This window comes from Carcharhinus amblyrhynchos, chromosome 8 (assembly GCF_965287045.1).
Source record: "Carcharhinus amblyrhynchos chromosome 8, sCarAmb.v2.hapA, whole genome shotgun sequence".
NCBI classification, from domain to species: Eukaryota; Metazoa; Chordata; class Chondrichthyes; order Carcharhiniformes; family Carcharhinidae; genus Carcharhinus; species Carcharhinus amblyrhynchos.
The window spans coordinates 87,391,191-87,462,813 of NC_137331.1; the positions used below are offsets into that span (position 1 = coordinate 87,391,191).

Genomic DNA, 71,623 nt, shown 5'->3' on the forward strand with positions numbered 1-71,623 from the left:
GAGGGCAGTCATAAAAGTATATGGAATCCTTGGTCTTAGTACTAGAGGTATAGAGAAAAAAAAGAAATAAGTTACGCTAACCGTTCTGAAACATTGGCTGTCATATAACGCTTTATTCCAGGTGCTGCGCTTCCGGGAGGATGTCAATTATATTCTCCCTAAAGAGGTTACACGAGCAATTTACTAGAATAGTATCAGGGATTAAAGATTCAGAGACTGGAGAAGAGTTGAATGACCCCCTCTGTGCTGTAACTATACTCTATGATTCATTGATAATTGGACAGCTTTAACGAAGAGCTGGCATTGTAATGATGAACAAGATGATCTTCTTCCATACTGTATTACATTGCTGCCTCACAACACCAAGGACCCGGGTTCTATTCCGGCCTCGGGTCACTGACTGTGTGGAGTTTGCACATACCCCCGTGTCTGCATTCATTTCTGGGTGATCCGGTTTCCTCCTACAGTCCTCCCATAATGTGGGTAGGTTAATTGGCCATGCTAAATTAACCTAGTGTCAGGGGGTTAACAGGGTAAATGTGTGGGGTTATGAAAATAGGGCTTGGGTGGGAGTGTGGTCGGTGCAGACTCGATGGGCTGAATGGCCTCCATCTGCGCTGTAGGGTTCTATCATTATTTTATTATTCTAACCCCTACAATGACTTCTCTTCATAGCCTGCACTGTTGCTCTGGAGATTCCAAGGATCCACCTGTTGCTAATGCACCTACTGGCCCTGGGTGCCAATGTCCAAAGACGTGTGAGTTCCATATATATGTTGGCAGCAGCAAGCTCTCTCTCAGCTTTACCACTCTCAACCTTTGCTTCTGCGTGAACAGCCTGGTCTTCCAGTTACAGGTAGCCTTTCATGGTCTCTAAAGGCTTAAAAATTGTTTTAAAATACCTTCATTTCTCGACTAGTAGACAGAAACATGGCTATTTTTAAGTATTGGTGATCCAACATTTGAATCTGATACAGCAGCACTTTATTCAGGGGCAGGTGTTGATTCACAGCTAACCAGTCTAAACACAACAACAAACTTGAGTTTACGTCGTACCTTTAATAGAGGAAAACAAACAAACCATAATCCTTCATAGAAATGTAATTAGACAAAGATTCACATCAAGAAGGAAATATTCAGAGGGGTGGCTAAAAATTACTTAAAGAAATATTAATGGCCTTAAAGAGGGCCGGAGGGTGATAGGTTTAGAGAGGGAATTCTAAAACTTATGGCCAAGACTTTTGAAGACACAGCTGCCAGTGTGGTCAACATCTGGTCCGCCAATCAAATTTTAAGAAGGCTGAAGCCATTGCATTTGACTTCACCTAAAAGCTCTAGCTATCGATCCCATCCCTCTTGCCATCATTGTCCCAGACTGAACCAGACTGTACAGCTTCCTGGTGTTCTATCTGACCTTGGCCTGAGTTACCAACCATATATTCTCCATCACAAAGACCACTTACCTCCACCATTGCAACAGCCTGCTCCTGCTGCTGCCTAATTCCATCTGTCCCTGAAACCCCTATCTGTGCATTTGCGTGCCTCAAAATGTGACTATTCCAATGCTGTTCTGGAAAGCCTCCCACCTTCCAGAATACCGCGCTCATTCAAAACTATGTTGCCTATATTCCGATCAGTATCAGTTCCGTTTATTATCATCGTGGTGCTCACTCACTTACATTGGGTCAGTCTGTCAATACTTCGAAAAATTTCCATTGGCAAGCCCATCCATGGCTTCTATCATTCCTGTTTCCTCTGTAAACTCTCCAGCCATGCAACCTTCCAAAAACACTATACCCCTCCAACTCTGGTCTTTTACACAGGCCTATCCCTGCACTCCATCACTGTCTTCAAAAGTCTAGGCCATAAGTTTTAGAATTCCCTCTCTAAACCTATTACCCCTCCAGCCCTCTTTAAGGCCATTAATACTTATTTAAGTAATTTTTAGCCACCCCTCTGAACATTTCCTTCTTGATGTGAATCTTTGTCTAATTACATTTCTATGAAGGATTATGGTTTGTTTGTTTTCCATCATGAAAGGTACTACATAACCTCAAGTTTATGTTGTTGTGTTAGACTGGTTAACTCCTGCTGTATCAGATTCAATTGTTGGATCACCAATACTTAAAAATAGCCATGTTTCCATCTACTAGTCTAGTAATGAGGATTTTTTTAAACAATTTTAAGCGTTTAGAGACCATGACAAGCTACTGGTAGGTTTTTTCCTCCTTAACTAATTAATTACCAGATAAAACAGACCATTTCAGCCAACCCTCTGTAATAGCAACCTTTGAAAGCATCAACTCTTAACTAATTTATAGCTGCATAGCTTCTGCAATTGCAATTATGGATATCAGTGAAGAAAAAGAACTAAAACACCCCTAGTTACATAATTATGAGCCAGCGAGTAAGTATAAACTCAATCAAGCTCATACAAAGTCAAAGCAGTGATAACTTGTACTTAAATAGTGCCCCTAACGTGATAAAATGTCCCAAGTTGGGGAGCACTACAAAGCAAAACTTGGACCTGGCCACATAAGGAGATACTAGGGCTGAAAGAAATAGGTTTTAAAGGATTGACTTAAAGCAGAATGAAGAGAGATAAACGAAGTGAGAGAGATTTAGGAAAGGAATTCCACAGCATGGTAGCTATGGCACGGCCGCCAATGTAAGAGCAATTAATATGGGGATGCTCAGGAGATCAGAATGAAATGAGTTCAGGTATCTGAGAGGATGTTTTTTAAACACTGTGCCTATCTGCTTCACACTGTACAAAGACAAATAAATAAAATAATTGTGGGACTGGAGGAGACTACAGAGATACAGAGGGGCCAAGTCATTAAGGAATTTGAGAACTAGGAAGAGAATTTTAAAATCGAGGTGTTACTGAATGGGGAGCAAGCACAAGGGTGATGGCTGTATGGGGCTTGATGTGCGTTTGGACAGGGCATTGAGTTTTAGATGATCTCAAGTTTACCAATGGTAAAATGTGAGAGGAAGCAATAACTGTGTTGGAATACTCAAAATTAGAACTGATTAAAATGTAAGAAAAATGAAAAGGATATGGGGACGGGCTCCTGTGAAGAAGTATTAAAAAATAAGGTGTATTCCCAGGTTTCCTTGCTCCCAGCAGGAATGTTGTGTTGAACAGGAGTATGGGTTGAAGTTATCGCCATAATATTTTAGCCCTAATTCCCTCACTCAGATTTTTACATGTGTGATGTTCCTCACTGAGACTCCAGAATTGTGGATTGAGTCTTTTATAAAAATGGAACAAAATAGATGACCGATTCATCTTGAGATACCTTCAAAAAAAAAGAGATGATCTATTCTATATGATAAACTACATACAGCGTGGACCAAAATAATTGCCTTATACATTAGTAAAGCCTTATATTATACACGGTTTCAATTATCAGAGAATGCAAACAAAATCTGCCTGTTAGTAAGTCCAATAGTGCCATCTTTTGGCCATAGTGTTTTTTTGCAGCTATTTCTCTTTAAGAAGGCACAGTAAGCAGTCTCACAACACCAAGTTAAAGTCCAACAGGTTTATTTGGTATCACTAGCTTTTGGAGCATTGCTCCTTTATCAGGTGAGTGATGTCATTGTGGGATGTGAACCTGGGTCCCCAGAATACTAGCTGAATTGCTGGAATAATAGTCTAGCGATAATACCACTAGGGCTTTGCCTCCCCTCTGGTTGAGGATGAAATGTTAGCTTGGACACTGAAGATGGAGGGAAGGTATTTTAACTCAGTGTTACATGGCTGATATTAAATTCGTCTGTTGGCTCATTACTACTCATTTTACCCCATCAGAGAAAGTCTAAATTACTTCCTTGTAATTTTCCCTGAATCTTTAACAACTATTTGAATCACTGGCACAGATTGGAACGTTTGACAATGTGCCAACTACCACTTCTAAAAGCATGAGGACTGGAGTTTCATGGAGGAAATGAGAAGGTTGAGTGGGGAAACTTCCTGATTTGGCAGAACAGTCTCCTTTAAAATTACTCCAGGCCACCATTTCTCTATTCCAGACAGGTGGGGAAGAGATAGATTCGAGCTCGCCACCTCCCGAGTCAGGCCCGATGTGGCAACAGAAGCGGGCAGATGAGTAGGTGAGCAGCCTAAGAAGGCCCAGCTCTGTTTTCTGAGTCATAGCCCAGTTTTAACGATGAATGTCAGGCTCTCAAACCCTCATCTTCACTCCACATGTCCCATCTATGTCCCCACATATCTCTCATGTCTTCTCTATGCTCAATCTTAATGTCTTGCTGCTTACAGCTGCTTTCCCTCTGCCAGCTCCTGACAGGCTGTGTCTGTAAGCTTTCAGGGACACCTTAGAGTCCTAGAAGTTTATAGCGTGGAAACAGGCCCTTCGGCCAGCTTGTCCAGGCTGCCCAGTTTTTAACCACTAAGCTAGTCTTAATTGCCTGCATTTGGCCTACATCCCTCCACAACTCTTCCTCTCTCGCAGCCCATCACCATGACAACAAGAATCGTATGGGCCTGGTATCCAGATGGAAATGCAGATTAGTTATCCTAGAGACTGCAATTCTCATTATTATCTTGAAAGTAAGTCAATAGCCTATAGCATAACAGTTTATAACCTTGCCTTTTCAACACTTGTCTGGGGACTTCAGAGATTCATAGTCTATCCACAGTTAGGAGATAGGCTGTTGCCATTGCTTCCATGTGTAACCGTGGTGTACCCCCTTCTTTTTACCTTAAGTTAAAGACACAGTCCCAAAATATAACGGTCTTATAAATCTCACGAATGTAACAGGAGAAAGAACTACATTTGTGGACTAAGAAAGTAAAGTAACAAAACTGCTGCAGCACTACAGTGCAAAATGTCTGAGTGGAGTAGCTCAGTTTTATATAGAATAACATAAACATCTTCTGCATCCCCTCTCATGTTACAATTGGCACAGCTCTCTTTCCAATGCAAAATAATTTAGGAGAAATAGTAGATTTGGCAAATTGTATCACAAACAAAGGGAAAACATCTCTGTAAAATAAGTAGACAACACTCATGATTGTTTGAATAAATAAGCAACAACGTGCTCAGACATTTTAATAAAATTATCTAATATTTCTAATCTGAAAACAGGCATTGTTACATCTTGGGCCAGTTTACATACATGCTAACCTACCAAACTCAGAAAAGTTGGCAGACAGGATTAAAGAAATTGGCACAGCCCCTGGAAAACAGATAGCTCAACAACAATATAAAACCGAAAGACACTCCTGGAAAAATTCCCCTGACCTCAGTTGCTGACTCAAAGTAATTAAATAAGTCAAATTCCATTTTTGTTCCATTGGTTTTCAAAGCTTTTATTCATGTTTCATGATCACATTCCATATTTCAATCTGTCTTGTTGCAGGAGTTGAAACCCAAAGGCCTGAGATATGAAATGTGAAAAAAGTATTTTGACAAGATTATAGCAGGATTTGAATTTGTTGTGGATTACACTTCAGTTATATCCAATATTCCAGCATTGGGCACGATTTTCCGGGCCTGCTGCACTGTCCAGGTAGCGCAGCAAGTTGGGAAATATCAGCAGGAGGCCAAAAATGAGAATCGCAACCAGTGCCTGACCAGTGATGATTTTCCCAGGCCATTTTTTTCCATGTAATCATTTGATTTGATTTATTATTGTCACGTAGAACATAGAACATGGAACAATACAGCACAGAACAGGCCCTTCAGCCCTCGATGTTGTGCTGAGTTATGTCTGAACCCAAGATTAAGCTATCCCACTCCCTATCATTCTGGCGTGCTCCATGTACCTATCCAATACAGTGAAAAGTATTGTTTCTTGCACACTATACAGACAAAGCATACCGTTCATAGGAAGGGAAAGGTGAGAGTGCAGAATGTAGTGTTGCAATCAAAGCTAGGGTGTAGAGAAAGAAAAACTTAATACAAGGTAGGTCAGTTCAAGCGTCTGATAGCAGCAGTGAAGAAACTGTTCCTGAGTCGGCTGGTATGTGACCTCCGACTTTTGTATCTTTTTCCTGATGGTAAAAGGTGAAAGAGAGCACGTCAGGATGTGTGCGGTTCTTGCTAATGCTGGCTGCTTTTCTGAGTAGCAGGATGTGTAGACAGAGTCAAATGATGGGAGGCCATTTCCACTTTGTCCCCATTGATGTAGACAGGGTCATGTCCTCCGCTACGCTTCCTGAAATCAACGGCTATCTCTTTTGTTTTGCTGCCATGGAGGGAGAGATTATTATCGTTGCATCAATTCACCAGATTCTCTATCTCTTTCCTGTACTCCATGTCATCGTTGTTTGGGATCCAACCCACTATGCTGATGTTATCAGCAAACGTGAAAATTGAGTTTGATGGGAATTTGGCCGCACAGTCACAGGTGTGTGAGGAGTATAATAGGGGGCAGTAGTTATGAGGCACCAGTGTTGAGGATGATCAAGGAGGAGGTGTTGTTGCCTATCCTTACTGATTGCAGCCTCTGGGTTAGGAAATCTAGGATCTAGTCAGAGGGAGGAGCCAAGCCCCAGGCCACAGGAGATGGGTTTTGTAGAAATAATGATGTTAAAGGCTGAGGTGTAGTCTATGAATAGGAGTCTGACATTAGTGTCTTTGTTATCGAGGTGTTCCGGGGTCAAGTGTGGGGCCAGGGAGATGACGCCTGCTCTGGACATGTTGAAGTAAAAAGGCGTACTGTAGAGGATCCAGGCAATCTAGGAGGCTGGAATTGATTCATGCCATGACAAATCTTTCAAAGCATTTCATAATGATGGATGTCAGAGCCACCAGACAATAGTCATTAAGACACACTGCCTGGCTTTTCTTTGGTACGGGGAATGATGATTGTCTTCTTGAAACAGATAGACGTTAGATTGGTATAAAGACATGTTAAAGATGTCTGCGAATACCCCTGCCGGCTGGTCCGTGCAAGGTCTGTGTCTGAGTGCTTAACTGGGTACCCCATCTGGGCCAGTCGCTTTCCCTTGGTTGACTTTTGAGAAGGCTGCTCTGACATCTGCAATGATGACCTCAGATATGGGTTTGGCCAAGGCTTCCAGGATGGAAGGCCTGCTCTTGCTGATTTCTTGCTCAGAACAAGCATCAAATATGTTGAGCATTGGTGCCAATACTTCAACATGGCTTCATCTTGTAGCCTGTTATGTCTTGCAGACCCTGTCATTGTCAACGGGGGTCTTTGTGGATAGCCTGGGACCCTAGTTTGGCCCGGTATTGTCTTTCGGCATCTTTGATGGAACTCCTTAAGTCATATCTGGATTTCTTATATAGGTCAGTGTCCCCTAACTTCAATGCTTCAGATCTGGACTTCAGTGAGCAGTGGATAACCTGGTTCATCCATGGTTTCTAGTTGGGAAACACACGGATTTGCTTCTTTGGCACATAGCTATCAGCCTCACACCAGGGAACAGCACAAGGCTGATTACAATATGGAAATCAGGATGAAAATAAACTTAGCGAGCTCACTACCTACTCTCCAGCCTTAACCCACCATGGAGGTCCCAGAGTGACACCTGGTGCGGGACAGCGAAAATCAGAAGTCATGATCTCACCCAGCAAAATCTGCGAATTCTAAGGTTTTGTTGAATCTTGAGCCCCCGTTGCCATTCCCGTAGACTGCGAGCGTGTGCGTAAGATCCCTCCCATCAATGGCAATATATGCTGGACAGCCAACAGTACTCATGTCCCACAAATGAATAAAAAAAACTTGATGTGCCATGTATCACAAGTGAGAAGGAGCAAACTCTAAAAGCAGAGATTTTAACCCTCATTACAGGGGACTAATTGGAGCAGAATAGAAAATGTGTGATGTTCTGTCAGTATTTTCAGAGGCTGTGTGTACCTTTGGAGAGATATTAGAGGAGTCAGTCTCTTGTCGGAATTCTATCACCCTGCCCACCACAGAATCAGACTGGGCAAGGGATGGACAATGGAAATGTCTGTTGATATCAGGGGGGATTCTCCGGTCGTGGGTTGAGCAAGGCCATAAAATCCCTCCCTCTAACACAAATGTCATGAATTCTAGAACATAAGAACATAAGAACATAAGAAATAGGAGCAGGAGTAGGCCATCTAGCCCTTCGAGCCTGCCCCGCCATTCAATAAGATCATGGCTGATCTGTTGTGGCTCAGTTCCACTTTCCCGCCCTCTCCCCATAACCCTTAATCCCCTCTCTTATCAAGAACCCATCAACCCGCTTCTTAAAAATATTTAGCGAGGCAGCCTCCACCACTTCAACGGGCAGAGAATTCCAGAGATTCACCACCCTTTGAGTGAAGAAGTTCCTCCTCAACTCCGTTCTAAACTGCCTCCCCTTTATCTTGAGGCTGTGCCCCCTAGTCCTACTGTCTTTTTTGAGCGGGAAGAGTCTCTCCACCTCTATCCTATCCATCCCATTCATCATCTTATACGTCTCAATGAGATCTCCCCTCATTCTTCTAAACTCTAACGAGTACAAGCCTAGTTTATTCAGTCTCTCCTCATAGCTCAATCCCCTCAACTCCGGTATCAGCCTAGTAAACCTCCTCTGCACTCCCTCCAGGGCCAAAATATCCTTGCGCAGGTGCGGCGCCCAAAACTGCACACAGTACTCATTTGTGCTAATGTCCAGCTCCTTGGATCAGCAGATGTGCAGGCAACTTTAAGAACATAAGAACATAAGAAATAGGAGCAGGAGTAGGCCATCTAGCCCTTCGAGCCTGCCCCGCCATTCAATAAGATCATGGCTGATCTGAAGTGGATCAGTTCCACTTTCCCGCTTTCTCCCCATAACCCATAATTCCCTTGTCTATCAAAAACCTACCTACCCGTGACTTAAATATATTTAGCGAGGTAGCCTCCACCACTTCAATGGGCAGAGAATTCCAGAGATTCACCACCCTTTGAGTGAAGAAGTTCCTCCTCAACTCCGTTCTAAACCGCCCCCCTTTTATCTTGAGGCTGTGCCCCCTAGTCCTACTGTCCTTTCTGAGCGGGAAGAGTCTCTCCACCTCTATCCTATCCATCCCATTCATCATCTTATACGTCTCAATGAGATCTCCCCTCATTCTTCTAAACTCTAACGAGTACAAGCCCAGTTTATTCAGCCTCTCCTCATAGCTCAACCCCCTCAACTCCGGTATCAGCCTAGTAAACCTCCTCTGCACTCCCTCCAAGGCCAAAATATCTTTGCGCAGGTGCGGCGCCCAAAACTGCACACAGTACTCCAGCTGCGGCCTTTGTGCAAGATGGCCCTATCATTCAGTCTGCTAGTTTAAGTAGGATGGAGAAAAGCCTTGCCTGACCATTCAGCACTTCACCAAAGTGCAGTAAAGTACTCATCAACTCTAGGCTAGCAAGGAAGTGTGGAGGGCCATGAGAGGGAAGTTGGAGAAAAGGCTCATGGAGATGGGCACTCCTTTCAAGCCAGTCCCACTCCTTCCCACTTACTCCACCCAAATGCACCCCTGCTAACACCCTCCTCCCCCCAGTCAGAGCGCTGACTCCTGTTCTGACAGCACAGTCTGCAATTGTTCAGATACAGGTGAGGCAGTCTTCAGCAACCTGTTCATGGGCTGCAAAACTCAGAGGACATCAGTCATTATTATGTGTTAGCAGAGACCAACAACATTCATAGAATTCATAGAACCCTACAATGCACAAAGAGGCCCTTTGGCCCATTGAGTCTGCACCAACCACAATCCCACCCAGGCCCTACCCCCATATCCCTACACATTATACCCACTAATCCCTCTATCCTACGAATCCCGAGACACTAAGGGGCAGCTTACCATGGCTAATCAACATAACCCGCACATCTTTGGACCATGGGAGGAAACTGGAGCACCCGGAGGAAACCCATGCAGACACGAGGAGAATGTGCAAACTCCACACAGACAGTGACCCGAGCCGGGAATCAAGCCCAGGACCCTGGAGCTGTGAAGCAGCAGTGCTAACCACTGTGCTACTGTACCACCCCAATTTTAGCTGTTAGCAGGATCTTCCAACCTCATCGAAGTCTTCAGCATTTTGTACGGCTTGCTTGTCCCACTGCTGGGGTTGGGTTTGGAGGAGGGCAAGTGGCGGGGGCTTGGGGGGTCGGGGGGGAGGTCGGGTCACCTTCAGTGGGATCAGAAGATCCTGCTGGCAGGAAGGGCTGGAAAATCCCACCCTATGTATTTGCTTATTCTCAGCTTCTGGATATATCCACAGTCTTCTTCAGCTTGCTCGTGCTGCACCAATGGACTGACCAACTGCTACTGCTCAGATTGGACTGATTTGTATCCTTTTATATCTTTTAACCATGCTCAGCTGACCAGAAGTTTTGGTTTGCAGAGGTCACTTTGTTTTTCTTTCCTTAGAACTAAGAAAACCACCTTCTTTTCTATACTTACCTGTCCTGTTTCCCTTTCTGTACCCTTTTCAGTTCAGTCCTAACTGACTCAATCTCTCTCAGGTGTCAGTCCTACTATTCCAGGAATCAGTCTGATAAAGCTCTTCTTCACTCCCCCTAAAGGGCGAAAAGCTGCAGCATGCTGCAGTGCAGAGACACCTGGGGGTTCTTGTGCACGAATCGCAAAAACCCAGTCTGCAGGTGCAGCAGGTGATGAAGAAGGTGAATGGAATGTTGGCCTTTATAGCGAGGGGGATAGAATATAAAAACAAGGAGGTCTTGCTGCAACTGTACAAGGCACTGGTGAGGCCGCAGCTGGAGTACTGTGTGCAGTTTTGGTCGTCGCATTTGAGAAAGGATATATTGGCCTTGGAGGCAATGCAGAGAAGGTTCACAAGGCTGATACCGGAGATGAGGGGGTTAGCCTATGAGGAGAGATTGAATAGACTGGGTCTGTACTCGTCGGAGTTCAGAAGGCTGAGAGGAGATCTTATAGAGACGTACAAGATAAAGAAGGGGATGGATAAGGTAGAGGTAGAGAGATGCTTCCTGCTTAGAAAGGATAGCAGGACTCGAGGACACAGCCTCAAGATAAGGGGTGGGACAGTTTAGATCAGAGTTGAGGAGGAACTTCTTCACTCAAAGGGTGGTGAATCTCTGGAATTCTCTGCCCGTTGAAGTGGTGGAGGCTACCTCGCTGAATATATTTAAGTCACGGGTAGGTAGGTTTTTGATAGACAAGGGAATTATGGGTTATGGGGAGAAAGCGGGAAAGTGGAACTGATCCACTTCAGATCAGCCATGATCTTGTTGAATGGCAGGGCAAGCTCGAAGGGCTAGATGGCCTACTCCTGCTCCTATTTCTTATGTTCTTATGTAAAGCAAGAACGTCATTCCCCAGATAGGAAGACCAAAACTGCACACAATATTCCAGGTGTGACCTCACCAGGGCCTTGTATAATTGGAACAAGCCATCCCTCCTTCTGTACTCAAAATCTTTTGCGATAAAGGACAACATAACATTGCCTTCTTTACCACCTACTGCAACTGGATGCTTGCCTTCAGCAACTGATGTTCAAGGACACCCAGGTATCTTTACACATTTCCCTTTCTCAATTTATAGTCAGATAATTATCTGCCTTCCTATTTTTGCTACCATAGTGAATAATCTCATATTTACCCACACAGTACTGCATCTGCCATGCATTTGCACACTCACTCAATTTGTCCACACCAAACTGAAGTATCTCTGCATCCTCCTCACAGCTTATCCTCTCACCCATCTTTGTGTCATCAGCAAATTTGGAGATATTATATTTAGTTCCCTCATCTAAATCATTAATATATATTGTGAATAGTTGGAGTCCTCGTACCACTCCCTGTGGTACCCCACTATTCACTGCCTGCCATTTGGTAAAAGATCCATTTATTCCACTCTTTGTTTCCTATCTGCCAACTAGTTTTCTATCCATCTCAATAAATCGCTCCCTAATCTCATGTGGTTTAATTTTACACACTAATCTCTTATGTGGGACTTTGTCAAAAGCCTTCTGAAAATCTAAACAAACCAGGTCCACTGGCTCCTCCTCATCAACTCTACCAGTTACATAGAACCATAGAAAATTTACAGCACTAGAGCAGGCCATTCAACCTATCTTGTCCATGTCAGCCCAAGGACACCCAAGTACACTTTCTAATCCCTTCTCCCGGCCCATAGCCGATGGGCTTACACCATTAAAGTTGCAGATCCAGGTTCTTTGTGAAAGAGTTTAGGGTCTCTGCCTCCACCACCAACTCAGGTAATGAATTCCAGACACCCAGCACTCTTTGCATTAAAAGATTCTTCCTCATGTTCCCTCTACACCTACTGCCACTTTTCTTGAATCTATGTCCCCTTGTTCTACAATTCTACCCCAGGGGAAACCATTTTATTCTCTCAACTCTATCTCTTCCCCTAACAATTTTATACACCTCTAAAGTCATCCCTTAGCCTTCTTTGTTCCAAGGAAAATAACCCCAACCTATCCAATCTATCCTTATAGCCATATCTTTCTAGCCCTGGCAACATTCTTGTAAATCTCCTTTGCACTCTTTCCAAAGCAATTACATCCTTCCTGTAATATGGCAACCAGAGCTGCGCACTACACCCCAGTTGTGGTCTCATGAGTGTTTTATACAATTCCAACTTGATATCCTTACTTTTATATTCTGTATTCCTGCCAATGAAGGAAAACATTCCATCTGCCTTCTTTACAATCTTGTCTACTTGAACTGCTGCCTTGAGGGACCTGTGTACATGTACGCCAAGATCTATCATTTCATTTACCCTTCTTAGTATATTCTCATTTATTGTGTATCCCCTTAACTGTTTGACCTCCCTAAATGCATTACCACATCTTTAAAGAATTGCAATAGATTTGTCAAGCTTTCCCTTTCATAAATCCATGCTGACTCCATCCAATTCTACCACTGTTACCAAGTGCTTTGCTATGAACTCTGGAATTTTCCCTACTACTGACATCAGGCTGAATAGTTTATATTTTCTTTCTACCTCCCTTTTTAAATAGTGGGGTTACATTAGCTAGCCTCCAATCTGTAGAAACTGTTCCAGCGTCTTTAGAATCTTGAATATTGGATGCATCCAATATTTCTGGAGCCACTTCCTCAAGTATTCTGGGATGTAGATTATCAGGCCCTGGGGATTTATTGGCATCAATTCCAATAATTTCTCCAGTACCATTTTCCTTCTAATACTGATTTCCTTCAGTTCCTCCCTCTCATTAAACGCTGTGTTCCCCAACATTTCTGATATGTATGTATGTCCTCCTTTGTGGAGATAAAACCAAAACATGTATTTAATTGATCAGCCATTTCTTTGTCCCCATTATAAATTCCCCAGTTTCTGACTGTAAGGGACCTACATTTGTCTGGATCTTCTTCAGATGGCAGACTGCAAATGTTGTTAGCCAGCCAGAACTGCACATTCCTGAGTACTCAAATACTGATGAGTATTCAGACATGGATGCCACCTTTGATCTCTCTTCTATCTTTGTGGACTAGGTTTGTCCCTTATCATTCCAGTTCCTAATGGTCAGCCCAACCTACCACTCACAAGGTTACCATGATGCCTCCATTGGAAATAGTACCAGGGATTGATCAGCAGACTGAGAGGCCTCTAGCTCCAACTATAGCAAAGGTACAGCTGGCTAACACAGCAACCACTGTGCACACACTGCAATTTTCAGCCAACATGCCACAATTTGTTAGCAGTGTGTCACCATCGACAACGAAAAGCAGAGGTGAATGTACCACTAAACCACAGGTACACTCTTCCTCAGCCTCTGAGGGCTTCAAGATGGCCCTCATGAAGAAAAAGCAGCACCAAAGAAACAAGTACCTTGCTTCTCCACCCCACAAGAAACAATCAAGAATAACTATAGACTAATGCAACAGACTGCCTAGAAATGGTGCAACATAAAGTGATGAAATAAAGACTGAAAACCTTCTCAAATGCCAGGCCAAACTTCAAGCCAACAGCAAGACCAGATTCAACAGAGCCTATCATTTTCCTGAGAAGTGGAAGGGTTATAAGGTCTCCAGCTCTCTTGATTCTTCTAATTTAAGGACTTGAAGGTTGGGAGATGGGCTGGTGAAAATGTTGTACCAATGCTAATACAGTAATAGCAATGATGTTGCCTTAGCATTAAGACAGTAACAAGGTAAATTCATAAGACTAATAACAATGTAAGATATGAAGTAGTTTGACACCATATCCAAGGAATATTGACTTTGTGCAATTTGTAGTATAAGGGTTAATGTGGTACTGAGTATAGAACTGCCCACATAATGATTTAAGAAGGCACATTAACCCAACCTAAAAACAATATGGTGTTGAACAGGACATGTTAAGCCTTAGACATGGAGGTAGCTTCTTACCTGCACCCTTGATTGTCCTTTTAAACATGAAACAAAAAGATTAATAAATTAAACATAACTGAGAGGGGATGGCAGTCCCTGGTAGGACACTGTAACCAAAACAAAGTGTCAAAAGGAAACTTAACTAACTAAACCAAAAGGTCATCACCAGAGGTGATGATGCACTTCAGTCTCCACCACATCACTAGTCATGGAAGGCTTTTGTGCTCCCTCTCCAAGGCAGCCTGGCTACAGATGTAGCCACGGTGGAGAGGTAGACACTTGGGTTGGATGACCACGCACTGCCTGGATTGCGTAATGACCAATTTGGCTAGCCCCAGGAGCAGACTTACGAGGAGGTCTCTTCACTCCGCATTTCCCTCCACTCTGGGTGAACAAATATTAGGAAAGTGGAGCTGAAGTGCAACAAAAAATTGAAGAGCAGACCCTTCAATAGTGAAAAAGAGGCTGCAACCTTGGCAATCAAAATAAACATGGAACACAGACTCCTGTTGGCTGTGGTTTGGCAGTTTGTGAAATGATTTAACCCATGATTGCATGACACTGCTATCTGCAACATCCTCCATGCCAGACCCTTGTAAAGAGCCCTCCACTGGGGATCTTCCCCTCCTGCCAGAGGGTAGAATGGAAAGTCAAGATGTGTCATGAGGGTGGAGGAAGGAAAAACAGAAAGCCATACAAGAAACCTTTCCATGTTGAATGGAAAGAAACAAAGGGAATTTCTGTGAGACAGTTCAAATTGTGGGGTTGCGGCTCCTGAGAGAGTCATCAATGTGAAATTCCATCCGAATGGGGGCCAGTTCGAACGGGAGTCCACCGCATGCTTGAGCCACCTTGACCATTGAGTCCAAGCATCACAGTTTTCAGGCTGTCCCTTTATTGTATATATGTATACAAATAGTTTTATACAGCAATAAGTAATACAGTTTTATAAGTATTTAAAGGCTTGCCGGTAACATACAGAAGACTATGAAGACTTATTTAACAGACGCATTCTGTAACACACACCATCCCAACATTAAATTGAATCTCAAAGTTAGCAGGGTGATGCTGCTTTCTTTTTTAACTCCCATACACACTGGCCACCGCCCCCCAGTGACCCCCCACCTCATTTAATTGCTTTCCTTGGTTTTCCTATTTGGTTGGAAGAAATCTCTGCTCATCCATCCAGGACTAGATATTGAACAAGCTGCCTGACAATTTAGAGACAGTGGAGGAATCAAAACTGGTGGTGAGGCATGGTATAGATGGATATCATCTGCATACAGGTGGAACCTGATCACTTGTTTTTGGAAGATGTCGCCAAGGGGCAGGATATAAATAAGAAATAGGATGAGACCAATGATAGATCCGTGAGGGTTATGAGAGGTAATGGTGTGAGACTTGTTGTTTCCACATCACTGGATAGACAGTAATTTCATCCAGCTGGAAGATGGATGAGAGATGTTGGAGGAGGGCGGTGTCAATCACATCAAAAGCTGCAGATTAATCAAAAAGAATAAGGTAGGATAGTTTGCTATGGTCACAGTCACGTAGGATACAAACACAAAATGATGAGTTCCTGATCATAATTCTTATTCCTCTGAAAGTTCACCACGTGGTGACAAAATAGAGTGGTAGGGAGAGAGAGGCAGTGTTGGGGCAATTTTATGGAACACAATTTTATTGGGTTATCACCTGCCGCTGGGAAAGCTTGTGAGAGACCTGCATTTTTACCTCTGGGGAGGTCTGCCAGTAGTCAGGCACTTTCAGGCACTTAAGACTCCGCTAGTGTGTCTTCACAGCAATCAAAGACCCGGCAGGGTGGGGGATGGCGTGGGGGTGGGGAGGTGCAAAATCCCATCCCATATTTCTCACCAGAATCACTAGAGAGGTATTGGGTGACATAGGTATGATACCCAAAGGAGGTGACAGAGAATGGAGGGGTAAGGCTGGCCCAGGATTGAGGAGTGATCCAGGCCATAGCTAAATCATTTTGGAAGGGTATGGGGGACGGTTTGTGGTGGCAAGAGCAGGGAACAGGGACCTGGCTCTCAAATCTGAACTCTCTCTCCCCCACCCCACACCCAAATTGGTCCACTTGCCCAAGTTTCCCATGCACTGAGTTTGAAATTGCAAAAGAGCATGTAACATGTTGGTTAATTGGAGATTTAATGCCCTCACAAATAGCATAATTGTTGATGGGGCACACTGCTGATCTTCACCCAAGCTCACCAACTGAAATATAGCACAAGTGCAATTGGATACATGTCTGCCCGGCAAATGTAAAATTCTGCCCTTAAAATTGTTTCACTTAAAGCTATGATTTTCAAAAACACAACCAAAGCTTCAAGTGAGAACTTACTGTAAACTCCTTGTGAACTCCTGCAATGGTGAAATGCAGCCAGACACTCAGATATCCAATCAGATTCCTCTAGAATATAGAGCCAGCAAGACTTTAAGAACTGGTTACCAAGCCAGAGAGATCAGTTGAGAGACCAGAGTACTGCATTGAAACATTGCAAAGACAACAGGCCTGTGAGCAGCCAAATCAATATGAGCAGCTGTGGTAAGTCTTTAAGTGATCATTAATAGGTCATTTAAGGGCCTCAACTGGCAATGCGATAGGAAGTCCAACCACAGGCCTTCCCACCTTGGACTGAATTTCAGTGAAGGAGGGAAGATGACAGGGTTCTTGCACACAAACCACTTGCCTGATCAACTGCCTTCTCTACCTCAAAAAATGCCATGAGAGAGGTCATAAAATGGTCCGTATGATTTGGGGACTTTAAATTCTACAAAATTGTGAAGATGTAAAAGATAATAAAGACCTATGTTACACCCATGTCTGATGGGAAAAAAAGTTACTCCCCTATCCTATCATTCCAGGACTGACTATAACAGAGTTTCTTGTGAATTTATGGAAGATGTGCTTTTTAATATTACAGGGTCCCATTATGTACATTTTCGGATTATAAAGAATTAGCCAGACAGGTTTTCTGAGTTTAAACAAAAAACAAGGTAAGTTTATTGAAAGTACTTCCTGGATATTGCATCCACCATTCATATGTCACACACAATTTCTGGCCTCACACATGCTCATGAGATTTTCCCACTTCTTACATGTCTGTTCCCTTTTCATCCACTTGGATGGAATCCAAGTTGTATACAGAGAATGGCTGGCCATTCTCCATTGTCTCAATGGAATTAAAGATTATTGTTTTTTTTTAAATCTAGCCAAAGAAAGAATTTGAAATTATATATGTTTTAAAATAACCTTTGTAACACTTGTGTAGCAATCATTCTGAGTGCCTGGCTGCACTTCATCAGGGCAGGAGTTCACAAGGAGTTTACTGTAAGCTTTCACTTGAAGTTCTGGTTGTGTTCCTGAAAATTGCAGCTTTACGTGAAACAACTTTTAAGGGTAGACTTTTACTTTTGCCGGGCAGACACACATTCCATTGCGTTTGTGCTATATTTCAGATGGTGGGCTCAGGTGCAGATCATCTGCATGCCCCATTGACAATTATGCTATTTGTGAGGGCGTTAAATCTCCAATTGACCTCCATGAGGTGAGGCATTTTGGTAGGAAGAAAATGGAGGCAAAAAAGAGCTAAAACTCTGAAGATGTGCAGGGTGAAAAGTCTGACCACACCAGGTTTATCCACATCAAGATGTGCAGGAGCAGAGGATCCTGCAAAGACATTTACATAAACCATTCAACGTGACAGGTTGTGAGCAGAGAGCAGTTAATAAAGCATATAGTATTTTGGGCTCTATTAATGGGAGCATAGAGTACAAAGAGTAAGGATGTTATGCTGAACGTCTACAAGACACTAGTTAGGTCACAGCTGGAATATTGTATATAATTCTGAGAACCACACTGCAGGAAGGATGTGAATGCATTGAAGAGACTGCAGAAGAGGTTTACAGAAATGGTTCCAGACTTAAGAAACTTCAATTATGAGGATAGATTGGAGAGGCTGGGACTGTTCTCCATGGAAAGAAGAAGGCTCAGAAGAGACTTGGTAGAAATGTTCAAAATCATGAGGGGGTTGGACAGAGTTGATAAGGAGAAACTATTCCTGTTCATAAAATGATCAAGAACAAGAGGGCACAAATTAAAAATGATTTACAAAGGAAGCAGATGAGATGTGGATGTAGTCTGGAATGCACAGCCTGCAAGTGTGGTGAAGGCAAGTTCAATCAAGGCATCCAAGAAGGTATTAGACGATCATTTGAATAGAATCGATATGCAGGGTTGAATGGAACTTAAAACATTATGCTTGTTTGGAGGGCCAGTGCAAACTCAATGGGTTACGTAAGTAACAATTCTGTGGACAGCATGGGGGTGTGATGGAGACGGATTCAATTCAGGCTTTCAAGAGGGAATTAGTCGATTGTTCGAAGAGAAACAATCTACAGGGTTAAGGAGAGAACGTGGGGGCAGTGGTATGGGCGAAGTGCCCATTCAGAGCCCTGGTACGGAAACGAAGGGCCGACTGGCTGCATCCTGAGCTCCAACAATTTTATGACCCTGGGAACGCGCTTGGACCAGCTGGTACTGAGGAACGCGCGGCGGGAGCGCGCTTGTAACGGCTTGTCCTGAGGAACGCGCGGCGGGAGCGCGCTCGGAATGGCGGGTACTGAGGAACGCACGGCGGGAGCGCGCTTGTAACGGCTTGTACTGAGGAACGCGCGGCGGGTGCCTGCTTCAGGCGGCTGCTATGGTAACGGGGCGACCCCGCGCTGCCTGACGGAGTGGCGGAGGGGGGGGAAATGGGGCAGGTGGGTTTTGGCTCCCAGTGAGCGGGCAGGGGGGCGGCCGCCTTCACCATCCCATGCAATGAACGGGGACGAGAGAACCGCAATGTTTCAGGCCCGTGACCAGGACACGCGAGCCAGGTAAGGCTGCCAGCCACTGCCACCGGTTCGGGCTCCGTGCCATCAGGAAAGTGCGAGGCTCCACTCAAGGCCTGGTCTCGGTGTGCGGCTGCGGGAAGCTGCGATGTGAAGTGAATAAGGGCAATAGTTTCCGTGCTGAGAGAATGCAGCGATAATGGTTACGGGGAGTAATTCCTACTTCAGCCTCGATTTTCGCCTCTTAAAGAGATTGGAAAATGCAGTGTCAACATTTCTACTCATTCATTTTGGTGGACAGAAATCTCGAGTACCACACTCCTGAATTCCCCATACCAGACACCCTGGACTATTAGTCACTCTTTAAAAACTCCTGACAGGTTTTGATCATATCTGATCTATCTGTTACTTCTTACATGTTTCCCAAAATATCTAATTATTCCAGACACAAACTTTCAAGGGTGTTATTAATTGCTATATGACTAATCCTTTCCTCAACAGCGCCAAGCTTTAACTTAGTGATTTGATTTGATTTATTATCGTCACATGTATTAATATACAGTATAAAGTATTGTTTCTTGCACGCTATACAGAGCGTACCGTTCATAAAGAAGGAGGAGACAGTGCAGAATGTAGTCTTACAATCAAAGCTAGGGTTTAGAGAAAGACCAACTTAATGCAAGTTAGGTCCATTCAAAAGTCTGATGGCAGTAGCAGTTGTGACATTTTTAGTGTGTTTACGTTGCTGCCCCGCCATGCCAGTAATACCAATTTGTTTTTATTCACATTTCCTTGGAAGATCTTTCAGTCAACACATCTAATGCTGCGCAAAATAAGGAATAAAAAGTTGAATAAAGGCAAAATACTGAGGATGGTGGAATCTGAAATAAAAACAAAATGCTGGAAAAACTGTACAGGTGGAAAGCAAGATGCTATTGGACCTGGTCAGTTTTCCCAGCATTTTCTGGGTCTTTTTTGTTGAATAAGAATGGAATTTCTGCAGAGTTGGAAGATTGTGCCACAGAGAAATGGCTAAGATCAGCTATTTCCACCTTTTTTTCCTAAAATTAGGACAAGGGAATGGGAAAACCAAGCAGATATTCAAGCCAAAATGTTTTCAATTTCCCACGATGCTAAATGGCGTACTGAAAGTTTGATCCCTGTTAAAGTAACATTGGATGGAATTGTGGATAGGAAAAGAATTGGCAAGGACTTCTTGATTACTTTCTTCCATGTTACCTCCACTCCATCCACTAAATTCTAATACTTAGCACTTGCCTAAATTTCCACAGTAACCCTTAAAGGAAAAGTTAGTTTGACATATGGTGCATACAGTCAAAGAGATTCCCTTTGACAATTTTTATATCTCTAAATTTTTCATAGTGTTCTACAAATTCAAAATAATGTTCTATTAATTCCAAATAAAATCTTGATTTTGTTTCAGGGACAATCAAGCCAAATATATTCACAGTACTGTTATAAATGTGGAAAAACACTTTGGTGAGATGTGCAGCTTATTTGCCGCCTATGCACGGAAAACTGCAAGACTACGTGATAAGGCAGACCTCATGGTTAAAGAACTCCGAGAGTACTCTGACACAGAAACTCCTCATTTAAAATTTGGTCTGAGTAGCTTTGCAGATCACCTTGCTTTAATTCAAGATTATCGACATGCAGAGGTGAGTGACTGAAAATATTTGTTTGAATACATTCTTAGTTTGTAATACTTGTCCTATAAGGGTATCTGCATATCAAGGGCTAATGTGGAAAACATTACCACCCTCAGTGTAATTTAAAGAGACACAAGACTTAAGACTAAACGGTTGTGGACTGAACAGAGATCAGTGTAGAAACAATCATGAAGTTAGCCTTGGGCTAGACACTGCATATGTGTACATACAGTAAGTAGTCTCACAACACCAGGTTAAAGTCCAACAGGTTTATTTGGTAGCACGAGCTTTCAGAGTGTTGCTCCTTCATCAGATGAGTGAGGATATATATATAGTTATGTGTTATCAATAAACACTTAATGTTCAACCAAACAAGACTCAGAATTGCTTTGCATGGCTACTAAACATACAACATGGTGCCAGTTAAGATGGGTAAGATGCTCTTTTGGAGAGTCGATAGACTGAATAACCTTCTGCATTATAGGGATTCTATGTTTCCATGGACAATAAATCAACCAAATTGACTGATCCAAGGGCAGACTAAATTTAATATTTGTTTGGTGACTTTGGTGGAAAGATTCTAAGGATACATGATAGTTTTACAATTAGATAAAAAGACATGAGCTGCAAACGCTATTCTATTCAGTAGATCTGAAAATCAATGTTGGTTGTTTCAAGTATTTCTTTTAGGAGTGAGTTCCACATTCCACATTTTAACTCTTTGATAAAATATATTTCTACAGAATTTCCTTTTGGATTTATTTATGAGCATTTTATACTTACTATCTCAAATTTTGATCTCTTCCCCACAAGTGGAAACACATCTTCCCTAATCCGTTGCTCTCCCTATTTGAGAATTAGAATTGTCTTTTCAGTAATCCATTTCCTTCTATTCCGCTTTCTCCATTTTTTGTCTGATGATAGCACACATGCCTCTAACTCAGAAGGTTGTGAATTTTAAGTCCCACTACAGAGATTTGAGCATAAAATCCAGACTAACATTCCAGACTAATAATCTAGTACAATACAAAAGATATACTGTATTTTTGTTTCATCTGGAAGATGGGGCCTCCAATGAGCCAAGACCCAATCTGCCCCCTCATGTAAATATTCGTGTAAAATAAGTTCACTACATTGAAATTGCACCATTCTAGAATAAGATGTCAGTTTTAAGGGGAGATGACAGATGTGCACCCTTGAGCCGGAAAATGAATGCATGTATCTGTGTGCTTGTATCGTTAAGCCACCTTGCGACTCAGTATAAGCCATTCTGCTGTACTATATCAGTTTGATATGTTTAGAAAAACCAACGTGGGTGTCATTGTTCAGTTTGCATGTCAGGTAGACCTACAAAAAGCTAGCTCGCTGGTCATGTGTGTTAATACACACTGCTGATGACAGGGAAATATACCATTTGCCATTAGCTGCACTCTTATAATGTGTAAAAGTGTTTCTTGAAATTCTAAATTCACCCATTGATAGTGTGGTGGACCTTTAAGATGATCTAGCCAGGGGGATCTGGCTGCACATCCTTTTCCTTTATGTTGTTGTCAGTGGAATTAATTGTCAGTTTAAATGCCATTTTTAAAATTTATATGGAATTTTATGTATGTACCAATTAAGCAAACCAATCACATTACATTAGTGTTAGATGTGCCGAGGCCACCAGCTTTATGTGATGGCTGAAAAATGATAAATATTAAAATATGTTCAAAAAAAGTTGCAGAAAAGAAATGACCAGTTTCGCAAACATTCCTTAAATGCATTTTTATTTGCTTTGCTGAGGTAGCAGTGTAAATTTAAGAATTGTCATTGGTCTCAAACAGGTTCACCTTTGTTGACTTGTGGGCACGGATAACCCAATCAAGTGAATTTCTACGTTGTGTACAGAAAATGAGTAACCATTTTGTTGTGTTACTGGAGGTGCAGTGCCCAAACTAATATGATTTAGAAGTTTAGAATACAAAGATATAATGCCTGTCTACATTCATTACAAGCTTCTTTGTGGATGGGAATTGTCAGCTACCTCCAATGACCGCCATTTCACGTACCGTTCTAAACATTTGACAATTTATCATTTGGTTATATAGGTTGAAAGGCTAGAAGCTAAAGTTGTCGAACCTATGAAGAAATATGGTTCAATTACCAAGCTAAAAAAGGCAAGTTGAGCATGCACAGTGACCATTGTAGCAGGAACATTGAGTTCATTGTAATAATATGTTAATAATGATTACATTATATTGAGAGTATATTTGTATTGTTAATGTTTTGAACATATAACACCAAAGTGCTTATGTTAGAACATAACAGTTCCAGTGACATTTTATGTAAGCAATCATTTGAATTTCATTCCTGTATGTAAAATTTGTAAAATCCCTTCTTTGGGAACCATCTGACTAATTTCTCCATTTAGTGTTTAATCAATTAAACTAGATTCTTATCTGCTTCTAAGGGCATTCTCAGTTTTTATTGATCAGCAATGATTGCCTTGTGGCTCCTTGACATGTCTCAAGTAACGCCATTTCAATACAAAATTTGATACTTTCAGAAACATGATTAAACGACTACCACATACTCTATATCCCCTCTAGATTCCTATATAAAACATAGATATAAAATAGGGATGTCAGGTAGTGAGAGTTTTAATTGATTATGCAGGTATTCAAACTTTAAACAAAAGCCAATTTATTCCACTGTATCTCAGATCACAGATAAGAGGATCTAACGTTTGCTGAAGATTTGCAGAGAAGATTTGGTTATTTGAAGAGGATTTATGCACAGTTCCACAAAATAAAATGATTCAAAATAGTGATTAGCACTGCCTGAGAATCATTTTCCGCATCTTAATAAAGTGAAAATATATTAAATGTTTTTTTTCTCACAATTACCTTGGTAACTTTGCATTAATGTGCAGTTACTAACATACTGTTAAAGTAACACTGTGTGTACATACCTCATTTTACAAATGGGTTTTAGGAAGTGAAATAGATGCACACTATTAAAATTCACTTCTGTTTGTACTGATTTTTTTAATGGATTTTTTACTTCATATTAGCACAGAGATTACAAATTACTTTGATCCAATCTTCAGAACATAACTCTCTTATATTCTTTGGCCTGTATAGAACTGTGTAACCTAAACTGGAGAGAACAATAATCTTATTTTTAAACGAAGTTTTAAAAATGGTTTTAATAGAGGTAGCTGCATGGATAGTGAATGCCTTAGTTTTGATATTTTAACACTCCTTAGATCCTGGAACTGTTCCCAAGGATTCGAAGGTAACAAACATAATCCTGCCATTTATGAAAGGAGAAAGAAAGAAAACTGAACTATAAGCCTGTTAGCCTAACATCAATAGCGGAGAAAGTACTAGGATCTTTTACTAGCGGAGTAATAACAGGACACTTAAAAAAACCTGTAATATAATTAAGCAGAGTCAACACAGAATTCTGAAAGGGAAAGAGTGTTTGATAAATTTGATAGAGTTTTTAGAACTGTAACTAGAAGATAGATAAGAGAGAACCAATGGATGTATTGTATGTTTCCTGACACAGCACGTGGATAAGCCTACGAGAGGAGAGGCTGTACTTGACCTGGTGCTGGCTAATGAACCAGGACAGGTGTCGGATCTCTCGGTGGGAGAGCATCTTGGGGATGGAGATTATAATTCTATCTCCTTCACGATAGCAAAGGAAAGAGATAGGATCAGGCAGGCTAGGAAGGTGTTTGTCTGGAGTAAGGGGAAATATGAATACATCAGGCAGATAATTGGACAAATAAACTGGAAGGAGGTGTTCCTGGGGAAAAGTACTGAAGGAAGGTGGCGGATTTTCAAGGGATGTTTGACTGGAGCTCTGCATGACAACATTCCGATGAGACAAAGAGGTTTTGGTAGGCCGCAGGAGCCGTGGTACACGAAGGTTGTGGTGAACCTAGTCAGGAAGAAAAGAAAGGTGTGTAAAAGGTTCAGAGAACTAAGAGATGTTAAGGATCTAGAGGAGTATAAGGCTTGTAGAAAGGAGCTTAAGAAGGAAATTAGGAGAGCCAGAAGGGGACATGAGAAGGCCTTGGCGGGTAAGATTAAGGAGAATCCCAAGGCGTTCTACAAATATGTGAAGAGTAAAAGGGTGAGAAGAGAAGGGATAGGACCTATAAAAGGTGAAGGGGGAAAAGTCTGTGTGGAACCGGAAGAAATGGCAGAGGTGCTTCATGAGTACTTTGCCTCAGTATTCACGGTAGAAAGTGACCTGGGAGGTTGTACTACAGGTTTGCGTCAAACTGAAAAGATTGAGTATGTGGATGTTAAGAAAGAGGATGTGTTGGAACTTTTAAATTCTATCAAGATAGATAAGTCGCCGGGACCAGATGGGATGTACCCCAGGTTACTGTGGGAGGTGAGGGAAGTGATTGCAGAGCCCCTGGCGATGATCTTTGCATTGTCAATGGAGACGGTAGAGGTTTTGGAGGATTGCAGATGTGGTTCCTATTTTCAAGAAAGGGAACAGGGATAGCCCGGGAAATTACTGACCGGTGAGTCTGACCTCAGTGGTTGGTAAGTTGATGGAGAGGATTCTGAGGGACAAGATTTATGAGCATTTAGAGAAGTTTAGAATGATCAGAAATAGCACGGCTTTGTCAAGGGCAGGTCATGCCTTACGAGCCTAGTTGAGTTCTTTGAAAATGCGACTGAACACATTGACGAAGGAAGAGCGGTGGACGTGGTCTACATGGACTTCAGCAAGGCGTTTGATAAGGTCCCCCATGCAGCACTTCTTGAGAAGGTGAGAGAGCATGGGATCCAAGGGGCTTTGGTCTTGTGGATCCAGAACTGGCTTGCCTGCAGAAGGCAGAGAGTGGTTGTGGATGGGTCTTTTTCTGCATGGAGGTCAGTCACCAGTGGAGTGCCGCAGGGATCTGTTCTAGGACCCTTGCTGTTTGTCATTTTTATAAATGACCTGGATGAGGCAGTGGAGGGATAGGTTAGTAAGTTCGCCGACGGTATGAAGGTTCGTGGTGTTGTGGATAGTCTGGAGGAATGTCAGAAGTTGCAGCGTGACATAGATAGGATGCAAGACTGGGCGGAGAAGTGGCAAATGGACTTCAACACAGATAAATATGTAGTGGTCCATTTTGGCAGGAGCAGTGGGATGCAGGAGTACAATATCAAGGGTAGGAGTCTTAGCTGGGTTGAAGGGCAGAAGGATCTTGGGGCCCGGGTCCAGAGAACTCTTAAATCGGCCTCGCAGGTGGAGGATGTGTGGTCAAGAAGGCGTATGGTGTACTGGCCTTCATTAATCGAGGGATTGAGTTTAGGAGTCAGAGGTAATGCTGCAACTTTACAAGACCCTTGTCAGACCCCACTTGGAGTACTGTGCGCAGTTCTGGTCACCTGACTACAGGAGGGATGTAGAAGCTATTGAGAGGGTGCAGAGGAGATGTACAAGGATGTTGCCTGGTTTGGGAGGCATGCGTTATGAAGATAGGTTGAGGGAGCTAGGTCTCTTCTCCCTGGAGAGATGAAGGTTGAGAGGCGACCTGATAGAGGTTTATAAAATGTTGAGAGGTATAGATAGGGTGGATTCTCGGAGGCTGTTTCCCAGGGCTGAAATGGTCGCTATGAGAGGAGACAGGTTTAAGGTGCTAGGAAGCAAGTACAGAGGAGATGTTAGGGCTAAGTTTTTCACTCAGAGGGTGGTGAGTGAGTGGAATCGGCTGCCATCGGTCGTGGTAGAGGCAAACTCACTGGGGTCTTTTAAAAGATTTCTGGATGAGTATATGGGATCTAATGGGATTGGGAGTTACAGATAGTTCTGTGGCTTGGTAAGTATAGATGTGATCGGCGCAACTTGTGGGCTGAAGGGCCTGTTTGTGCTGTAGTGTTCTATGTTCTAAAATATATTTAAGTGTTTCACAGGAGGTTTATACAAAATTAGGACTCATGGGATTGGGGGTAATATATTAGCTTGGCTTGAGGATTGACTTATGGACAGAGAATAGAATAAACAGGCCATTTTTGGGTTAGCTATAATTAGTGGAGAACTACAAGGATCACTATTTTGGCCTCTGCTATTTACAATCTGTGTTGATGACTTCAATGAGGACACTAAATGTAATGTATCCAAGTTTGCTGATGATGCAAAGTTGGAAAGCTTATAAAGTTTTAACGTTTATTTATTAGTCACAAGTAAGGCTTACATTAACACTGCAGTGAAGTTACTGTGAAATTCCCCCAGTCACCACACTCCAGCGCCAGTTCGGGTCAATGCACCTAACCAGCACATCTTTCAGACTGTGGAAGTCTGCAGGAACAAAACTTCCTATCATTCTGCTGCTCTTGTTGTTCAAATTGTCAGCAAACACTGCCGACCACAGTAAAAAATGCAGATGGTTGGAAGGTAATCTTGAAAAAAGAAGCATTTAATTTGAAAACATTCAATAACAAACAAAGAACAACCCAGCACGGGAAACAGGCCCTTCGGCCCAACGAGCCTGCGCCGCCATCTTAACAAAGCATTTTCCTACACCTACCCTGCCCCGTGTGTATGCTAATGGTACCCCTATTGTAACCAGATTCAAGGGAGAATAGGGTCAATTTGGTACACCGGTCAGCCTAAAAGCACATCTTTGGGGTATGGGAGGAAACCAGAGCACCCAGAGGAAACCCACGCAACCACAGGGAGAATGCACAAACTCCTGCAGACACCGGCCCAAATCCATGTATCTGCACACCTAGCAGTGATAGTCACTGAGCTGTTGTGGTGTCCATCTGCTAGTCCAGGTTTAAGCACACAACACGACGCGAAGTACTAGGCCACTCTCGAAACATCCAAGAGCAGCCCACGCACGACCCACCGTGTGCATGCCCCTCGTTTGACAACAAGGTGGACCGACACACCTGCGGATTAAAAGAGACAAAATATTAACATGTAGTATTACATTTCCAGTATCGTCCCGAGGCTCTGACCTTTTTTAAAATTGTCGCTTATAACCCTCCATCCCTGTGTCACTCATGCCTATCTAAGTAAACCTTAAACAAGTCCAGCGTGCTTGCCTGAACCACCTTACTTGGTAGTGCATTCCATACCCCCACGACCCTCTGTGTGGAAAAACCTCCCTCTAGTATCCATATTATACTTCTCCCCCCTCACCCTTAGCTCATGACCCCTTGTGATATTTGTCTCCAATCTAGGAAAAAGCCTGCCAGTGTTGACTCTATCTATACCTTCCATTATTTTATACACCTCTATCAGATCCCCCCCTTAATCTCCGTCTTTCTAAGGAGAAAAGCCCCAGTTTACCCAATCTTTCCTCATATCCCAGTCCTTCCATACCAGGCAGCATCCTGGTAAACCTCTGCACTCTCTCCAGGTTCTGCACGTCCTTCCGGTAGTAAGGTGACCAGAACTGGACGCAGTACTCCAAATGCGGCCTGACCAACGTTCTGTACAACTGAAGCATTAGACGCCAGCTCTTATACTCTATACCCCTTCCTGTAAAGGCTAGCATTCCGTAAGCTTTCTTCGCAACCTTCTCCACCTGGGTTGCCACCTTCAGAGACTTGTGCACTTGTAGTCCCAAGTCCCTCTGCATTTCTATACTCTTAACTGGTCTACCTTTTATCATGTAACTCCTCCCTGCATTATTCCTTCCAAAATGCATCACCTCATTTGTCAGGATTAAATGCCATCTGCCATCTATCTGCCCAGCATACTAGCCTATCTATATCCTGCTGTGTCACCTGACAATCTTCCTCACTATCCGCCAATCCTGCCATGTTGGCGTCATCTGCAAATTTGCTGATCACACCACGTACACCCTCTTCCAAGTCGTTTATATATGTTATGAAGAGAAGAGGTCCCAGTACTGAGCCCTGCGGCACACCACTGGTGACAGACCTCCAGCTTGAAAAGGACCCTTCCACTACTACTCTCTGTCTCCGGTTGCCTAGCCAGTTTGCAATCCATCTAGATACCTGTCCCTGTATCCCATGTGCCCTTTAAAACTTACTATTGTATCTGCTTCCACTACCTCCCCTGGCAGAGAGTTCCAGGCACCCACTCGCCCTCCGTGTAAAAAAAAAACTGCCTCGTATATCTTTAAACCTTCTACCTTATACATTAAACCTATGCCTCCTAGTAATTTACTCTTCCACCCTGGGAAAAAGGTTTTGACTATCCACACTGTCCGTGACACTCAAATTCTTGTAGACTTCTATCAGGTCGCTCCTCTACCTCCATTGTTCCAGTGAGAACAAACCAAGTTTCTCCAACCTCTCCTCATAACTAATGCCCTCCATACCAGGCAACATCTTGGTAAATCTTTTCAGTACCCTCTCCAAAGCCTCCAAATCCTTCTGGTAGTGGGGCGACCAGAATTGAACACTATTCCAAGTGCGGCCTAACTAAGGTTCTATAAAGCTGCAGCATGACTTGCCAATTTTTAAACTCAATACCCCAGTCGATGAAAGCAAGCATGCCATATGCTTTCTTGACTATTTTTTAAACTCAGGTGGAGAAGTTACTCTGATGGTCCTCATTGCTATTCGCAAATCCACCAACCTTTGTGTCATCTGCAAACTTACTAATCAATCCAGTTACATTTTCCTCCAAATCATTTGTATATATATTAAAAACAGCAGACGTCCCAGCACTGATCCCTGAGGAACACCACTTGTCACAGCCCTCCATTCAGAAACGCACCTTCCACTGCTACCCCCTGTCGTCCTTGACCGAGCCAGTTTTGTATCCACCTTGCAGCTCACCTCTGATCCCATGTGACTTCACCTTCTGCACCAGTTTGCCATGAGGGTCCTTGTCAAAAGCTTTACTGAAGTCCATGTAGACAACATTCACTGCCCTTTCAATCATCTTTGTCACTTCCTTGAAAAACTCAATCAAGTTCGTGAGATATGACCTCCCCTTCACAAAACCACGTTGTTTCTCACTAATATGTCCACTTTCTAAGTGGGAATAAATCCTGTCTCAAAGAATCCTCTCCAATAATTTCCCAACCATTGATGTAAGGCTCACCGGTCTTTTCTACAGCTCCATCGTGACCGCCCTACTCTTATATCTCAGCTAATAAAAAGACAAGTATCTTATATGCTGCCTTAACCACTTTATTTACTTGTCCTGCTGCCTTCAAGGATCTTGGACATGCACCCTTAGATCCATCTGGACCTCTGAACTTCCTAGCATCTTATTCATTGTAAACACCCTTATCTTATTAGTCCTCCCAAAATGCATCACTTCAAATTTTCAGGATTAAATTTCATTTGACCAGCTCTTCTATGTCGTCCTGTAATCTATGGCTTTCCTCCTCGCTGTTTGCCACACCATCAATTTTCGTGTCATCTGCGAATTTATTGACTTACCTCCGCGTTCACATCTAGATCATTAATGTACATGACAAGCAATAAGGGACCCAGTACTGATCCCTGTGGTACACCTCTGGACACAGTCACAAAAACAATCTTCCACCATTATCCTCTGCTTCCTGCCACTCAGCCAATTTTGGATCCATTTTGCCAAATTGCCCTGAATCCCATGGGCTCTTACCTTCTTGATCAGTCTCCCATGTGGGACCTTGTCAAAAGCCTTACTGAAGTCCATATAGACCACATCAATTGCATTTCCCTCATCTGCACATCTGCTTACTCTCAAAATGATGACAAAGTCGTGTTGACTATCCTTGATATCCTTTCCAAGTGAAGATTAATTCTCAGACATTTTCCCTATAATTTCTCTATTGCTGATGTTAGAATGGTAATTGGAACTGCTCAGGTATTTAGCTTGCATATTATTAGACAGTGAGATCTGATGCCAAAATCCAGTGTGGAAGCATTTCAAAAGATGTGATCTTGCAATGCATATTTATACAAGGGGCCAAAAAATTATTTCTCATAATGTGATCTGGAATGGTCTGAACAATGCCAGATTCATGAAGGCCTTTCACGAGAGGATTCCTCCTTTAAATTTGCTTTTTCACATAGAGAGCTATATATATATTCAGAGTTTCTGAATCGTTTTAGGCTTGCTCAACAAAGGAAAGTGAGAAAGCTTCTTGGAACCTTCCAAACACCACTTCTGTGTCTTTATTTATGATGTGGGTAAGCCGGCGTTGGACTGGCGTAAACACAGTAAAAAGTCTGACAACACCAGGTTTTAGTCCAACCGATTTATTTGATAATACTCACAAGCTTTCGAGGTTTCCCTCTTCGTCAGGTGAATGGAGAATTCTGGCCTCAGACAGAGCATATAAAGCACAGACAGTTTAGAGATTACTCTCTAATCTCTCCATTCACCTGACAAAGAGGGAAACCTCGAAAGCTTGTGAGTATTATCAAATAAATTGGTTGGACTAAAATCTGGTGTTGTCAGACTTTTTACCTTCTTCATTTATGCTCAGGTATAAGTTTCCTATGGTTATATCTTTCTGAGTGCAAATTTGGAAGAAAATCAGAGGATACATGCTAGACGGGGGCAAGTGGCAGCTTAGATGTTCTATTTGGTCATGTCCTTTAGATGCTAATTACAAATTGTCTCTTTTTTTCTTTCTCTGCTCACCTTTATCCCATCATTGACAGTCTTTTCATTACCTGCATATAGCTCACAAACTGAAATTTTCTTGTTAAAACCCATACCTTTCCTTTAAGACTCGTCTTAAGCATTTGAACATGCTTTCAGCTCCAATGTCTCACTTAGCTCTGTGTCCAATTGCATCTCTATGAAGTGCTATTGCAGTGCTGTTCTCTGTTAAGGATGCATATAAATGCAAGTTATTGTCGATAAATATTTGCAATACAGATAACTGTTTTTACAGGCTATCCACAGTCTGAATTCTGAGGCTGTCAATGTGTAAAAGGAAAGAAAAAAAGAGTTCTTTTCATAACTTAATTAATAAAGCAGCTTCAGTTCTGAACATGTAGATGCAAGCTAGCAGTTTTGTGCTGGACATGACTTCTCAAAATTCATATTTGTGTTACGTAATCTACTACAGTCAAAGTTATTTAGCTTTTAAAATCTTTTCACAGGAAGACCTCAAGGTTGCTTCTGGTGCTATAAAACGTGAATCAAGGCAAATTGCCCATGTGGAGAGAATGCGCCAGAGAAATCCTTCTGACCGACAAGTTGTTGTATCCTTAATTTACATGGTTGTGTGTATGTGCATTGTACAGAGCACTGTTACACAATAAGTAATAAGCAGGGTAACTGTCTTATTGGATATATTCAGGAACTTTATATTATTTTGATCTTTAAAACAATTTTTGTTCTTTCCACAGTAGAGCCCGTGATTGACCTTTCCTTTTATGAGCAGAAATGTACACTTAGCTCTTAACAGAATTATGTGATGTGGGCCTAGGAATAAAGTTGATTTTAATCGCTTGCACATTTAACCTGTGTAGAATCTCATATTGTGTGTTCCACTCACTTCCTAAATTGAGTTTTTAAAAATTTCTAGGCTACAATTTTTATTCATAGAAATGTTCAGCACAGAATCCATCCAGTATGTGCCAAATCTCAGCAAGAGCAATTTAACTAGTCCAACTTCCCTGCCCCTTCATGTAGTCCTGCAGTTTCTTTCTCTGCAAGTGCTTGTCCAGATTTCTTTAGAAAGCAATTACTGAATCAGTCTGCACCATCATCTGAGGCAGTACATTCCAAATCCTAACACCTGTTGCATGAAAATGTTTTCCCTCGTGTCACCTTTTGTTCTTTTGCTAATCACCTTGGGTCTATGTCCTCTGATTCTTGACCCCTTTGCTAATGGGAATGATTTAATTCTTTTACTCCTGTCTAGACACCATATGATTTTGAACATCTCTGCCATATCTTGTCAATCATTTCTTTTTACAGAGAGCAGTCCCAGCTTCACCAATCTATCCATATAATTGATGTCCCTCATCCAGGAATGAATCTCATAAATCTTTCCTGCATCATCTCTAAAGCTTTCACTTCTCTCTTGAAGTGTAACATTCTGAATTGGATTGAGAAAAAATACACAACTTGCGGTCCAACCGATGTTACGTAAAGATTCATCTTAATTTCCTTACTTCTGTAACCTATGCCTCAGTAGTGTATGGGGTGTCAAGGAGGGCTAGTACCTCTGGTGGGGGAACATGTCGCGTCCTTTCAGGGTGGTTTGTCCACCCTATGTCCCCACCTGGCACTCAGCTCTCACCTGTGGCTCCCCGTAGCTGTTTGCATGCGACAGCGGCCGTACCCCAGGCAACGGCTTCGACAAGCTGGCTAAACCAGGTGAGGGTAGCCGATGGGTCTCAACCCTTGGTGAGATAGGGAGATGTCTATCCCAGCATGTGAAGACAGAGTCGGACGGATTGAGCGGACGAGACCAATGGAAAGTCCAACAGTCAAGAAGGCAGTCTCTGCAAGCATCGTGGAACGCGTAGAGCAGGACAAGCCGCAGAAGATGTCCTGGTCGTCCACTGCGCCTAGTCCCACCTCCAGCCATCTTGACTCTTGTCTTGCCACCGGATCTAGATGGGAATTGGGAACAGTGAGGCTAACGCTGCACAACTCTCCCTCACTTTAATCCAGTCAAGCGCTAGTTTTGACACCCTCGTCAGTGTTCGGTTCAATCCTTGAAGTCCGGTGGCGATGGGCGAGTGACGAAGCAGCAGGTGTGGATACACTGGGAGCTGTAGTCACGGCCCTGCACGCAGGCGGCTCAGGTCTAATGGTTGTTTTCCGCTAACTGAAGCAGCAGTGGAACTCGGTGTCTACCTGAGCGACTGAGCAGTCCTCTTCAGGAATGCACTGCTCACCTCTGTAGAATGAGGAAGGGGCTAGAAAAGGTGCCCTAAACATTGCCTGCTTCACTACACCCTGGCCAGTTTACCGCGGCTGGCGGGGATCCCATCTTGCGGTCGAACAAACAAAATAAAACACAAGGTGATACCGCTCACCATTGGCACTTGGAATGTGCGCATGCTTTTGGACAACCCTACAGCAGACAGACCAGAGAGAAGTCTTAGTTGCCAGAGAGCTTGCAAGATACAACATTGACGTTGCAGCCCTGAGCGAAACTCGTCTTGCCAACGTAGATCAGTTGACTGAAACTGAAGGTGGATACATTTTTTTCTGGAGCAGTCGTGGTAGCCCTGAGCGTCGTGATGCTGGAGTTGGATTTGCCGTCAGGAGTCACCTTGTTCAGAAACTTGTTGGTCTACGCAAGGGTGTGAACGACCGGCTTATGGCACTACAGAACAGAAGTCAAGCCACCCTGATCAGTGCCTATGCCCCCACAATGAACAACCCGGACGAGATGAAAGACAAGTTCTACGAAGAACTAGATGCCCTACTATCAGCAGTGAGCAGTACCGACAAGCTGATCTTGCTGGGCGATATCAATGCAAGAGTAGGGTGTGACTCTGCAATCTGGCAGGGAGTCATTGTGAGGCATGGAGTGGGCAAGTGTAACAGTAACGGCCTACTCGTAATCAAGACCTGCGCAGCACACGATCTCCTCATCACCAACACAACCTTCCATCTGCCTATCCGTAACAAGACCTCCTGGATGCACCCCTGCTCTAAGCATTGGCATCTTACTGACTGTGTCATTGTCAGGAGAAAAGACAGGCAGGATGTCAGAGTGACCAAGGCCATGTGTGGGGCTGACTGCTGGACAGATCACAGGCTCATTGTCTCCAAAATGAGGCTCCACATCAGACCCAAGAGGCGATCACAAGGAAGCAAGGTTATGAAAAGAATCGATGCAGCCAAGCGAAGAACCTCAGCACTGGCTGAAGACTTGGAAATCAAGCTTACTGATCTACACCTCGCAGGCAGTACTGAGGATGACGGGGAGCGCTTCAAGAATGATGTCCATACATCTGCGCTGAAGATGCTCAGGCTGTCTACCTGCAAGTAGCATGATTGGTTCGATGAAAATGATGAGGAGCTAACAGGCTCTACTTGTTGAAAAGCACTGTCTTCATCGGCCTGTCAGAACGACCCATCTTCAGCTGCTAAGAAAAATGCTTTTACCAGCACTCGCAGGATAGTCCAGAATAAACTGTGTAAAATGCAGGATGCCTGGCTGAGCGTCAAGGCAGATGAAATACAGGGATAAGCTGACAGAAACGACTTGAAACAGTTCTGTGAAGCCTTCAACACTCTTTATGGACCTCAATCTCTCAGGAGCTTCCCCCTTCCCTGAGTACAGATGGTACAGTTCTCATTACAGAGAAGGCTCAGATCCTTCAGAGATGGGCTGAACACTTTGAAGCTGTCCTCAACCAACCATCATCTATTAACAATGAGGCAACAGACAGGATTCCCCAGGTTGATATCAGCAGTGCCATGGATGACCCACTGGTAGTAGCTGAAGTCACGAAAGCTGTCAGCCAGCTATCCAGTGGCAAAGCCCCAGGGACAGATGCCATACCCTCAGGGATCTATAAAACTGCTGGTCCTGCACTTATTGAGAAGCTCACTGAGTTGTTCAAGTCCTTTGAGAAGCAAGGATCTATTCCTCTGGAACTTAAACATGTTTCCATCATTCACTTCTTCTACAAGAGGAAGGGCAATCAGCAACTATGTGACAACCACCGAGGAATCTCGCTGCTCTTCATCACAGGAAAAACCCTTGCAAGAGTCCTACTAAACCGTCTGGTCAATCATCTGGAGCTGGGCCTGCTTCCAGAGTCAGTGTGCCTTCCACAAAGGTCGTGGGACTATTGACATGATTTTTGCTGCGCGCCAACTTCAGGAAAAGTGTCAGGAGCAGAATCGTGAGCTCTACACAACCTTTGTTGACTTCACGAAAGCCTTTGACACTGTAAGCTGACAAGGCCTATGGAGGATCATGTCAAAGTTCAGCTGCCTCCCCAAATTCATTCAAATGGCACACCAGTTCCATGATGACCAGAGTACTGGATGGTGGAGAATCCTCTGAGGCATTACCAGTCACCAGTGGCGTCAAACAGGGCTCTGTGCTCGCACCCACACTATTCAGCGTGATGTTTACTGCTACGCTGTATGATGCCTTCCAGGACAGTGTTGCTGGAATCAGCCTCAAGTACAGAGCGGATGGGAAGCTGTTCAACTTGAGGAGACTTCAAGCTATTACCAAAGTCAAAGAGACTGTTCTGAGAGATTTCCTCTTTGAACAAAGAACAACACAGCACAGGAAACAGGCCCTTCGGCCCAACGAACCCACGCCGCCATTTTAACATTGCAAGTGCTCTCTTCTACCTATGACCTTTGTCTACGCCTATTAGACTCCACAATAAAGGAACCATAACCAGATTGAGGGATGACTAATTTAGGGACAATTTGTTAACACCAGTCCGCCTAAGTGCACGTTTTTTGGGGTGTGGGAGGAAACCACAGTACCCAAAGAAAACCCACGCAAGCACGGGGAGAATGTGCAAACTCCCACATACACTGGCCCAAATCCATGTATCTGCACAGCAAACAGTGATAGTCTCTGAGCTGTCATGTTGCCCATCAGCTGGTCCAGTTTAAGCGTACACTAACGACGTGAAGCACTAGGCAACTCTCGAAGCAACATCCAAGAGCAGCCCTCGCACGACCCACCACGTGTATGCCCCTTGTTGGACAACATGGCAGACCGAATCACCTGTGGATTAAAAAAAAAGACATCAATGATCTTTTGCTGATGATTGCGCCCTGTATGGTGGCTCAGATGTGGGTATGCCGGCGTTGGACTGGCGTAAACACAGTAAAAAGTCTGACAACACCAGGTTTTAGTCCAACCTATTTAACCTAAATAGGTTGGACTAAAACCTGGTGTTGTCAGACTTTTTACTGGTGGCTCAGAGCCAGAGAGGCAAGTCAGTATGGACAAATTTTCCATGGCTTGTGACAACTTTGGACTCACCATTAACATTAAAAAGACCGAAGTCATGCACTAGCCTGCTCCTCATGCACCGTACGCAGAACCCATAATCACAATCAAAGGGCAGAAACTACAGGCAGTGGACCAGTTCACTTATCTTGGCAGCACCCTCTCCCAAGCTGTGACTATTGATACAGAAGTGAACTGCAGAATAGCAAAGACAAGTTCTGCTTTCAGTAGACTGCGCTGCACTATATGGGAACATCGAGGAATCAGCCCAGCAACAAAACTGAAGGTCTACAGCGCTGCAGTACTCACTACCCTCCTGTATGCCTGTGAAACGTGGACTGTGTATTGAAGGCATGCAAGACAACTCAATCATTTCCACATGACTTGTCTTCGCAGAATATTACACATTAAATGGCAAGACAAAGTACCAGACACTGAAGTTCTCTCTAGAGCAAGTCAACCATCAGTCCACACACTGCTGATGAGAGCGCAGACCTGGTGGGCAGGTCATGTCATTCGTATGTCAGACGAGCGCATACCCAAGCAGCTCCTTTTTGGGGAACTCTCTGCTGGAAGACACTGACATGGAGGCCAGAAGAAACGTTTCAAAGACACACTCAAGGCCTCCCGGAAGTCGCTTGACATAGACACGACCACCTGGGAAATGCTGGCACAAAACTGCCCTACCTGGCGCTGCCTAATCCACAAAGGCTGTCAAACTCATGAAGCAAGGTGTATTGTTGAAGCACAACGTAAGCACAAGCTGCGCAAGTCCAGAGCCACCAGCGCAACAAGTACGGTGTCTACACAGGTCTGTCCAATACATGCCAGGACATTTCGTGCCCAAATTGGCCTGATCAGTCATCTTTGGACACACTGCAACCAGTCTCAAAATGGCTAATGGTGTCGAGGTCCTCATCGATGATGATGGACGAACAACAATGCCTCAATAAAGCCCATTGTCCAATTTCCTTTGCACACTTGCCTTCCAATCTTTAACTCCAATTCAGTTAGGACAGGTCTGTTCTCAACCTAGTGACATTGACCTCCTCCAATTAAGTAATTTGAACTCAGTAGCATCAGGATTAAGAGTAAACAATATATTGATACACATATTCATTACACCAGTGACAAAAATAGCTTTTTGAGGTTTAAAAGCCACTGTAATTGGATTGATCTTATTCCATGGAAACTGTCCTTTTCCAGGACTTGATGTTAACTAAAGGCGCATTTACACTGTAGCTTCTAGATTGACATAGATCCTTGAGGTTTGGATTTCAGCCATTTAGAACTTTGTTTACATTTGCTTAGCTTCTGTCTACAGCAGTGATGCCGAGAAGAATGCTCTTGCTGAATGCACACACGCACAGAGTTTTTCTCCCAACAGAAATAAGTGTTTGAAGAGCAGCGGGGAATTGTGCCCACTTATTAAACATTTAATTTGGCATTGTATCTGTTTAAAGTGTCCAAATTTTAAAACGTTCAGGACTCGATGAACCCCGAGCATTTCGTAAATTGACTTCAATACTGTATCATTCAGAAACGAAGAATGTAAAGGAGGTGAATGTAACAATAGAATGTAATTATGTATTTTTTTATATGTACTATCATATGCATGGCACTTACTTGGAGCAGGCTTGTCAAATGTTTTCGCGTGGGGGTGCTACATTATAATTTCAAAAACAACCTGAGGTTTGAAAAGTTGCAACTTGGTGAGCAAAAAAAAATAAAAAAGATGAGTAGAAGTGCGTAATAGGGTGAGTGAGTGGTGCTCAATCAGTCACACAATGCACTCTCTCTTCCCACCCCCACCGCCTTGCGTGCGCTCTCTCCCACTCCCTTGCACTCTCTCCCTGCTTCACAATCTCTCATTCCCTTCCTCACTCTCTTCCTGTACCCCCTTGCACTCTCTCCCTCTCCCCCCCTTGCACTCTCTTCCTCTCCCCCCCTTGCACTCTCTTCCTCTCCCCCCCTTGCACTCTCTTCCTCTCCCCCCCTTGCACTCTCTTCCTCTCCCCCCCTTGCACTCTCTTCCTCTCCCCCCCTTGCACTCTCTTCCTCTCCCCCCCTTGCACTCTCTCCCTCTCCCCCCCTTGCACTCTCTCCCTCTCCCCCCCTTGCACTCTCTTCCTCTCCCCCCCCCTTGCACTCTCTTCCTCTCCCCCCCCTTGCACTCTCTTCCTCTCCCCCCTCCTTGCACTCTCTTCCTCTCCCCCCCTTGCACTCTCTTCCTCTCCCCCCCCTTGCACTCTCTTCCTCTCCCCCCCTTTGCACTCTCTTCCTCTCCCCCCCCTTGCACTCTCTTCCTCTCCCCCCCCTTGCACTCTCTTCCTCTCCCCCCCCTTGCACTCTCTTCCTCTCCCCCCCCTTGCACTCTCTTCCTCTCCCCCCCCTTGCACTCTCTTCCTCTCCCCCCCCTTGCACTCTCTTCCTCTCCCCCCCCCTTGCACTCTCTTCCTCTCCCCCCCCTTGCACTCTCTTCCTCTCCCCCCCCTTGCACTCTCTTCCTCTCCCCCCCCCTTGCACTCTCTTCCTCTCCCCCCCCCTTGCACTCTCTTCCTCTCCCCCCCTTGCACTCCCTTCCTCTCCCCCCCCTTGCACTCTCTTCCTCTCCCCCCCCTTGCACTCCCTTCCTCTCCCCGCCCTTGCACTCTCTTCCTCTCCCCCCCCTTGCACTCTCTTCCTCTCCCCCCCCTTGCACTCTCTTCCTGCCCTCCCCCCCCACTGCACTCTCTTCCTCCTCCTCCGCCCCACCCCCACCTTTGCACTCTCTTCCTCCCCGGCACACTCACTGCATCCCTCCACACGACCCAGTAAAGTGGGATGCGTGGGGAAATGGGGGGAATTGATGTTCAAAGTCCAGTTCCCCTATAAGTGCTCCAACAAGTAGAACCCTGACACTGATGTCCTGAAATATGAGATAAAGTGCGTTCCTTGACAATCAGACAGACACAGGTTTGTGACTGAAGATGAACTGCAGTTTCTGTGGAATTTCAATTGTAATGTAGGGAAATTGTATCCTCTCAAGGTTTCTTAATCTCAACGTTATTCGGTCACCAGGAAATTTGAATAGAAACATACATAGAAAATAGAAGCAGGAGTAGGCCGTTTGACCCTTCAAGACTGCTCTGTCAATTGTTTTCATCATACCCACCCTGATGTGCCCAACAGGCGGTGCCATTGGGCGGATTTGATGAGGTGCGGTCTGACAAGGGCAGGATGGCAATTGGGGGTTGAGGCCAGCAATCAAGAGACCTGTGATCAGAAGTTGAGGTTGGCAATCAGGAGGCTGGTGATCAGGGGTTGGGGCTGCAATCAGGAGGCCAGTGATCGGGAGTTGGCACTGGTGATCAGAGGTTGAGACCGGCGATTATGAAGTGGCCTGCAAACAGCGGGGAGAGACTGTGGCTGTGGTTGGTAATTGGGGAAGGTCTGTGGGAGGAGTGACAATCAGGCAGGGAGTGTAGGAGGTTGTAGAGGGTGGGGATGCAATGTCTGTTGGGGAAGGGGGGTGATGGTGGGTGGGGGGTTGACAAATTTCCCACATACTATGTACTGGGAGAGCGTGGTGTCTTGCCTTTATAGTCTGTAGGTGGCTTCCTGGTGTGAAAGTCCCACTCTTCCTGGCAGGTTTCACATTACAGCCTCTGTATTATGCAGAATGCTGTAAACACATGTTAACTTGCCTCGCTGGAAAAAGCTCCTGTTTTCTCACCCATTCAACACTTAGAACTTTTCTGAGAAAATTCCACCCCTGATAAGAACATAAGAAATAGGAGCAGGAGTAGGCCATCTAGCCCTTCGAGCCTGCCCCGCCATTCAATAAGATCATGGCTGATCTGTCGTGGCTCAGTTCCACCTTCCCGCCCTCTCCCCATAACCCTTAATCCCCTCTCTTATCAAAAACCCATCAACCCACGTCTTAAAAATATTTAGCGAGGCAGCCTCCACCACTTCAACGGGCAGAGAATTCCAGAGATTCACCACCCTTTGAGTGAAGAAGTTCCTCCTCAACTCCATTCTAAACCGCCCCCCCCCCCTTTATCTTGAGGCTGTGCCCCCTAGTCGTACTGTCTTTTTTGAGCAGGAAGAGTCTCTCCACCTCTATCCTATCCATCCCATTCATCATCTTATACGTCTCAATGAGATCTCCCCTCATTCTTCTAAACTCCAACGAGTACAAGCCTAGTTTATTCAGCCTCTCCTCATAGCTCAACCACAGTACTCCAGCTGCGGCCTCACCAATGCCCTATACAGCTGCAGCAAGACCTCCCTACTTTTATATTCAATCCCCCTCGCTATGAAGGCCAGCATCCCATTCGCCTTCCTGACCACCTGCTGCACCTGCAAGCTGGGTTTTTGCGACTCATGCACAAGGACCCCGAGGTCCCTCTGCACCATCGCCTGCTGCAGTTTTTCGCCCCGTAAGTAATAGTCCTTCCTACCATTATTCCTACCAAAGTGGACCACCTCACACTTGCCAACATTAAATTCCATTTGCCATTTCCTGGCCCATTCGCCCAGTGTCTGGGGAATTGATTGTTGTTTAGGCACTTTTTATGAAATGATTCAAACAGCCTTGGTTTCCTGCACTATCTTAAGTGTTTATTCATTTTAAATACATGTTCTGATCCCTTCCAGTGGTTAGCACTGCTACCTCACAGCGTCAGGGATCCGAGTTCGATCCCTGTCCTGGGTTACTGTCTGTGCGGAGTCTGCACATTCTCCCCTTCTGTGTGGTTTCCTCTCTCATATCGAAAAACTTGCTGGTTAGCTGCATAGTCAATGCTAAATTCTCCCTCAGTGTACTTAAATAGGTGCTGGGATGTGGCGAGTTGGGAATTTTCTCGGTAACTGCATTGCAGTGTTAATGTAAGCCTACTTGGGACACTAATAAATAAACTGAAAAAAAACTAGCACTTATATCTTAAGCTATTAGAGTACATACAAGTTTAAAATATATGCTTGCTGATTGGGAATTAATCTTTTTAGAAAGTTGTATTCTATAATCTATTCAAATTGTATGTATTATCCTAACATATTTGAGTTTTTGAATTACTCCTCTCCAACAGGCCGAGTCTGAATTACAGAGGGTCACAATGGATGCCGCTCGAATTTCACGACAGCTGGAAGAAACCATTGATGATTTTCAAGAAGAAAAAATTACAGATATTAAGGTAAATGTAGCATATAAATTTTTTTCCTCTTGTTCATCCTAAACAAACTACAACTATTTTGATAATATCCTGAAGGAGAATTCCTGGGACATAGAGTGGAATTTTATCTGGAAAAAAGGTTCAGGTCTGATCCAAAAAGTGATGATGTGGAAATTTGACATATTTACATTCTTCTACATTTAACAAGGGTGCATTTATAAGTGAGTGGTAAACCATCTTGATCATATTGGGTCTGATGGTTAAATATATTAAATTTCAATTGAGTGCCAATTAACCTGGCTTTAATAGCAAGAACTTCCTGAACTGTGTGGATTGTGCCTGGGGTCAAGGCATGAGCACAATAGGAAATCATTTACTGTTGTGGGGAGTTTTAGTGTTTAGTCTTTTAATTAATTACAACTTAGTTCCCTTCAGAAGTGGCCAGACCAAGTCAGGGGAGCAATTCTCCCAAAAACTTTGAAGTGCTGAGTTGGCATGAAAAATGGTGTAATTCACAGTTGTTTTTCAGTGGGAGTTCAGACTCGAATTTCCCACACCCTGTGCAATGCAGAGGTCACAATCGTGAATATCATTAAATGCTCAGGGGGTGGGGCCTATTCACACTAGAATCTGACAGTTCCAGGCCCCTCTTCATGCATAGTGGCCCCGAACTGTCAGCCCCCCACTGGTTGGCTAGCCAGGGACCCCTGTAATGCTGCCCCTCATGGCCCGACTGCGACCCGCACAGGCATTCCTGGGCCAGTCCCTCCCCCTCCCCCCTACCAATCCTGAAGCACTGCAATCTCCAGCCTCCCCAACCCCCAGCAATGGTGACACCACCCCCAGCAGGCACTCCCTGCTGATTGCCTGCCACCACCCCGCCCCCCCCCCAACCAAGTCAGGTGCACTGCCAGTGTGCCCATATTCAGGGGTCTACACACGTATCTCCCAACCCGACGTGCCAAAAAACTGGTGCGTCACGATGGGAGAATCAGACCCAGAGTTTTTCACACAGTTGTTTAATATGTGAGCTGTATTGTGAAAACCCTGGAAGACAACCTGTGGCCAAGCAGAGTACAGAATTCGGATTAAACAAGCAGATATATTTTCAGATCCGATTACAAGTAATTAACATAAACCAACAAAGCTATAGGAGTTATCTCTAGTTATTAATTAGGGTTACATCATGCATAAAATACAATCAATCACCTATGTTGCATGCCTGCTTGATTATAATATCAAATTAGTGTAAATGTTTGATCATGTTAGCTGACCATTATTGCAAATTATGTCTGGATTTGTAGGTATCAATTACCTTTCCCATGTCCATATGTCTGACTTAATGAATTCTTTCAGACTAAGGGCCTTTGTTAGATAAGCAAACCTATATTCAATTGTTTTCTCCTTTGTTACTAGTCCTTGATGCTTATCTGTGTCGGCTTTACTAAAGACCTGGGGTTTCTCTCATAGCAACTTATGTGATTTTTAAACTCGTGCGATTATTAATCTTTTATTGACCAGTAAAATGGAATTGGCCAAAAGTGTTTAAGTAGAGAAACAGAACTTCTGCCTTATCTATGGGAACAGTGTGTTCTCTCAACACTTGTTTTGAGAGCGTAATTTCCCTTAATTATTGGACAGGAGCAATTTTTTGGAAGTCATTTGATTTTCCCTGGACCTTACTTAACTTGCTGTAACCAATATGCACTCAGCCTTTGCTGCAGAATGGAAACAGCTGATGCAAATATTTTATTGACCTGCAAAAAGGCACAGGAGCACCAATGGCAATTGTATCCTCTGCAGCCATGTTCCACACCAAAGGGGAAGGACATTGATCTGCAGCTTGAAAGAAGTCATAGTCCTCCAGACAAGTTGTACGAAGTATCAGTTTTCTCAATGTGAATGAACAACACTTCTTCAAGAGGCTCAGAGCTTGGTGCTGTCATTTACAGCCACTTGGAACAAGACCTCCTCTCAAGATGGCCAGGTGGTCATGCACTGACAGAGAGCCATTAAAGTCATTGTAGTCTTTAAAGTTTTCATCTCCAACACCATTCAAGCATCAACTAAGGACATCTGTAGGATCTTACAACCTGCAGCCTAGAGGTTTGTCTCCCAATTGGTAGATGCCTTATAAGCCAAGGCAGTGGCATAGTGGTATTGTCACTGGACTAGTATTCCAAATACATTGTGTAATGCTGTGCCAAATGGTGGAATTTGGATTCAATCAATTAAACTCTGGAATTAATAGTCGAATGATGCCAGTGGAACCATTGTCAATTGTCGTAAAAAAGAAACCCATCTGGTTCACTAATGTCCTTTTAGAGAAGTAAACCTGTCATCCTTACCTGGTCTGGCCTACATGTGACTCCAGACCTATAGCAATGTGGCTGACTCTTAAATGGCTCAACAAGCCAGTCAGTTGTGTCAAACCACTGGAAAGCCTGTAAGGAGTGAAAACAGATGAATCATCCAGCATTGACATAGGCACCGGAAACATCGATAGCAAACTCGGCCATGTCAACCCTACAAAGTCCTCCTTACTAACATTTGGGGACCTGTGCCAAATTTAAGAGAACTTAGCCCACAGGCTAGCCAAGCAACATCCTGAAATAATCATACTTTCATAACTATATGTCTCAGATAATGGGAGTTATTTTCAGCACACTTTAGTTGTCAGTAAGAACAGTAACAACGGTGCAAAATATTGTGAAAATTGGGAATAAAAACAAGAACCTGGCAACTTCACCTCCAAAGACGATATCAGAGGTGAGCGTACAGGTCACTGTCACCCTCCAGGATGCCAGTTGTGCCAGGGGCATTGGATGTGGAGAATCCAGATAAGTGCAACTCAGGGCCAGGGTGGGGGAGAAGACTGTTCAATCATGAGGGTTTTAGTGGCCCTTCAATTGTTACATCACAGGGGAGCGAAATGCTGCCATCCATCATCTGAATGGGTAACTGAGAAGCACCTTCATCATAATGTATTGCATTGATGGGCAAGGGCAGCTCCTGCTGGTCACCAAGTAATTACTAAAGCATGAACTTGTTAATACGTTGAAAAGAAGTGGAAATGTTTGCTGATGATTGCACAATGTTCACCATTCGTGACTCCTCAGATACTGAAGCAGTTCGTGTCCAAATGTAGCAAGAGTTGGACAATCCAGGCTTGGGCTGACAAATGGTAACATTTGCGCCACACAAGGGCCAAGCAATGACCATCTCCAGCAAGAATATCGTCCCTTGAAATTCAGTGATATTACCATTGCTGAATCCCCTACTATCAACATCTTTGGTGTTGCCATTGACCAGAAACTGAACTGGACCAGCCATATAAATACTGTGACTCACAAGAGCAAGTCAGAGATCAGAAATTCTCTGCGGAGTAACTCACTCCTAACTCCCCAAAGCCTTTACCACCATCTATAGGACACAAATCAGGAGTGTGTTGGAAAACTCTCCACTTGCCTAGATCAGTGCCGCTCCAAGAACACTCAAGAAGCTCAACAACATCCAGGACAAAACAGCCCGCTTAATTGTTACCCCATCTACAAATATTCAGTCCTTCAGACATCAATGCACAGTGGTAGTATTGTATACCGTCTACAAAATGCAATGCAGGAACTCACCAAGGCCCTTTAGCACTTTGAAAACCCAGGACCATCACTATCTAGGAGAAGGGCAGCAAATACATGGAAGTTTCCCTCCAATCCACTCACCATCCTGATTTAGAACTCCATTGCTATTCTTTCACTGAAGCTGTGTACAAACCTTGGTACACTCTGTCAAACAGCACTGTGGGTGTATCTACACCATGAGGATTGTAGCGATTAAAGAAAGCAGCTCATCACCATCTTCTCAATCGTAATTGGGCGTGGGCAGTACAAATGCTGGCCTACCCAGTGATGCTCACATCCTATGAATTAATAAAAGAACACAGCAAGCGCCTCCAGGATGATGATGGTTATTGTGCTGCAGAGAGTAATGGTGCCTCAGGAGGAGGATGGTGCAGATTACTCATCCTGTGGCATTTTCCCATCCCGCCTGCCACAGGAATCATAGCAGGTGGGGGGCTCGAACAATACAAAGGTCCATTGACATGGAGCAGGATTTTCCAGTCTTGGGGAAAGTGAAGCTGGATAATCCTGCCCATCGTCTCTGAACAACAACGAGAAAAAAAGAGTATAATGTGGCCAGGGCAATTGTAGCTACAAATCTGGCTGCCAGAAAAGCTAACTCCTCATAGAGAGAGGGTTCAAATAAATAAATAAATCTACAACCATTTCAGAGAAAGAGTAATGTTTGACTGAAAACATTAATCCTGCTCAGGTCTCCACTGATGCTGCCAGACCTGAGTTTTTTCAGCAATAAAAAGAAAATAGTGTTTAGTCAGTAATGACCTTAGTCACCAGTAAACATTTTAAAATGTGAAATCTTGACATTTAGTTTCTCCTTTATACTGGGAGATATTCAATGATTCATTTAGTAACACCAGTGAATGTTCATTCTTGCACTGTTCTTCCGAATGCTTAGGAGTATCTATGGCTGCAGAATTGCTGATGTTGAAGCTACTGTTTGCTGAATTGCTGAGTCCACTTTGAACTCCCAGTGTTTTGTGGAAAATGCAAGTTTGGCTGATTTAACAGACCTTGATCTGAAGTGGGAAAAAATGTTGGACAGTAGGGAAAAGTTAGTTCATTGGTCCTACTCAGACCTGTGATGATTCCCTGGGGTGAGACAAAACTATGGACCGTTATCTGTTAATATTTCCCCATCAGTCTGAAGAATTGTGCTTTGACCATGTAGGGTAGCTGGCCACTATATTTGTCTGGACATGAATAATTGATGTAGTCTGTGTGGCACCTAGTGAGTGAATTTGTTCCCTGTGTCTGCATGGAATGATTTTTATGGTACATGAGAGTGAAGATAATTCAGGTTTCACTATATGTGAATAAATTGTGCATTCCACAGCTGTCAGAAAATAAAAGACTAATGTTGTTTAGGGCTGTGCACAATGTACAAAACTATATCATTGGGAAATGAAACTCACGATTTATGAACTTTGTTTAATTTAAATTTAGCCTTGTTGTCAGTCATATATTTGAATGTTTTTGAGATGTGTGCCACCATTTAAAAATATCTGTAGGAATTAATATCTTATTATTGCAATAATACATTTTAGGGGATAATGTAATTTAGATTAAATTTTATTTTATAACAAACTGATATTTTAACATTAGCTAGCAGAAATATTTTGATGTATCAGACAGTGCTTTCCATTAGTGAATTCAAGACATTTTTTGTTCACTTAAAATAGAAGATTTTTGGAGACTTCATCACAATTGAAATGGCATTCCACGCAAAGGCTTTAGAAATTTATAGCAATGCATATCAGCATGTACAGAATATTGATGAAGAGGCAGATATGGAGGTAAGCTGTATTTTTGAGATTTTTAAGGCAAGAGTATTCCAACAAACAATTTTAATTTGAAAGACATTACTACTTTATTGCACTGCTTGATGGCTTCTTGTTCAGAAACTACATAAACTGGGTATTGAACTGTACCACGCTCAATTCTACAGTGGCAATAACTCAATGTTATTGACGCGGGTTGATGGGTTTTTGATAGGAGAGGGGATTAAGGGTTATGGGGAGAGGGCGGGAAAGTGGAACTGAGCAGCGACAGATCAGCCATGATCTTATTGAATGGCGGGGCAGGCTCGAAGGGCTGGATGGCCTACTCCTGCTCCTATTTCTTATGTTCTTATGTTTTTTGTTCTTATGTTCATTGACGCCATGGTAGCACCGTGGTTAGCACTGCTGCCTCACAGGACCAGGACCCAGTTTCAGTTCCGACCTCGGGTGACTGTCTGTGTGGAATTTGCAAGTTCTCCCCGTGTCTGCGTAGGTTTCCTCCTAGTGCTCCAATTTCCTCCCACAGCCTGAAAGACATTCTGGTTAGGTGCATTTGCCATGCTAAATTTTCCCTCAGTGTATCCGAACAAGTGCCGGAGTGTGGTGACTAGGGATTTTCACAGTAACTTCACTGCAGTGTTAATATAAGCCTACCTGTGACACTAATGAAATACACTTTAAACTTTTAAACATTAAGTGACCACTATAACATGGCTGAGCTGTATCATACCACTGTAAGCTCAGAGAAATGTTGGCTAAAATAGCTTTCATAGAACGTGGGGCAACACAGGAACAAGCCCTTTGGCCTACAATGTTGTGCCGAACATGACACCAAATTAAACTAATCTTTTCTGCCTGCCCTTGGTCCAAGTCTCTCTATTCCTTGCATATTCATGTGCTTATCTAAAAGCCCCTTAAACGTCGCTATCGTACCTGCCTGCACCACCACCCCTGGCATTGCATTCCATATACCTACCCTCCCGACAAAGTTACATAAGAGATTAAATTAATTTTCAGGTGGAATTTTGTGACTGACTCAGTGTTTTTAATACATAATAGACTATCTTGCATCTTTGTCCTCTCCTGCATTTATTTTAGTTAAATAATTTGAGGGAAAATACCCATTTTTATGTGTTTCTGCTCACTAATTCGTTATTTTGGAGCTGGTGCCCAAATCTTAATTAAAAGGGTCGTTAATCTTTGGAATTCTATGTCAGAGAGCAGTGGAAGATGGGTCATTGAATATATTCATGGCTGAGTTAGACAGATTTTTGATCTTCAGGGATCTTATTGAATAGCAGAGCAGGCCAAAGAGCCTATTACTCTTATTTCTTATGATTTTATACTGGGGAAAGAAGTGATCTGATTCTGTCATTTAGCCAACAGGTCCAGCTTTTTACTTTTTCCAGTGACTAGAACAAAATTAGTCTTTCTTGATGAGATAGCTTAATATTCTGATTTACCTTTATTTCAAGGTGTTATTTATCCAGGTAGTTAACCAAAAAAAAAGCAAAATACTGCAGATGCTGGAAATGTGAAACAAAATCAATAAATGCTGGAAAAATTCAGCATGAATTCCTCTACACAGCATCTGTGTAGAGGAAAACAGAGTTAACCTTTCAAAGCAGTAGCAGGAGTAGGCCATATATGCCTACGAAACTGCTCCGCTGATCGATAAAACCTTGGCTGATATGGTTGTGGCCTTAACTCTACTTTCCTCATTCTGCTCCTATACAGCCCACACTCTCCAACCCCCACTCATAACCTTTGACTTACTCATAGATCAAAACTCTGTCCAAATCAGTCTTGAATATGTTCAACAATCCAACATAACCTTCTGTCTGGGGAAGAAAGTCCAAAGATTAACGACCACCTGAGAGAAGAAATTCTTTCTCAATTCTATCTTAAATGGGCCACGATTCTCACATTGCGACCCGCAACTTTTCTGTCGGGTCAGGATGGGAGACATGCACCTCCAGCCTTGAACAGGGATTTGCACATGCGCCGGGAATGCACGCATATCTCTCAGAGCAGGAGAACAGTCACCGGCTAGACCACACTAGAAACTGGCGGGAAGGCAGGTAAGTCATTTAAATCTTTTCTGTATGTATTTTAAATATGTTTATTTGTTAATTATCGGGATCTTTCAGGTCCTGATTGAATCTCACACCCCACCAGGAGTAACTTCATTCCGACAGGGTTCAGACTAGCTCCCCATGTTCGGGGAACTAGTGGGAGATCCCGTCGGAATGAGGGGGGGGACAAACAGGGCCCCCCCCCGCCCCCCCCATGGGATAAGGTGGTCAGGGGGTGATGCCCCCTGGGCATGTGCACCCTGGCAGTGCCAGTTTGTGTCTGTGCCCTCTGGCACTGTCCAATGGGCAAAGTGTCCATGCCCGTCGGGCAATGCCGGGGGTGGGGCCTAGGGGTGATCGGTGGGAGTCCTGCTGCCACTCTGCGGACTGGATCGGTCTGGGATAGAGGGAGGGTAGTGATTGAGGCGGGCTGGTAGGTGGTCTGCTGGAGGGAGAGGGGACAGAATCGCCACTGCTGGCAGGTTGCGGCAGTGCATTGAGGCGCTCCGGGGCAAGGTAGTCAGGGCTGGCCCGGGAATTGCTGTGGGTGCTGCGATCAGGCCATGAGAGGGACTAGAGCAGCAGCACTGTGGTGGTCCCAGGTTGAACACGGTAAGAAGTCTGACAACACCAGGTTTAAGTCCAACCGATTTATTTGATAGTAAACTCACAAGCTTTTGAGGTTTCCCTTTTCGTCATATGAATAGAGAGCTCTGGATTCAGATAGTGCATTCAACAGCACAGACAGTTTACAGTTTACTGATTAGAATGCGAATCTTTACACCTAACCTGCTATTCAAGTCTTAAAGTGGCCGACAATGTGAGTTGAAGGAGCACCGAGCACTGGTCAAAGAGATGTGTATTGTCTCCAGACAGTACACCCTTCCTGTTGGCGAACACTTCAGCGGTCACGGGCATTTGGCCTCTGACCTTCGGGTAAGCATTCTCCAAGGCGGCCTTCACGACACACGACAGCGCTGAGTCGCTGAGCAGAGACTGATAGCCAAGTTCCGCACACATGAGGACGGTCTCAACAGGGATCTTGGGTTCATGTCGCACTATCTGTAACCTCCATGACTTGCCTGGGTTTGCAAAACCTCACTTAATGTACTGTCTGGAGACAATACACATCTCTTTAACCTGTACTCAGTGCTCTTTCCACTCCCATTGTTAGCCACTTTAAGACTTGAATAGCAGGTTAGGTGTAAAGATTCGCATTCTAATCAGTAATCTGTAAACTGTCTGTGCTGTTGTATGCACTGTCTGAGGCCAGAGCTCTCCATTCACCTGGCGAAGAGGGAAACCTCGAAAGCTTGTGAGTTTACTATCAAATAAATCGGTTGGACTTAAACCTGTTGTTGTCAGACTTCTTGCTGTGTTCACCCCAGTCCAACGCCGGCATCTCCACATCATGGTCCCAGGTTGGCCAGCGATCAGGCTGGCCAGTAAACAGGAGTCTGACAGTTTGGGGCCAGTGTGCATGCATAGAGCTCCAGAACTGTGAAACTCTGGCACAAATAGACCCCATCGCTGGCCCCGCCCCGGGGTTTTTGATGAGATTCCCGACTGGGACCTCTGCAGTGCATAGAGTGTGGAGATTCAGGTGAGAAGCTGGACTGACAGAACGTTCAATATTTAGAACAGTTATAGAGTCATAGAGGTTTACAGCATGGAAACAGACCCTTCGGCCCAACTTGTCCATGCCACCTTTTTTTAAACCCCTAAGCTAATCCCGATTGTACACATTTGGTCCATATCCCTCTATACCCATTGTACCCATGTAACTATCTTTTTAAAAGATAAAATTGTACCCGCCTCTACTACTACCTCTGGCAGCTTGTTCCAGATACTCGCCACCCTCTGTGAAAAAATTCCCCTCTGGACAGTTTTGTATCTCTCCCCTCTCACCTTAAACCTATGCCCTCCAGTTTTAGACTCCCCTGCCTTGGAAAAAGATATTGACTATCTACCTTGTCTATGCTTCTCATTATTTTGTAGACCTTTCCTCCCACCAATTCAGCACTTTTGGGAGAATTGTGGCCCTTAATTCCAGTGTCCCCTGGTTCTAGATTCCCACATGATGGGAAACAGGTTGTTTAAAAAGTTCCCCTTGGCACTGTGAGATTTCTTCCTGGATGAAATAAAAATAGGTCCTCCGGCCCCCTCTCTTCACACACTCCCCATGCTCTTCTGTGCCACTTCATGCTCCCCCATAGCAGGCTTTGCTGCCATCCAGCCCCATGACCCCTCAATACCTCTATGCCAAGCTATGAAACTTAATGTTAATTGCTGCACAGTGTATAAAACAAATGAACCCTATAATGACAATAGCGCTTGCAAAATAAAGTTTTTTTTAATTTATTCATTACTTTCCACTATATATTTTTTACATATAGTGTCGATCATCCAGATCTTTTAAAAAATCAATAACAAAAACTTCATGCACCCTTTTTTTTTATAAGCCAGCCTGATCATTTGTGCCAAACTTCCTTTTACGAAGAGCTGCATATTCTCTGGTGCACAGGTGAAAATGTAACCATCTGTCAAAAAAAGCCATTCTATTCTTTCCGCAGTGTAGCCCATTGAATTCATATTTTGGATTTGTTCAATTAATTTTCAGGAAATTACATGGAAGTAGGACGGCATAAGTGAATATATTTAAAGTGATCACTTTGTTACAGTGATCATTCTCTAAATGTCATTTATAATTTAAGCACTGAATTGCACTGTTTGAGATCTGAATGGTAAATCAGAAAAGTTAAAGCTTTTCCAAATGATTTATCTCATTCTTTTCCCTTAACAGTACAGTAATTATTTAGGATCATTTTGGATATTTGTTCTTTTCTTACCCCATTCCTAGCTTTTTTTTGTGCATTAATCCAAGTAAACAGAATTGCAAACATAAAGGTGCAAAGTCACAGTCTTGAAAAGCTTTACAAATTTCTTGACTCAAAAGGTGTTTGGAGGGGTATGGGGAGAAAATGGGAATGTGGCATTGAAATTAGGACCAACTATGATCATGTTGAATGACAGAGCAGGCTTGAAGGATTGAATGACCTACTCCTGCTCCTATTTTCTATGTTAAAAGCATTCCCCACCATAAGATTTTTTAGCTGACTCATTTAATAAATCTTATTAAAAGGTTTGTTGGCCCCAGCAGATCTGAGACATAGCAATGGAACTCCAACTGTCTTCGGATTTATGTTGCTCCTAACTGTGCTACATTCACTTCTGGTACTGGTGTAATATCTTCAATTTATGCAGGAGTTCCAGTGATAATCTTTTTGCCTAATGTCATCGTGCATAGTATCCAATTTAAAAAGTTTGATTACAAAATACTTTTGAAACATGAATCAGTTTTGTCTTGGTGGGCAGAAGGGCCTGAACCTGTGCTGTACTGTTCTTTGCGTCTACTGGCACCAATGTGTACTTACTATTGGGCTGGTTCAATCTTTTCGTAGATTTTCAGGAACACACTTCATTTACAAGACAGCCAGCCTCGCCTAAGCATCGTATCTGCAAATTCTGTAAACACCATGAATGGAATGGACTCAACTCTACGCACATCAGAATCTTCTAAGGTAAGAGAGATAAGCCTGGGGAATAAGCTCAAATGGTAGATCACTGGCTTTACATGTGAGAGGTAGCAAGATTGACACCTGTATTCTCCAGTTATCCTGGTTTGACAGATTTAATGGCGCTCTTTGATGATATGACAGGTATGGTGAATAAAGGAAAACCAATAGAGGTCATACATATGGATTTCCGAATGGCATCCGATAAGGTACCATGTGACAGCATGCTGCACAAAATAACCTCTCGTCGTTTTAGGGTGATAAATTACCCTAGAGGATGGGTAGAGGATTGAATAACGAATAGAGTTGGCATATTGGGACATTTTCAGGTTGTCAAACTGCTACTAGTGAAATGTTGCCAGGATCAGTACTGGGGCCTCAACTATTTATGACCTATATTAATGATTTGGAAAAAGGGACCAACCGCATTGCAGTCAAATTTTCTCATGATACAAAGGTGGGTAGGAAAACAAGTTGTGAGGGCGATACAAAGAATCTGCAAAGGGATGTAGATGGGTTAAGTGAGTGGGCAAATATTTGGCAGATGGAGAATAATGAAGGAAAATGTAAGGTTGGCCATTTTGACAGGAAGAATGTAAAACAAAATATTATTTAAGTCGAGAGATTGCAGAATGCTTTGTATAGAGGGTATTCTTGTACGTGAATCACAAATAGTTAGTATGCAGGTATAGCAAATAATTAGGAAGGCAAACAAATTGTTGGCCTTTGCTGCAATGCAGATGAAATATAAAGGTAGAAACGTCTTGTGCAGGACATTGGTGAGACCACACCTGGCTTATTACATACAGTGTTGGTCTTCTTACTTAAGGGATATTCTTGCGTGGGAAGCAGTTCAGAAAAAGTTCACTAGGCTGATCCCTGGGATGAAGGTATCGTCTTGTAAGGAAAGGTAGAGCAAGTTGGGCCTACTGGAATTTTTTCAGTGGAATTAGTGATGATCTTATTAAAGGTAAGATTCTGAGTGGGCTTAATGGGGTAGATGTTTTTTGTGTGGGGAAATCTAAAATTAGGCACTGTTTAAAACCAAAGGTCTCCCATTTAAGATGAAGATGAGTAGGAATTTATTTTGTAGGAGGATTGTTAATCCTTGGAATTCTCTAAAATAAAAACAAAACACTGTTGATGCTGTAGATCTGAATTAAAATTAGAAAGTGCTAGAAAAATGCAGCAGCTCTGAAAGCATCTGTAGAGTAAGAAGCAGAATTTACATTGACACTTCTTTTAAAACTGGAGAGTGGTAGAAATGTGATTTTGTGCTGCTGAAAAAGTGGAGAGAGACGGGTGGAGCAAGCTGTGATGGAATAAAAGGCAATGGGAATGATAGTATTAAAGAAACAAAGCATAGATCCAGAGTAGGTGTAAATAGAATTCATAGAATCCCTACTTTGCAGAACGAGGCCATTTGACCCATGAAGTCTACACCAACAACAATCCGATCTATGCCCTTTCCTCGTAACCCCACATATTTATCCCGCTAATCCCTCTAACCTACACATCCCAGGACATTAAGGGGCAATTTACATACACATCCCAGGACATTAAGGGGCAATTTACATGGCCAATGCATCTAACCCGCAGAATAAAGGTCAGTGTTGTGTGAGTTAAAATGGCAAGCACCTGGAAGATTGGGGTCATGCTTGTGGACTAAGCAAAGGTGTTCCACAAAGCAGTCACCCTGTCTGTATTTGGTCTCCCTAATGTACAGAAGACTGCATTGTTAGCACTGAATGTAGTAAACTAAATTGAAATAAGTATTAAGTAAATCATTAAAGGAGTATTTGGGCCTTAGACAGTGAGGATAGAGGAGATAACCTCTTGTGATTACAAGGCAAAGTGCAGTGGGAAGCGGGTAAGGTATTGGGGATGATAAGAGTGGACCAGGCTTAAGGGAGGAATGGTTCCTTCAGAATGTTGACAGGGAAGGAAGGCAAAGATGTGTTTGACATCATGCTGGAGATGGCGAAAATGATGGAATGTGGGGCTGTTGGGGCGGAAAGTGAGGGCATGGGAACCCTATCATCATTCTGGGAGTGAGGGGAAGGGGTGTGAGTATAAGTGCAGGAAATAGATTAGACCTTGTTGGGGACCTCATCAATCACAGCAGGTTAAACAGAGATGGAGAAATTGGGAATGGGGCACTTAGAAGAAGCAAGGTATGAGAAAGTGTAGTGTGGGAGTTGGGTTTCAAATGAATATTGGTAGACAGCCTATCCCTAGAAAGGGAGTCAGAAGTCAAGGAAGAGAAATGCTGGGGAATAACAATGTGTAAGTGAGAGAAGGGTGAAAATTGGAAGCAAAATTGATGAATTTTTCCAGTTCCAGTCAAGAGCACAAATCTGGTTTGAGATGCTTCAGAAATCTGGAAGATCCTTGTCACACAGCATGGTTTCCAGAATAATTTTCATGCAACTTAAAAGAACTTAGTCCTCCAGGTGATGATGAGGATGAGTAGACAGGTAAAGGAAGATTTCCGGCACTGCACTTGAAGAACCAGCTTCCAGCTGCATCTTCATTGTAATAATAAAATCAAAAATACTGGAAATCTGAAATAAAAACAGAAAATGCTAGAAAAACTCAGCAGGTCTGGCAGTATCTGTGAAGAGAGAAACAGTTAACGTTTCAAGACCATATGACTCTCCTTCAGGACTTGTATTTGTTGAACCATAGTGCAGCTGGCATCAAAGCAGTTGGAAGAAAGGTGTAATGGTGTTGCTATCTTAAGAGATACATATCTATCACTGTTCTTGCAGCCATTGCAACTGGGCATGGACTAATTTGAGTTAAATGGCCAAAATGTTATAAAAATCTTGACCGTAGCACTATAAAGAATCTATTATAGTAGTTGTATCTGTAACTGGTAAGACATAGTTATTCACATTTGGATGTGATGCTTTAGTCAGACAGCTTTGAAACCTTCTGACAAAGCAAACTTATCAATGATGCACATCTGAGTCAGTTGCTGGATGATTACTGCATCGATTTAATTTTCCTTGTCTGTTGGGGTTACATTCATTTTAGTTACACATTGGGACTTTGTGCACATAAGGAAATTTTCTTGGAACATTTACTGAATTGTGTGGGCTTTTCTAACTCGTGACCGTCAAGTATATCCTGAGAACTCAAACTTCAACTGTACGTTGCAAAAAGTTTATATTAAAGGAAGTAGACCCCCTCCCTCTCCTCCTTGAAACCACAATGTACCAGACTCATTTCATGTTCTAAAATCAGGGGGGTTTTTTTCCCAAGTGTGGTACTCAGTTTTGTTTTGACTGTTGTGCGGATCAGATTGGTACCATGGAGTTAGGAATGCCTCTATTTCTCTTGACAAAGGAACTCTCTAAACTCTAATCATATTGTTCACCTTCATTATATAGAATTGTGATGCAACATCAATAACATTTAGCTTTAATCTCCAGTCTGATTGTTAATTTTTAACAGCACCCTCCATTATGCAAAAAAAAGATTCAAAAGGAGGAGGAGGAGGATGATGATGATGATGAAGAAGAAGAAGAAGAGGAGGAGGAGGAGGAAGATGAGGACGAAGAAGAGGATGAGGACTGAGAATGTTGACAATTCTGCACTTTTTTTGATAATTGGAAGTTCTGTATGGTACATTTATTTTATAATCTTCACTGATGTAAATCTATCCAGCCTTACAAGAAACCTCAGTTGTTTTACACATTTGACACTGCCAAACACTATTTTCATTTTATGTATGCCAAAATTTTATATGTAAACAGTTAAGTAGTTTTCACTCGAACTTTTAGGATCTGGTACTATATACCAACACTTAAGTGAAAATTCATCTGATTGTATAACATAATTAATGTTCATAATGCACAATGTGCAATTTGTTTACATTCTGAAGCTGATGTGCATCTTGTATAGCAAAGCTACTAGCAACTGTCAGCTGTACAAAATTTGATTTTACATGTAGTACACACAAACTTGTTTTCTGTGTCTGCATTGGTGATAAGAGTGAGCATATTATTTGCCTCTTTCTTAAATCAATAAAGGAAAATCATGGTTATCAGTATTTTAAATTTGTTTTCAGGATGTAGGCATCACTGATAAGCCTGACATGTATTACCCATCTGTAATTATTCTGAAACGGTAGTATTCTTTGTAACAGTTCAATAAAACTGAATGCCTTGTTTCAGAGGGCAGTTAAAAATGAACTACACTGGTATGTGTTGACACAAGGGTCAAACTGGATTTAAAAAATGGCAGGTTTCCTTCTCTGAAGGGAATTCGTAAGTGTGTTTTTACAATAGTCCATTAGCTTAATTGTGACTTTTATATGTAAAACTAATCTGATTTTTATTCCCTGTTTTTCAAAACTGAATTCAAATTTGCAAACTGCCATGAACTCCTGTTCTCTAGATTATTTGTTCAGGCCTCTCAATTGCTTCAATAAATTAACAACTATTCCACTGTATCTTCTGTTTGGATAATAATGCATAAAAATCTGGGACCTACAGATTTTAAATAATTCTATTTTTAATTTTTATTTCGTACTTTCCTAACAGAGCTGTGTAAGTTTTCATCAGGATCATACCTAAAGCTTTAGCTGACAAGGGAAGTCACTGATTTTTACACCTATTTCCCCCTTCCTTTGGGGTATATTGTAAACAACTGGGGATTGATGGGGGTATGAAATTATGGTGCTGTAACGCAACAGGGCATTGGCAGTAATTTAATGCAAAAGAAAATCTAGTGTTTAGAGGCAAAGGAAAATTGGATAAGTTGTAAAATAAGGCAGCAAAGTTATCAGCAAAACAAGTGATTATCAGGAAAATAGGTGGAAAATAACTAGGGACAGCATATTTACAATGCTGGAAAATACTTGTTCATGGCTATAAAAATATCCCTCTAGTCAAGGGAAATAACCACTACAATGCCTATTCTATCCACATGGTGCTATCACCTGTTTGGGGTGAACTATTTTACATGTTAAATAATAAAATACAAATTGAAGAGCAGTCATCTATTATTTCAAACTCTAGCTGCTTCTCAATTGACTATTTGCAGTTTCTGTTGGATGGTTAAGTTTGGTTTAACAGAACAAAATTTGTTGCATTTTTTCAGGTTTTTAAAATTAATTTGAGGTGTGGGCATCAGTGGCTAGACCAGCATTTATTATCCATCCCTAATCGCCCTCAAGAAGGTGGTGGTGAGCTGCCTTTTTGAATCACTATAATCTTTTATCTAGTTGCATGTTTTGTAACAACGGATAGCAGGCTCACCCTACATATCTCTCATAAAAGAGAACTTCAAGTAATTTTGTTTGGTCATACTTTTTACTGCCATTATCAATGTTACAAGGTCTGTTTCCGAGATGCTATTTTGTTACTGGCATGTGGCTGGGTATCTAGAATAGTGTACTTTATCTATCTTTGACAATGGACAAACCAGCAAAATATGATGTGGGAAGCTCCAGTTGTAGTATCATAGCATTGTATAGCTCACGTTGGGATCTCAAATGTGTTCAACACCTGAAACAAGTTGCATTTGTTTGAGGCAGCTGCACAATAGGTACACATCTTTGCCAAAATCATTCATATTCTTACATTCAAAGCTAGGATAATGTGGCTGGAATGCAAATAACTATATGTGTACTCCTACATGGAAGACAAAAGTAGCTGGAAGAGGTTATAAAAGTGTGACGAATAAAAATTCATGTGTAGTTATATCTTGTGATTCAGTAACAGGTACTTACCGTATTTGGGAAGTCATATCCATTCAAACGTAGCTTGATGGTGTGTAATGCAATCTGAAGGATGGTGATGATAAGCTGACATTTTAGTGAAATATGGTGGTATTTAGTACCAATTGTCCACAAATGCTGTTTTGTGGTCTATGCTGTTTTGACAAATGGCTACTAATTATCATCCTCTCTCAGTCATCACCCTTTTCTTTAAAAAAATTTGACCCCATTATCCTTTCAAATTACCATTCTTCTCCAACTTCCCTTTTGTCTCCAAAGTGCTTGAATGAATTGTTGCTTCCCAAATCTATTCCATCTTTCCTAGAATTCAATGTTTGAATGCCTCCAAACAGGTTTGCAGCTGGTCACAGTAACAAAACAACTCATCATATTTTACTGCGATGAAAGTCAAAGTTTCCCTCTTCATCCTATCTAAAGTCTGAAATAGTTGGCCACACCATCCTCCCCAATACACTGCCATTGTCATCCAGCTGCTGGGGACTGCTCTCACCTAGTTCCTTCCTTATGTAATCACAGTTCAAAAACTGCAATGGCTTCTCTTCTGGCTTTAATTATCCCTGGTGTCTCCTAAGAATATATGTCTGGCCTTTTCCTATTTCATATCCATTTGCTCACTTTTGGTGGTATCATGTAAAAGTACAGTATTAGTTTTCACAACTGCACTGATGACATTCAGCTCTACTGTACCACCACCTCCCTTGATTCTTCCAGTGTTTTAAATTAGTGAACTCCTCATCTGACATCCAGTATTCAAAGAGCAGAAATTTCCTCCAGTCCATTATTAGAATGACCGAAAATTTGTTTTTGGTTCCCACTCCAAATCATTCCTTAGTTAACAATTCCACCAATCTCCAGAGACAAAGCCAGTCGTTCAGCATTTTGGTGTTTCACTTCATCCTGAGGTGATCTTCCAACCCTCATACTCATGCCCTCAATAAGACTGCCCTAATTTCCACTTCATTGCCTGACTCAGCTTATCTCCTACGGAAAACCTCATTCATGCCTTTGTTATCTCTGAACGCTATTATTCTAATGTGCTTCCTCTGTAAACTTGAGATAATCCAAAACTCTATTGCTGGTATTCTAACTTGCAGTGGGCCACATTCATCCAGTCCTCATTGGCTGACATTAGCTTCTCATCCTTTTTAAATTCCACTATTGCCTCACCCTCCACATTCGTGTAATAATCTCCTCCAGTGTCACAACCCTCAGCTATTTGTCTCCAATTCTAACTTGTGCCTCAGTTTTAATTCCTCCATCATTGGTGACAGTGTCTTCAGTTGCCTAGGGCCTGAGCTCTGGAATACCCTCAATGAGCTGCCCTGCCTGATTTCCTCCTTTAAGATGCTCCTTAAAATCTACCTCTTTGACCAAGCTTTTGATCATCTGACCTAACGAGCACGATCTTTTGGTCTCACTCATCCTGAAACTGTAAAATCCCACCCAAGATCAACGGATTTTCCCGTGCTCTCTTCCTCCCACTCCAATTCCCTTGGTGGATGGGCCAGTAAAATTGTGGCCAATATCTCTTCATGGCCCTATGAGTGAAATTCTCCACTTTTGGGACTAAGTGCGGAGACTGTACAGTACCTTTCTTGCTAGCCAGAATGGCAGGAAACACACAGGATTCTGCACTTTGAATCTCATTAATTACGCATAGGTGAGTTCCCCTCAGAATCACCTGCTGGATCTACAGTTGATCTGTCCACCTGCTATCAGCTGGTGGATTGGAAGGTCCTGGTGCAATATTTAAACACCAGCCCAGCGCGCACATACTACTCTCTCCAACCCACCTATCTTCACCAGCCTGTTACCAACCTAGAGGAAGTTGTTTCCTCAGTACAACCACCTGCACTGCAAACCCCAACTCTCTCTCGCGCACAGTTCATTCCCCAGTTGGATCTCTGCCTACTACATTTGAACCTTTGTGCATTCCCTACTATATGACCCCATGTTTGTGAGCTTTATTTGCAACCTCGTCAGTGCCCCACTTCCCTCTCCATCTTCCAACTGCTTTCCATTATCCATCTTCATCCACCTCTATGCCACTCTCTGTCCCTCCTTGCAGAGCCTTCCTTCCATATTGTCCCCTTTGTTACTCACCCCAACCTCAAACTCCACACCTGGTTGAACTTAAAACTTCGTTGCAATGACTGCATGAGTCCTGCCTGTACAGTGCTACCCAGATTGACACTAGTGTATGGTACCAGGCAAATAAGATCTTTGTACTCCACAACCCCAGGCACTCTACCGCTCTGAGTCAGAGACACAGGAGGCTCCATGGGTCCAGCAGATGATGATGTCCATGAAGACCAGGCAGGAACCAGTCAGCACCAGCAGAATCATATGCAGTCCATTATGGCAGATAGGTTTTAGTTGCACTCACCTCAAAGTCTCTGGTGAACTGAGGACCACCTTGTGCTTGCCACTCTTCAACAATCAGATCTTAGCTCAACATAATTTCCTGCTGATGTGCTGCATGATTGGAATGCCTGACAGGATGCCAGTGGATGTAGTTTATTTGGACTTTCAGAAGGCTTTCGACAAAATCACTCATAAGAGATTACAATGCGCCTCATTAATAAGATTAAAATACATTCAAATCAGGTTCTCACCCTTACTGGATATGGACTTGATTACATTAGCAGGAAGGGCCCAGAAAGATTATGTCCAGTGTTCTCATCAGCATTGATCCTGTTTTTGGCCTCTTGGCCAGAGTTAGTAGCCATAACATGATTTGCAGCCATTGCAAATGGGCCCAGAAAATCTCAACCTATGTGCAGAGTTTTCTCATCCTGCTCACCACAGGAATCATAGCAGGCAAGGGTGGCATACAAAGATCCATTGACTACAGATGACTCTGGAAACTCCCACCCTCTGTCTCCCTCTTTGGAAATTGAAGAAGTGGAAGAATTCATTAGTGAGAAAGAATTTGGTAATACGATCGTAGAAAATCTTACGAATATAGGTAATGACAATATGAAGTAGATAAATTAGTAACAAATGATAATCAGGAAGATAATATAATTTGATTGCTTAAAAATGTGGAATTTTTTGGTCAATGATAAGAAATCTCATTATTAATAAACAGGAAGACTTAATAATTAGAACCACTTAAAAGATCTAAGGGATCAAATAAAGATAATAAGATAAAGTAAAAACCTGCAAATATTTTGGTGTGCAGATTAGATAGACATAGGAAATCCACGTGTAAAATAACTCATGCATTGTATGAAAGGAGTAGAAGTAGTGAGAAAATCATAGGTGGCCCTTATGAAATTATTTGCCCGCTAACTGTAAAAGACTTAGTTTATATTTAAAATGCTGTTCTTTTAACAAGCAATAATAAAGCTGATATTGGGAAGTTTTCAAAGGGTAAAATGGACACCAATAATCATGGCTTAATGAAAGACATTACCAAAAATTAAGTTAATGGGAGAATTAAAGAATTTAGAAGTAATACTTCTGCAGGCTCAAATAAATTAGGTGTAATAGATTTATTAAATTTAAATTATTATTTATTATTAAATTTAAATCCAACCATTCTGGCTCAGTTTTCAAATCTATGGATTAAAACATATATAATCCCTGATGGAGGGGTAGTATAGAATTCTAGTATAACCACAAGTTAACCAAGTATTACAAGCTTAAACTGTATTTTCAACATATATGTTCTGTGCGCCTCGGCCAACTTCGTTCTAAAGGCAACATAATAGGAACCACAGTGGTAGACAGGCCAAATTCTTTTTGTAGAATGGAGCACAGAAAGGCAGCTTCTGTTATCAGCTTTTGGATATCCAAAAGCCAAGTTTAATATGCTTGCTTTACAGGTAGCGAGGTTGGAGCAGTCTCTCAAGCTGATAAAAGAGGCTCAGGTTCCAGCAAAAGAGTGACTCCTTTCACAATTAAAAATCACAGATGTTAATAATGGCCTTGGTTACTGGTAATGACACGAGTTAGGTTTCCTAGGTAAAGGGGAAGGAACCTACATGGGCAATAAGCTAATAATCTATTCCTATTGACAGGTGGAACATTATTGGGTAAGATAACAATGTTGAATATTGTGATTGGATCCTCCAGTCTGATTGATAAGACTAGGAGGAATATTGAAATGTTCAGACTAATATAATAATTTTACCGGGCAATATTAGGTCAGAGAGGACAGTCAACCTCCATTGACTGTATCCATCTCCTGATGCATGCATTAACAAATAAATTCCTTTTCGTTCATTAACTATATACTGTTTTTCGGAGTCTATGTATTGGTTGAGTGAGGTTCAACAAGTACAGAGCACTCCAGGGGATACCTGAGAAAATTCCTCTTACAATTTGGCACTGCAGCAGCAAGATACTCACTGGTGACCAGTGGCATGACATGTTTCCAAAAGATGGGTGAGTCCTTAAATAGCACCTAGTAGGTAGAGGGCTACACGTCTGGCAGCTGGAAGCCATAAGTTGAGTATCTTGGACAGAGGAAGAGGTGCAAAAGTTGTGTATTGTAAAGAGCCCATGCTTAATGTAGAAGGGCCAAAGACAGACTCTTGGATCTCCTATGGAGCAGAACAAAAAGCCACATGGGTGGAAGGGGAGTTTGCAGAGAATCTACGCTTAAACGTAGGGAGCCAGGGTTGGACTCTCGGACACTCCTGTGCAGTGGAGCCAAAAAGGCTGGGTAGCTAGAGAAGGATCAAGTGGCTAAACCGTGCGTACAGATGGCAGCTGGCATGGAACAAAGAATTCACAGGAAGGGGTTCCAGCCATAGAGAAGGGACAAGGTCGTGTGAGAACTGGCAGGGAGAAGTCCCAGGAGTACAAGTCTCCTGTGAGAGACTTGAGAGAGACAGAGAGAGAGAGACAGGTTAAATTGGTTGATCTAAAGCATCATAGATCAAAGAGGGGGATAAGGGGTTAAAAGCAGGCACGGCCTGTGTGTGTGGCAGAGAGAGAGAGGGGGGACATAATTATGCGATTCATGGTCATTTTCAAGAATAAGAATTCAACAGATTTGAGCTCTGCCATGTTGGGAAAGGAAAATCAATTTCAAGATGGTGTTACGTTACATCTGAAAAGTTGTAAGGAAAGTTAACCATTTAGGCACACAGTTGATTTGATTTGATTGTGTATCTGTCTGCGTTGGTTACAGAGGTAAAGTTGTAGAAATAATGAATCATCCAAATTTTGAGCTGAACTTGAGAGATTGTAAGCAAGTGTAGAAGATTTAATTTAATAGGGATATTTAAAGGTGATAAAAATAAATTTAATCTGAATCAAGCTTGTTATTACTTTCAAAAAATGTATTGATAGAACTGACAATGAAAAGATAAATGGAAAGAATTATTCCAGAGTATTTGAAGTGATGATGTCAATCTGAGTGGCTTTACTCCGCTCCTGCTGAAACAAGCAGAGAATTAACCCATTCTGTCCCAGACAGGATGGTTCTTTGTGTTATAAGACTTGCAGTAGTTTTAAGAGATAAAATCAAAAATCTAATGGAAAGGGGTGTTACGTTAGGTAGAATAGGAGTGTGTGTTTAATGATGGAAATTATTATCCTGCTATTATGCATTCCAGTTAAAGTATGTGACATGGATATGCAAAGTAATGAATCAATCATAAAGCTGAAGCTGGATATGCAAAGTAGTGAATCAATCATAAAGCTGAACACAAGGTACACCCTGCTGTAGATTTTGAATATGGGAAGGTTGAAACTGTATTAGTTGCTAGACGGGCTAACAGGGAGAGCCTACCTATAACACCAAGTTGATAGATTAATATAATTAGGGATGTGGGAAATAATTCCGTGGAATACCATTAAGAAAGGCAAATAAACTGTAATAAAAGATACGTTATAGAAGAGTTGACAGAAAACGGAGGAGGATAGAATCAAAAGTGGGATTCATTAGATACAAGAGAGACATTTAAAGGGATTCTAGGAAGTAGAACATAGTTTAGATGTTGGCTATAGATGAAGAAACAAAGTTTTCTTAAAGGAAAGAGATAAGATAGACACTAATGGGCAGCTGAAAGCCCAAAACACTATTTTCTGAGTTTGGGATGATTCTGATATAAGAAAATGCTCTGTAAGCAAGTTACCTTACTAAAATGATGTTATTTAAGATAAGAACAAACAACTAAAATAAGTCATAGCCTGGAATCAAATTGAAAAGGTTTGATTTCTGTTTCAAAGATGTTATTCGGTTATAGTAACTGGGGAAAAAAGATAAGTTTTTGGAGGACCAGGGGAAGGTTATTTGTGTACAAAGGCTTTTCACCGGAAAAGGGGTAAGACAAGACTTTTTAACTATTGTAGGAATTTGTGGAAGATTCTGCCCAGGACTTGGTAAAGGGAGGAGGGGCTAGCAAGGAAAAGATAGAGTGAGGAGATGCAGAAGTACAGACTTCTTCAGATTTGAAGCAGACTTTGGTAACAGCCTCAGCTTTAGTCACCAAGCCATTACACATTTTCTATGAGGAAAATAATGGAATATAGGCAGTGTAGTTGCTCAGCAGCTTGGGGACAGATTGAGACTGATGGGGTGTTACTCTGCTCGGTTACTCAGTTGCCAGAGGGATGTATTGTTATGTGAGGGCACTAGCTTGTGCCTCATGGGCAGTCAATGTGTCGGAGCCCCTCACCTTGATGGGAAAAATAACCGTCCATAGCCTACATGCTCAGGAATTTACACCAGGTGGCTGGTGTTCCTTTAGAAGCAGCAGTAATGGAAGTTCAAGCTCACAGGAAAACTGAGAATAAAGTATAGCAAGGAAATCATTTTGCCAAATAGACAGTAAAATAGGATTGGGAATGGACACAGCCTGTAGTGTTAGCAGCTGAGAACTGTCCAGATATTGATGTAAAACAAGTGCAGGAACAAGCAGATGAAGAGGAAAAGGAGCAATGGAAAAAAAAGGAAGATGGTAAGGTCATGATGGAATATGGAGGAGAAAAAAAATAAAAATTCCTAAAGTAATAACGCATTCGCTGCTGATGATTCATCATGGAATAGCACACACGAGCAGGGACAGAATGCTTGATTTATTGAAGAAATGTTCGTATTGTTAGAAGTGTCTGCAATGCACCCTACAGCTGCCAGGATGTCCCTACAATACTAAAATGGGAAGTTAACCCAGACCCAAAGGACCCTGGGAGAATTTACAAATGGATGTTACAGGGCCATTACCACAGGTACAGGAAAACATACTGTTTAGTAATTGTAAACCAGTTTACTCTATGGATTGAAACATTCCCATGTAAAGATTCCACAGCTACAACAGTAACTGTGACATTTGCAAATTAGATAATTCCCAGGTGGGGAATGTCTCTTCAGCTGGATTTTGATCAGGGAACTTATTTCACAGGGAGAGTTTTGAAAGAGGTCTGTCATGCATTGGTAATAGAGGTTTCACAAACCATATCACCCTCAGAGTTGAGGGATGGTGGAGTCACCAATTAAAAATCACAGATATTAATGGCCTTGGTAACTGGTAATGACGTTGGTTAGGTTTCCTAGGTAAAGGGGGAAGGAACCTACATGGGCAATAAGCTAATAATCCCCTATTCCTGTTGACAGGTGGAACATTATTAACTTAGCTAATAATGTTGAATATTGTGATCGGACCCTCCAGTTTGATTGATGAGACTAGGCAGGATATTGAAATGTTCAGAATAATAATTTTACCAGGCAATATTAGGTCAGAGAGGATATTCAACCCTTATTGACTGTGTCTCCTTCCTGATGCATGCATTAGCAAACAAATTCCTTTTTGTTCTTTATCTATATTCTGTCTATTGCAGTCTATGTATTGGTTGAGTGAGGTTCAACAAGTACACAGCTCCCCAGGAGATATGAGAAAATTTCTCTTACAATCCCAGACCAATTTAAAATGTGATGGACGGTTTGAGTTCCTAAAATCAGAATTCCCCATTGTCCTTTAAAATGTTGATAATTGGAGGCTGATTACTATTCATTCTGTTCTTTTCTGCCTGTTTACTAAAATTAGCCCAAAGATTGGCAAACTTGATTTCTATAAATGCCAATAGCAATAAATAGCAGGAACGTCAGAATGTGACGAAAATGTTCCAATCTTATAGAATAGTTTAAGGGAAAGAAGAGAAATAAGAACATAAGAAATAGGAGCAGGAGTAGGCCATCCAGCCCTTCGAGCCTGCCCTGCCATTCAATAAGATCATGGCTGATCTGTCGTGGCTCAGTTCCACATTCCCACCCTCTCCCCATAACCCTTAATCCCCTCTCTTATCAAAAACCCATCAACCCGCGTCTTAAAAATATTTAGCGAGGCAGCCTCCACCACCTCAACGGGCAGAGAATTCCAGAGATTCACCACCCTTTGAGTGAAGAAGTCCCTCCTCAACTCCGTTCTAAACCGCCCCTTTATCTTGAGGCTGTGCTCCCTAGTCCTACTGTCCTTTGAGCAGGAACAGTCTCTCCACCTCTATCCTATCCATCCCATTCATCATCTTATATGTCTCAATGAGATCTCCCCTCCTCATAGCTCAAGCCCCTCAGCTCCGGTATCAGCCTAGTAAACCTCCTCTGCACTCCCTCCAAGGCCAAATCAGACAAGTGGTTGTAGTATTTGTTGATCTAGCTAAGGTGCTCAGTTGACTATAAATTGATCCTTTAAGGCTTTACAAGATTTGTTATTGAATGCAGCAAAAATAGAACAGGGTCAATTTTAATTCAGAAAGATGTTAAATAAGGTGATCACTATTGTTGTTTAACTAAACTATGGATATCCTATGTAAGTTGAAGAAAAAGGCTGATGAGGATAAGTAATAGTGGAACAATAAATTGCACAGCCCTAGCATTTGCTATGACATTGATTTAATAAAGGGGAGGGAATGGCCTAGTGGTATTAACTTTAGACTATTAAATCGAAAAATTCAGCTAATGTTCTGGGGACCTGGGTTCAAATCCTACTATGGCAGATGATGGAATTTGAATTCAATAAAAAATATCTGGAATTAAGAATCTAGTGATGACCATGAAATCATTGCCAATTGTTGGAAAAACCCATCTGGTTCACTAATGTCTTTTAGAGAGGAAATCTGATGTCCTTACCTGGTCTGGTCTACATGTCAGTCCAGCACCACAGCACTGTGGTTGACTCTCAAATGCCCTCTGAAGTGGTTCAACAAACTACTCAGTAGTTCAAAAAGTCAGCTCACCACCTCCTCAAGGGCAACTAGGGATAGGTAATAAATGCTGGCTAGCCAGCGATGCCCACGTCCCATGAATGAATAACAATAATAAAAATGACTTTTATGTTGGCATGAGCAAAATCCTTGAAATTCTCAAACAAACTGGCTTGGAAACAAATGTTAAGCAAATCACTGATCAGTAAAAATAAATCTTGTTATAATAAAAAAAACTGATGGTTCTTAAAATGGGTCTTATTAATCCAGATGAACTTGGAAAAATACCTCGTGGCTCTGTATTGATCACCGAGACAGGGTGAAAGAAGAAAACTGGGACTATAAACTGCATTAAAACCTACCCAGCAGTTAGGCATGTGGGAGTGTGATATTATAGCTATGATTGAGACTTGACTGAAAGATGGGCAGGATTGGCAGCTCAACATTCCAGGTTGTAGGTTATTCAGACAAGAGAGAGGGGGAGTCACAATATTGATCAAGTAATCAATTATAGCAGTGAGGAATGATATCATGAAAGGATCAAATAAGGCCACATGGATAGAAGTGAAAAACACAAAGGGGAAAATATGCTGTTGGGTATGTATGATAGGCCTCAAACGGTTAGGGAGCGTTAGATCAAACACAAGAACAGAAAATGCTGGAAAATCTCAGCAGATCTGCCATCATCTGTGGAGAGTCAGTAGAGCCAACATTGAGTCTGGATGACCCTTCATCATAGAGAATCAAATACATAATCAAGTTGCAGAATTCTGTGGGAACAATAAGGGATTTCAACATTTCGAATATTAACTGTTAGTGTGCAAAATAGAAAGGGAGCAAAATTCTTAAATTACAACCAGGTGAGCTTTTATAGCCAGTACGCAGAAAGCCCAGGAGGAGACATTTCTGAACCTAATATTTGAAAAAAAAGAGCTGGGTAGATGGAAGGTGTATCAGTAGATGAACATTTTGGGAAATGGTGACCATAATTCAGTTAAATTTAGGATAGTTATAGAAAAGGATCAGAATGGGCCAGGACTGGTGAAAGACTAATTTTACTGGGAAACCATTTGGCCCAAATGGACTGGGAGCAGCTATTTGCAGATAAAACTGCATCAGAACAGTGGGAGGCTTTCAAGGTGGAGGTAGCAAAAGTGCAGAGCAAATATGTTCCTATTTAGACAAAGCCACGACCAAAATCTGAGAACCCTTGATGTCAAGGGTCATTAATGTCTAAGGACTAAGAAAAACAAGCTTTTGGCAGATACTAACGGCTCAATAAAATTGACTTTGTGGAGGAGTATAAGAAGTGTTGGGGGTGGCGGAACTGAAAAGCAAAATTAGGAAAGCTAAGACACTGTATGAGAAAGCCTTGGTGGGTAGAACAAAGAAAAACTTTTAAAAATGTATAAAGAGAGAATAACTAGGTTAACAGTGGGGCCAATTTGGGACCAAATAGGTAGTTTGTGAGAACCCAAATGTGGGTAGTCTTCAATGAAGAATGGATCCGTCTTCACAATGGAAAAGGACCACATAGGTGTAGACACTAGGGTGGAGGACGTATAATATTGGTGGGTATTAACAAACAGAGGTGGTACTAGCAGGTTTCACAGCCTTAAAAGTGGATAAATCCACAGGCATGGATGAAGTGCATCCCAGAGTGCTGAGGGAGTGAAAGAAGATATCGGGGCACTGGCAGTAATTTTCAAATTCCCTCTGACCACAAGAAAGCTCAGAAGTCTCACAATGCCAGGTTAAAGTCCAACAGGTTTATTTGGTAGCAAAAGCCACTAGCTTTCAGAGTGCTGCTCCTTCATCAGGTAAGTAGGCATATAAAGACACAAACTCAATTTACAAAATAATGGTCAGAATCTGAGTCTTTACAGGTAATCAAGTCTTAAAACTACAGACAATGTGAGTGAAGAAGGGTTAAGCACAGGTTAATGAGATGTGTATTGTCTCCAGCCAGGACAGTTAGTAAGATTTTGCAAGCCCAGGCAAGTCATGGGAGTTACAGATATCGTGACATGAACATGTGAGACTTCTTACTGTGTTTACCGCAGTCCAACTCCAGCATCTCCACATCACAGGTAAGCTGCCAGAAGACTGCCAACATTATTCCATTATAAAAAAAACTGAAGCAGACATAGACCAGGGAATTTTAGGGCAGTCATCATTCTTACCTCTGTGGTGGTTAGTTACTAGAAAGAATTCTGAGTGACAGAATGTATCTACATTTGGATAGATACAGATTAATAGGGGATAGTCAGCAGGAACTTAAGGGATCACGTCTAACAAATTAACTCAAAATGTTTGAGGAAGCAATCAGGAGTGTTGATGACGATAATGCTTTTGATCTGGTTTATACAGAATTTATCAGGGTCCCTCATGACAGACTGCATTGGAGAGATGTAACTGGGGTGCAGAAAGCAGAGAAATGCCCCCTTTTTCATAGAACCCCTACAGTGCAGAATGAGGCCATTCAGCCCATCAAGCCTGACCTGACAACAATCCCATCCAGGCCATAGCCCTGTATTTACCCTGTTAATGTCAGGGGGATTAAGGGGCAATTTAACATGGCAAATCCACATGACCTGCACATCTTTGGAGTATGGGAGGAAACTGGAGCACCTAGAAGAAACCCACGCAGATATGGGGAGAATATGCAAACTCCAGTGACCAGAGGCCTGAATTGAACCCAGGTCCCTGGCGCTCTGAGACAAGTGCTAGTGCCAATGTACCGCCCCTATTTATCTATCGCACTGGTTGTCATAAAGGATACGTTTGAAGGGAAATTTAAAGGCAGTAAGTTTCAAAGGAAAATGGTTCAGACAATCAGGGGAGACTAAAAGGGAGATGGAGGACTGCGGGAGGCAACAGGTTGCACCAGAGAGGGAGGCAGCAGGTCAGACCGGAAGGAGTGTCTGACTGTAAGTGGTGTCATGGGGGGCAAGTAGGGGTAGTAGAATCAGATCAGGGACGGGGATCCACTGGCATGATTGTGTAAGTGTGTGAAGGGTGGGCACGTGGATGGACCGCTTGTTGAACATCAGGGCTATGGATGGCAACCACTGGAAACATGACTTAATATTTGTGGCTGTGGTGGATACCAGTCAGGTTTGGTGACAATGTTAGAGTGAGAAAGTTTTGAAATACGAGCACCTTGAAACCTTGATTTCATTGTTGACCAAAGACAGGAACATCAATCTTTTAAAAAAATTGTGATTGGGGCTCATTTGGTTCAATCTGAATATCACTGAAGTTTTTTAAAAAATAAATCACAAATTCTAAATCAGGTAGACAAGATTGCTAATGTTCGCATCATCAGACATTTTAAGGATTTTTAATTACATTTGAATATTTGATACTGTTGTAAATTAATATTTTAAGCATAGGATTTTAGTCAATAGTTTGTTTTTATGTATTTTAAAAAGTCATATGGTAAAACTAGCTTGTTTAGTTTCAGCCATAGATCTTCCCAATTTTCTAGAAGTTATCCCCAGCACTTAAGGGTAGCAAGAATAATCCAGGTAATTACAGGCCAGTGAGCCTTACATCAGTGATAAGGAAATTATTGGAAAGGATTCTTTGACAGGATTTACTCCCACTTGGAACTAAGTGGATGTATTAGTGAGGGGCAACATGGTTTTGTGAAGGGGAGGTTATCTCACTAACTTGACTGAGTTTTTTCAAGGAACTGATGAAGATGATTGATGAGGATAAAGCAGTGGATGTTGTCCGCATGGACTTCAGTAAGGCCTTTGACAAGATCCCTCATGGCAGATTAAAGCAGGTGAAGTTGAGGGTGGTAGTGAGTGTGTTTCTGAATGGA

At 42.6% G+C, this 71,623-nt stretch overlaps 1 protein-coding gene across 1 annotated transcript; it reads left to right on the forward strand.

Annotated features, from left to right (window-relative positions):
* Window positions 1-19,128: 19,128 nt before the first annotated feature.
* cibar1 (CBY1 interacting BAR domain containing 1) lies at window positions 19,129-57,085 on the forward strand. Its single transcript, XM_080194406.1, has 8 exons — window positions 19,129-19,207; window positions 20,607-20,841; window positions 22,923-22,991; window positions 31,866-31,988; window positions 41,737-41,841; window positions 47,138-47,251; window positions 52,773-52,892; window positions 56,346-57,085. The coding sequence occupies exons 1-8, from the start codon at window positions 19,149-19,151 to the stop codon at window positions 56,466-56,468; spliced, it is 948 nt and encodes a 315-aa protein (XP_080050532.1). The 5' UTR covers window positions 19,129-19,148; the 3' UTR covers window positions 56,469-57,085.
* The last annotated feature ends 14,538 nt before the right edge of the window (window positions 57,086-71,623 follow it).

What these genes read in the sequence shown, in the direction of transcription:
- cibar1 (XM_080194406.1), top strand. Translation starts at nt 19,149, where the DNA reads ATGAACGGGGACGAGAGAACCGCAATGTTTCAGGCCCGTGACCAGGAC. An exon ending in CAATTACCAAGCTAAAAAAG is followed by an intron (nt 22,992 to 31,865) that starts GCAAGTTGAGCA and finishes ATCTTTTCACAG; the next exon opens with GAAGACCTCAAGGTTGCTTC. An exon ending in GCACATCAGAATCTTCTAAG is followed by an intron (nt 52,893 to 56,345) that starts GTAAGAGAGATA and finishes AATTTTTAACAG; the next exon opens with CACCCTCCATTATGCAAAAA.